General features: G+C 37.3%; 3 protein-coding genes and 1 pseudogene across 5 annotated transcripts; 2 read left to right on the forward strand and 2 right to left on the reverse strand.

Moving 5' to 3' along the window:
- Positions 1–633: 633 nt before the first annotated feature.
- Positions 634–6,279, forward strand: LOC135638398 (anamorsin homolog; annotated as a pseudogene).
- Positions 6,280–6,473: 194 nt separating this feature from the next.
- On the reverse strand, positions 6,474–9,678 carry LOC103985955 (probable metal-nicotianamine transporter YSL12). Its single transcript, XM_018825758.2, has 6 exons — positions 9,316–9,678; positions 8,321–8,484; positions 8,152–8,249; positions 7,949–8,083; positions 7,675–7,864; positions 6,474–7,602 (listed from the first exon to the last, which is right to left on the reverse strand). Exons 1-6 carry the CDS (start codon positions 9,611–9,613, stop codon positions 6,526–6,528), a joined length of 1,962 nt encoding a protein of 653 aa, XP_018681303.2. The 5' UTR covers positions 9,614–9,678; the 3' UTR covers positions 6,474–6,525.
- A 21,878-nt stretch (positions 9,679–31,556) lies between these two features.
- LOC103985763 (proteasome subunit alpha type-2-A) lies at positions 31,557–40,245 on the forward strand. Its single transcript, XM_009403580.3, has 11 exons — positions 31,557–31,716; positions 31,820–31,896; positions 32,954–33,018; positions 33,718–33,764; positions 34,990–35,065; positions 36,375–36,442; positions 36,905–36,974; positions 37,285–37,370; positions 39,267–39,329; positions 39,406–39,471; positions 39,835–40,245. The coding sequence occupies exons 1-11, from the start codon at positions 31,676–31,678 to the stop codon at positions 39,881–39,883; spliced, it is 708 nt and encodes a 235-aa protein (XP_009401855.1). The 5' UTR covers positions 31,557–31,675; the 3' UTR covers positions 39,884–40,245.
- A 1,078-nt stretch (positions 40,246–41,323) lies between these two features.
- LOC135638893 (nibrin homolog) lies at positions 41,324–49,817 on the reverse strand. Of its 3 annotated transcripts, none has more exons than XM_065152435.1 (13): positions 49,592–49,817; positions 49,354–49,407; positions 48,653–48,914; positions 48,411–48,499; positions 47,028–47,158; positions 44,670–44,716; positions 44,417–44,525; positions 44,252–44,338; positions 43,348–43,519; positions 42,033–42,455; positions 41,840–41,897; positions 41,665–41,767; positions 41,324–41,561 (listed from the first exon to the last, which is right to left on the reverse strand). In XM_065152435.1, exons 1-13 carry the CDS (start codon positions 49,626–49,628, stop codon positions 41,505–41,507), a joined length of 1,629 nt encoding a protein of 542 aa, XP_065008507.1. In that variant the 5' UTR covers positions 49,629–49,817; the 3' UTR covers positions 41,324–41,504. The 3 variants fall into 3 exon arrangements, with proteins under 3 accessions (XP_065008507.1, XP_065008506.1, XP_065008508.1); XM_065152434.1 differs by having other exon boundaries at positions 41,840–41,901; positions 42,037–42,455; positions 49,592–49,816; XM_065152436.1 differs by lacking the exons at positions 49,354–49,407; positions 49,592–49,817 and adding an exon at positions 48,994–49,330 and having other exon boundaries at positions 41,840–41,901; positions 42,037–42,455.
- Between the last annotated feature and the right edge of the window lie 12,106 nt (positions 49,818–61,923).

Raw genomic sequence — 61,923 nt, forward strand, 5'->3', positions numbered from 1 at the left:
ACATGTCTAATCCATTCTTATTAATATATACTTTTTCTAAGTGTAATTCTTTCATCTCAAGTATAACACGAATTAAATGATATCTTATGTCAATATGCTTGGATCTATAATGATATGTTGAATTCGTAGAGAGGTGAATGACACTCTGACTGTCATAATAAATAGTATATCCCTCCTTTTTCAAGCTTAAGTCTTGTAGAAAATTTTTCATCCATAAGGTTTCCTTGTAAGTTTCAATAATTGTTATATATTTTGCTTATATGGTTGATAGAGCAACAAACTTAGACTACTAAGAGATTGCTCCCTTTGTAAATATCATCAAGAACCCCAAAGTGGATTTCATAGAATCAATATCATTTGTCATGTTTATATTTATGTACCCCTCTAGCACATGTTTACTGATGCAGAGGGCATCTGTTTAAGCCGTGGCCTCGGGGCCGACGCGGCTTGGTTCGGGGGTCCGGATGTCGGGGATCTCGGGCGACGTCCCTCGAGGTCTCCCGACGGCTGAGCACGGTGGTTCGGGTCGAGAGGAAGCTCCACCGTAGTGCCGAGAAGAGGAGACACCGTCTCGCACCTGCACACAGGTCGGGCCGGGAGCTCGGCCCGACCCCTCCGACGATCGAGTTAGCGATGTGGAGAGGTTTTGGAGGAAGAGATGCCTCCAAGTGTGTTGTGCTTGTCTTTGTGTTCCCCCCAGTTCATTTAGAACTCTGAGGTATTTATAGATGAGTTTGATGTTACCTGATGTGGCTGCTTGCAGGGGCAGGACAGTACCTCTCGTGGCGTCTGACATTGCCATTGGGGTTGCGTGGAGAACCGAGCTACCGTAGGGTATGGGCACGCCTCGGTCGACGTGCTCCTTTGCCTCGGTCGAGTGCACGGAGTCAAATGCTGAGGTTGTTGGCTGAGAGCTGGTGACGTTGGCGCACATCAGGTCGGCATTAATGCTTGCTTCCTCGGGCAGTGCGTCCACCTGGCGTGGCTGACGTCGCGGCGCGTCACGTCGCCATTTTTGCCTTTATCATTTACCATTGCCAAAATATAAACATAGAAGCACCTCTTAGATATCTTAATATCTATTTTACTACTATCCAATGTTCCTTACTAGGATTAGAGAAAAATCGACTAACAACTCTAACTACATGAGCCAGTTGGATGAGTTAGGTACTCTAGACATTTCTTTTTTTTCTTTCTCACTTATAAGTCATTATTTGAAACTAAGCTTGAAATAACCTACAAGCGGAGAACAAATTACCTTGGTTTTATGCATGTTGAATTTTTCAAGAATCTTTTTAATGTAAGTCTTCTGAAATATCCAAATATTCTCATTCTTCCTATCAAGAAGAATCTTCATATCAATTATTTGTTTCGTTGATCTAAGTCTTTCGTGGCAAAAGACTTACTTAGCTCTATTTTAAGCTTCAATTTTATTAGCATCATGGTCAACAATCAGCATATCATCAATATATAGTTGGAGAATAATGAAATCATTATATGAAAATTTCTTTGTAAACATACAATGATCAGATGTGGTTCTATTATACCCTTAGCTCATCATAAGGAATCAAACTTCTTGTACCATTGTCTATGTGCTAGTTTGAGTCCGTATAAATTTTTTTAAAGCTTACACATTAGATTTTCCTTTTAGTTGACTTTGAAACCTTTTGATTACTCCATGTAAATTTTTACTTCTATGTCACCATGAAGAAATATAGTTTTCACATTAAGCTACTCAACTTCTAAGTTCAAGCGGGTAGCCAAACCAAGAATAACTTGGATAAAGGATATTTTTCCTACATGAGAAAATGTTTCTTCAAAGTTAATATATTTCTTCTAACTAAATCCTTTCACAACTAGTCGTACATTGTATCTTTGTTCTGAGCTATTATTTTTAATTTTTAATTTATAAAAATATTCATTCTTGAGAATTTTCTTCCCTTTAGGCAACTTTACTAAGTCATAGATGTGGTTCTCAAGCAAGAATCTCATCTCTTCTTGCATGACTTTAACCTACTCATTCTTATGCTAATATAAAATAATTTTTGGTAAGTTTCTAGCTCTTCCCTATCAATAAGTATAGCATACTCATTTGAAGGATATCTTATAGATGATTATCACTCTCTTGTGGATTTTCTCAATGGAATCTAACTAGTGGCGGAGGTACTAGCTCAAATTATTCAGTTGATTCAACATCAACTGTAGAAGCATCATCACTTATATTCTCACCATAATCTTCTTATTTATCTCCCTCATAATCATTATGAACTATAGATGGAGGAACTAAACTCAAACACCAAGGGATATAAATAAAGGTTTTTGGCTCCTCAACATTATCACCATCATTAAACATTTAATCTTCAAAAAATATAACATATTTACTTCTAATAATCTTCTTATTCACTGGATCTCATAATATGTATCCAAACTCTTCATGCCTATACTCCAAGAAAATATATGCTTTTGCCTTATTATCAAGTTTGGACTTCTTATCTTTGGGAATATAAACAAATAATTTACACCTAAAGACTCTTAAATAATCATAAGATTCATCTTTCCTTTTTTATACTCTGGAACATCACCTTTCAGATGAATTAATGGAAAAAGATTTATCAAGTCAACTATAGTTCTCATAGCCTCCCCCTAAAATGACTTAGGTAATTTAACATGGAAAAATATACATCTAATTCTTTTTTCAATAATTCTGTTCATCCTTTTTGCCATACCATTTTGCTAAGAAGTTTTAGGAACTGTTTTCTTAAGCTTAATATTATAGAACCTATAATAATTATCAAAAAGACCCCTATACTCGTTACCATTATTTGCTCAAAAACACTTTAGCTTTCTATTTTTTTATTAACACTAATATGAAACTCTTTGAAAATATTGAGTACCTTATCTTTAGATTTCAAAATAAATTATTAAACTTTTCTAGAATTGTCATCAATAAAAGTAACAAAATAAATAAAATCTTTAAGAGTTCTAGTTTACATAGTACGAACATAAATATAAACCAAATCAACAATATTTGATCTTCTAGATGATGGATGAGTATGAAATGTAACTCTATGTGTTTTTCCAACTAAGCATTGATCATAAGATTTAAGAGATGTACCTTGCAACTCCGATAAGATCTACTTTCTAATAAGAGTTTGAAGTATCTTCTTGTTGACATGATCAAGCCTCTTATGCCAAAGATCTAAACTTTCACATTTTTAAATTATATCAATATCCCCTTTGCATAGCTTAGCTTCCATGACATAGAAAGAGATTACTTTCTTTTCTCTCGTTATAACTAGAGAATCTTTAGTGAACTTCTATTTGTTTTCACCAAAAAAGTGTATAAACCCTTTATCATCAAGTTTATCTACAGATATCAAATTAAGACGAATATCTAGAACTTGTCTAACATATTTGAGTATCAATTGGTTCCTAGTACTGGTCTCTAAGTAAACATCTTCAATACTAATAATCTTAGATATACCACTATTTTCTATTTTGATATTGCTAAAATCACTAGTAGTGTAAGATCTAAAAAAATCACAATGAGAAGTAATATGGAATAAAGCGCTAGAGCCAATTACCTAGTTACTATCCAGAGCTGCTAGATTAATACATCCATCATCACAAACAATAACGATATTACCTTTAGCAATAATTGTATTCGTCTCTTTCTCATTTTTCTTTCTTTCATTCTATTCTCGCTTCCAAAACCTACACTTTTTCTTCATATGACCTAGCCTATTATAGTGGAAGCACTTAATATCTCTTCTAAACTTAGATTTTCCTTTATAACCATATCGACTTCTATAATGACTTCTTCCATGTCTTTCTTATTTTTCAATAATAAGTACACTAGAAAAAAAATTCTTCTTGTTCTTTCCTTCTAGCATCTTCATTTAGCAAACTGTCTTTGATCATATCTATTATTAGAGTCCCCTCTAGCATAGAGTTAAAAATTATCACCACATATATTTTTCAACTTTCTAGTAAATAGTTAAGAAGTAACAATCCTTGTATATCATCATCTATATTCATTTTTATAGCAACCAACTTGTTTGCAAAATTTTAAAATAAGCTTATGTGCTTAATAATATTACTATCATCTTTATATTTTAAATTAACAAGCCTTCTTAAGAGAGAAATTCTATTTCCTGCTATCTTTTTTACAAAGAGATTTTCTAACTTTTACAAAAAAAATATTAGCTTTGGTTTCATTAGAAATATTCTTATATAAATTTACATACATCCATCTTCTAAAATAAGTAATAACTTTTCTATATTGAATCTCCCATTCCTTATCTTTCATTATAGAAGATTTTTCTTTAACTTTGATGGGCTTATACAAATAACAAATCTTTCATGGCTCAAGTGGAATAATTTGGACTCTTTCATTTCAATCACATAAGAAAAACTAGTATCAAATAACATAATGCTTTGATACCACTTTGTTGAGAAAAACTATTGAAATTAATTTTTTTCTCTTTTTTTATTAAAATAGGTTCCTCACCAAAATATTATTTTTTTATCAAAAGTAAATATTAACAAAAGCAACATAAATAGTAAAATAATGAATCAATCAAAAAGTGAGATACTGAATTTTTTATATAAAAAAACCCACTATGAAAAAAACTACGAGATCATACTCAACTTCAAACCTTCACTATCACCAATAATGATAATAAGTTTACAATAAATCTTCTTCACAATAACAAAAGAATCACAATAATATCAAGAATACAAATCTTGGCTCAATAATAATATATTATCATCACCATAGATGAATTTCATCAAAAGAAAAATATAGATATCATCAAGTGAATATATCATAAAAGTATCTCAGAGAGGATAAATCGTAAATCGACACCATTAGGATTGTAGAGCTTATTTATTAATTCTCCACATAAAATTTGGATCAAAACCAATAAAATTTAGTCATTTAATCATCTAACAAAAATTTCAAAACCTTAGTGTGTTTTTTCTTCCTTAGGTCTCTTTTTTTTTTTCTTCTTTTTTTGAATAGATTAGATTTGGGCTCAAATTATTCGATCCAAGCCCAAATCGTCTGGTCCAAGTCCACCTGGGCTGGACCAACAGCTTCTTCATGATAGTAACTATCATGAGTTCTCGAAGAAAATAGTGATATTTAATTATGAATTTTCTTTTAGCTGTGTTCTTAATATTGTCTGCTGCATGTTCAACTTATCATATCCACAGTTTATAGGTAGGTTTTTTAGTCTACATTTTCTGCCATATTGTAACTTGTCCCAATTTCTTCAAGTTGACAATTTCAAATTCAACAAGGCATTCCTCTCTTGTTTTTTATGGATGCCATATAGTTTATGTGAAGCCACTATAAAATAGATTACCTTAACATATTTGAAATTGATCAAAATATGGTATTGGGAAATTTCAGCATAGTTGCAACATGAGTAGATCAATCTTGTTGAGCTTGCATATATTTTCTGGGTTTCAGAAAATATCTAATGGCCTTCAGATTATATTTATGCCGTCTTTGTTGCTGTTAACTTTTGACAATTTGTTACAGCTCAAGGCCAAAAAGGCTTCTTGGACAATGGGCTCATCATTCCTCGTAAAAAAAAGGCAACTAAAACAGTTCCAGAGATTCAAATTGATGATGAAACTGATCTAATCGACGAAGATACGCTTTTCACCGAGGAAGACTTGAAGAAACCACAGTTGCCACAAGGTCGCATATACCTGACAATAATGGCACCGCCTTTTGCTACATAACAGTAGAAAAAGATTGATTATGATTCATTAATATAATACAGATGGAGATTGTGAAGTTGGAAAGACAAGAAAAGCCTGCAAGAACTGCACAAGTGGTCAGGCTGAGGAAGAAGCTGAAGTGCTGAGACTTGGTCTCACTGCAGAGCAGATAAATAACCCTCAATCAGCATGTGGCAATGTAAGTAACAAAGTTCACATTCTTAAAACATCTTGAATGTGCATAAAAACTCTTTTGGTTTTCGTTTTGATAGTTAATCCTTTTTCGCAGTGTGGTATCGGTGATGCATTCCGCTGTAGCACATGCTCATATAGAGGTCTCCCGCCATTCAAACTCGGCGAAAAGGTAGACACCAAAGTTTTTTGAACTTGTTTAATACCAAATTCTTCCGCCCTCGCCGGACCACGCATTCAGAGATGGTGATATAAATTCCTTTTTCTGCCTTTTCGGTGAACTTCATGCTCATTGTTTACCTTTTTAATTTTCAGGTGTCTCTATCAGCAAACTTCCTTGCTGCTGATATTTAAGTGGCAAGAATTATGGTATATTGTTCGATAGTTTTTGAAGAACTCAAAACAAGTTTTAGGAAAATATGTTGTGACTAGTGGAGAGAGGCATGATGTCTCAATTACACAAACTTCCTAGTTGTTGGTCATACTGTCACCAAGTTGCTTGTTGATATGAAGACAAGATGTATTGCATTCAAAGAATGTTAGCAGAGTTCAGATGAAGCTCCTGTGTATTTTAACTACATCTCCAATTGACTGTCTCATTCATTCTCCATGAACAAACTGCATGCACATTGGTGGCCGCACTTGAGCCAGCGCAAGCACAGCTTGAGGAAGACTCCACATCCCATCCCCGCATATCAAGCCAGACGCCACTGCCAGACCAGATGCGTCGGCCGCCTCCTGATCGATCTTTGCCCACACATACAGTATCACGCTTCCTACGGACATGTCTACCGCGACGGACGATCCGATGTAGAACGGTATGGCCATTGCCATTGGAATCGGTATAAGCCTTGCCACCTTCTTGGGAGACAAGTCTTTCGCCAGGTTGATGGCGATGGCGAGCGCGAAGAAGGAGTAGCAGAGAGCGAGGCAGTGTTTCGGCAGCGAGGAGAAGCCATCGACTCCTAGTATCGCCATGTTCCGGTACATGAGAGCAAAAGGTGCAGGGTATTGACTGCCAGGGACGCCGATGTCGGTGAAGGCATTGTAGAAGAGCCAGAAGACGCAGGGAGCAATCACGCAGCCCATGGCGATGCCAATGACTTGGCTCACGAATATCGACCTCGGAGAAGACATTGTTAAGTAGCCGGTCCGGAAGTCCTGCATGAGATCCGATGCAGTGCAAACGGTGCACATCACGACGCCGCAGGACGCGAGGCCTGCGAGCACACCGCTATGAGAGGCGCCTGCCCAAGCTCCGAAAATGAAGATGGCGAGCTTCCCATAGGTGGAGGCCATGTTCCAGTCTGTAAGGCCGCAACCGTAGGCGTTGCAGAAGGCCAAGACAGGGGCGACCACGTAGGCCACCAAGATGTAGTGCCACTTGAGAGGGGGGAAGACGTGGGGAAGCGTGACAATGGAGAGCACGGCCAGGGCGGCGTAGCCCCCATACACAATCCACCCAGGGATTTCTTCCTTGAGGAAGACCTCAGCTCGCCTTTGGTCGTCGGGTGAAACGGGAGGGCTCTCTGCAGGGCGGTCGTCGTCGTCGACGATGGGAAGCACGCTCTCGGGGCTCCTCCACACGGCGGCAAAGAAGGAGGATGTCGTTCGACGCAGGACCTTGATCAAGTTGTAGAGGCCATCTCCAAGGATCATGGCGACGGCTATGAAGACCTGCAGGAAGAGGAGAGGGTAGAAGAGGGACGATGACATCCAATCGACACCCCAAAGCATTCCTTCTCTTACCTTGTAACCTTGCAAGCTCTGAAGGCTGGTTGAAGGGATATCTGCAGGATACCAGTCTCCTCTTTGATTCCTTACGAGAGGCCACATGATTCCCCATGAAAGAATGGCTCCCAGGAGAAACGATGCATTCACGATGTGCGGGCAAATCATTCCAACTCCAACATACGTAGCAGAAAAGTCGAAGAAGAACCTGAGAGAACAAAACAGTCATGCATGTTTCTCGAAAGCTACGTCCAATCACCTCAAAACACTCCAAGAATGCTGTGCATGTTACGTGTTCTCATAAGCTTTGAGACCGAACGTAGGGAAAGCTTTGAACCCGCAAGCATCACCAGCCGTGTAAAACCACTGGAAGAAACCCCAGAGGAAGCTGCAGATGAGGGACTTGCCCAGTGTCCATACTTGTTTCCTGAAAGGCATTAAAGGCTCAGTGGAGATGCAGAAGAGAGTTGTCTGATTAGGTGTTGAGATCTTTACTTGGCCTGCTTTTCACCCTGAGGAGTATGGAAGCCATTGATAAGGTATGCAGCTGCAGTGCCACTTGGATAGATCAGCTTGTAGTCGATGATCAGTATCTACAACCAAGCATTCAAACTTGAAGAACTTGTAGAGAATTTAGGGTTTGATTTGATAGATGCTGACTCACCTTTCTGAGGGGAACAAGAGAGAACAGTCCAAGAAAACCAATGATGAACATATATCCTATCATCCATCCTAAGCTTGGGTCCTTTATGTTATCTGAATCATTTGCTTCTGCGGCTTGGCTGGCGATCTTTGAACTCATGCCAAAAAGGTAGTTTCCAAAGCCACCTGCTCACAAGAAGTATGTGGTCTTATCATGGACTGTAGGTCAAACCCATCCACCTGTAGATTGTCAACTGTGGTAGCCAAGCAAGAACATAATCTGCTTCATGCAAGAGAAATCCTATGCAAGGAAACACAATCCTTTAATCCTACAAGGAGAAAACAAAAGATAGTCCTTTTGCTGCAATTCCAGATGGATATGAAGAACATATGATTGGACTACATTAGCAGCTCAAAACATGATCTTATATATGCTCTTGGTAGTGTATATGAATCAAGTAAACAAAAACAAATGCCCAGAGTTAATCAAGTATTTATAAGACAATGAATTCAAATATCAAAAGATTTATAGGCAAAGAAAAAAAATATAAAAAAAATTAGGATTGAGTTTTTTCTGTAAATACCCTATATGCTTTAAGATTTTGATTGGAGAGGATGTGCTCCTATTATTTCTCTTCAACAAAGTTTAGAAATATCAAGAGAATTTTATTTCCTTCTTCCATATCATAAGTATATAAAAATTAAGGTTAACTCAAGGAAGAGTCTTATTCCTTGTTGCTTATACACAAATAACAAATGTTTTGGTTTTTTTTTCCTTAATATATATCAAAATTATTGTCTTCTTTCCTCGTAATAAATAATAATAATAAATAAATTTTCATATTCAACTTAGTTTATTAACCTCGCAAATTCCTTTAGGTAGAAGAAGGCGACCTCAAAAAGTGATGCAATCCAAGACGTCAACCCCACGCAATAAAACAAACACCAATAATATATTCTCCAAACAGCATCTCTTGCTCAAAGAACGAAAGAAAAAGGAGAATCCGGCGAGCTCACCGCTGAAGACGAGGCCGTAGGCGGCGATGACGCAGGTCTGGATGACGGCGTTCTCCTGGCGGGTGAAGGGGGTGCGGAGGAGGCCAACGTGCTCCAGCGCCTTGGTCCAGAGCTTGACCAGGAAGAAGCCGAGGAGGCCGGCGGCGGCGTTGAGGGAAGGGATGATGCCGGTGGTCAGGTTCAGCTTCATCACGATCACGCTGAACATCACCGATAGCGCGAAGCTCACCACCATCGCCCGCACCGTCAGCTGCTCCCGCCATGGCGGCGGCGGCTGCTGCCCCTCCTCCTTCTCCATCGTCAGCTCCTCCCTCCGCCGGTACCCCTCTGGAGAAGAAGGAGAAGAGTCTTGTTTTGTGTTTTGTGGAGGCACGTGAGACCCATTTATAGATTGAACGGGGAAACCCAAGCGAAGAATCAAAGCTAGTTTAATGGCAACAACTCCTTGGACTTGGACTTGGGAGGGCTGGCAGTAAGAAAGGGCGCACAGAAGTCAGCAGGATTAGTCGAAACTTTTGCCAGCTCGGAGTCACTACCTCGGCCGAGCCACCAACCAGGAATCTGCGACTATCCTGGGTCGACATCGGGTCTGCTGACGTCAGGAAGACAGCGGCAGTGTGCATCAGAAAGGTGTCGGGTGGCTGGATTGTTCTTGGGGATCGGCTTAATGTTATCTGGAGAAGGATTAGCCATATCAATTCTATTACTCAAAAGGGGGAAAAAATTTCCTCTTCTAGAGTAGGAGACACGAATGCATAGAATTAATTTAACTTGTTTGTGATCTGGTTTGAATCTTAGTTAATTTCTTTCATTTTTTGGGTGTTGAGATGCAGAGAATATGAAAGGGACAGTATCTAAATATTTTGAAGAAGTCAAAAATGGAGGCCGGAAATCACCTAAAATTGATTTCATAGTCTTTCTGATTGATAGTTATGGTAAGTCCTTTACGACTTTAATATATATACATCATTAATCTGAAATACTTAAGAGCATAAATTAATGATAGTGGACTCATTTAACTCTATATATAATCATACATTATTGTACTTTTGATGTGCAATTTTCACACGAAACAACAAGAATTGAAAGCGATATATGATGACATCCAAAGTCTGGCTACCAAATGTGATAATGTTATATATTAATTAACTTGGACATTAAGGAGTCATCAGTCATGGATCAGAAGCTACAGTTCACACTAGAAAGTGGAAAGCAAAGTGGTTGGAAGTAATATTAAATCATGCGAGTCTCATGTTTTGTTTTTTTTGGATAACATATCTCTAAGAAATATACGAGTCTTACAACTGCTGATCTTTGCAGCAGATCCCATTGAAATTGAAGGCTGAGATGCCTGAAATGATCAAGCTCATGACAACGACAAAAGAAATGAGAGTGAAGAAGACAAATCGGAGCTCTGATTTCAGAGTGCTTAGACATCACTTGCTCTGAAGAAACTAAGATAAGATCATCATGTTGGCAACTGAGAATTCTAAAATCCATCCGAATGATCTGAACTCATTGGGGGATCTGAACACGATGAAGAACTCAAATGTAGTATTTGATGTGCACTTGTATAACACTACAGCTTGGAGAGTTTTGGTCTCAGAGAAAGACCAAGAGGTAGACAAGGAGCAAGTCAACCATTTTGTTTGATTAACGAGCCTAATTTAGTCAAAGCCATAAATCAAGTTTGCTGGTTTGACCCATTTACCCAGCACAAAATTTCTAAAGGGTTGACTTGACCAAAACAGATATAGTTGGAAGAGAAGGGTGACTGTGGTGTTGCAATCTATCAGTATCAGTACATGCATGTCCTCTATCCTTTTCTGATATTTTCTTTGAATAGTTCCTCTTTTGGGGGTAAAATCCTCCAGTTTTTTTTGTTCTAATAAAAGGTTAGATTAGGTCTTATGGCTGAGTCCACACTCATCCTTACTTTTTCACAGTATACTTCAAAAGTCTCAGGTGCTGAATTCTCCGGTGAGGAAGAGCTCCATTGTCCCGACGCATATAAATATAATATCCCAATATAATTCACCGCAGGCAATCACAATCACGAGTTCAACTGTGAAAAGGATGTCAAATGAGTGGCAACTTCTGTTAGTTTGGCAAGTCCCATAGTCCCACATCGGGAAAATCAGACTTGTTGTCTCGTCTTGGAACTATAAATAAGGGCCTGAGCTTTGATGTTAGACACACCACGAGAAGTACCACAGACACCACAAGAAGTACAGCAGGCATCACAAGAAAACCTGCTTATGGTTTGAAGTCTTCTTGTTTAGGAAGCTGAAGGTGTTTTATGGCCTAGGAACATTTCCTAAGGCATTTGTAAGTGTCCCTCTTTTATAGTAGAAATTTGCTCCTCTTTCTTCCGTGGATGTAGGTCAAAGTCAATTGACCGAACCACGTATATCTGGTGTTCTGGTGTTTTATTTGTTCTTGTCGCTTTATTCTTTCCGCTTTATTATCTTGTTGTGTTGCCAAAATTATCCTTTGGTAAATATCCTGGGGCTAGCTCTAACAAACTGGTATCAGAGCCTGGTTCTGGGATCTTTTGGCAACAATGACAATATCAAAGATCGTTGTCGAGAAATTCGATAGAAATGTCAACTTCGGCATGTGGCAACTCAAGATGGAGGCCATTCTGGTTCAAGACGGAGTTGATTTGGCACTTCAGGGTGCTGAGAACATTCCAGATGGTACGTCAAAAGAAGATCTTGCGGGTATGGATAAGAAGGCCCGATCCAGCATCATTCTAAATCTCTCTGATGAGGTTTTACGGGAGGTAGCTACGGAGACTACGGCTAAGAGCATGTGGGACAAACTTAAAGCCTTATACATGAAGAGGACAGTGGAGAATCGTCTCTACTTGAAGCAGAGACTGTATATGCTTCGGATGGTTGAAGGTACATCTATACTCTCGCATCTTGATAAGTTTGATTCTTTGGTTATGGATTTGGAGAATATAGATGCAAAAATTGATGATGAGGATAAGGCTTTGTTGCTCTTGTGTTCTCTTCCCCAATCTTTTAAGCATTTCCGTGATACTTTGATTTATGGAAAAGAAACAGTTTCGTATCAGGAAATTAAATCTGCACTAAAATCTAAGGAGCAAATAGACAGAGATATCACTGGGGAAAGTAGAGGAAATCAGGCTGAGGGTCTGGTTGTCAGGGATAAAATGGATAAAAGAGAATGTGACAGTAGTAGATCTAAATCTAGATCTAAATCCAGACATAGAAATTTGGAATGCAGATATTGTCATAAAATGGGGCACATTAAATCTGATTGCTTTAAATTGAAAAATAAATTAAAGCAAAAGGAAAAATTTGTTGAGAAAACTATTGAATCCGCTGAAGCTAGTGTAGCATCTGATGAGAATTTTGGAAATATTTTCTTTGCTACTGATGACAGGACAAAGTCTAAAAATGAATGGATTTTAGATTCAGGTTGTTCTTATCACATGTGTCCCAATAGGGATTTGTTTTCCACATATGAATCTTGTAATGGTGGAATTGTTTTGATGGGCAATAATGCCGCATGTGATGTTGTTGGTAGAGGAACAATCCGAATTAAAATGCATGATGGTATTGTGAGGACGCTCACTAATGTTAGACATGTTCCTGATTTGAAAAAGAATCTCATCTCTTTAGGCACCCTAGAGGCCCTTGGGTGTAAATACACAGCTGAAGGTGGAGTTATGAAAGTTTCTAGAAGCGCTCTTATTGTTATGAAAGCTTGTAGGTCTGGTAGCTTGTATATTCTGCAGGGAACTACTGTCACAGGTTCAGTTGCAGTTTCGTCATCATCATTGTATGATTCTGACATCACCAAATTATGGCATATGCGTTTGGGTCATATGAGCGAAAAAGGTTTGAGCATATTGAGCAAAAGAGGTCTACTTTGCGGACAGAGTACTGGGCCACTGGACTTTTGTGAACACTGCATTTTTGGAAAGCAGAAAAGAGTCAGCTTCAATTCTCCGGCAGTTCACAAAACGAAAGGTACTCTTGACTATATTCATTCAGACCTTTGGGGTCCAGCTCAAGTTCAGTCTAAGGGTGGTGCCAGGTATATGTTGACTTTCATTGATGATTATTCTAGGAAAGTTTGGGTTTATTTTCTGAAGCATAAAAATGATGTTTTTCTAACCTTTAAACAATGGAAGGTTTTGATTGAGAAGCAAACATGTAAACAGATTAAGCGGCTTCGAACAGATAATGGCATGGAATTTTGTGAAGGTGACTTTGAAGAATTCTGCAAAAATGAAGGAATCGTTCGGCATCGCACTGTTAGGATGACACCTCAGCAAAATGGTGTGGCAGAACGTATGAATAGAACACTCTTGGAGAGAGCGAGGTGTATGATCTCAAATGCAGGGTTGACAAAAGACTTTTGGGCAGAGGCGATTAATATGGCCTGTTACGTTGTCAACCGCGCTCCTTCTACAGCACTTAACTTTAAAACTCCAGAGGAAGTTTGGTCAGGTACTCCTGCTGATTATTCTGATTTTAAAATTTTTGGATGCCCAGCATACATGCATGTAAATGAAGGAAAATTAGAGCCTCGGGCTAAAAAGTGTATTTTCCTTGGGTATGCTTCTGGGGTGAAAGGATACAGATTATGGTGTCCTGATCCCAAATCCCCAAAATTTATAATCAGTAGAGATGTTACTTTTGATGAATTATCTATGCTATCTTCTAAAGAGGAATCTACTAGTTGTACAAATGATAGTGCGCAGAAGCAGGTGGAGCTTGAGATTGGTAGTTCAGATTCTTTTAAGTCGAACTCTTCTACTCAAAGAATGCCAGTAGGTGGTCCCGAGCCTACTGATGCAGATGATCCAGAGGAAGAACAATATTCCATAGCCAAGGATAGACCACGGAGAGAAATTCGACCACCACAAAGATATGCAAATTTGGTTGCATATGCTTTGTCTGTTGCAGAAGAAACAAGTGAAGTTGGTGAGCCTACTTCCTATTCAGATGCAGTTTCTTGTGATAATTCCGCTAAGTGGTTGATTGCTGAGGGGAAAGTCCTTGTTCAGAGAATTCATACGAAGGACGATTCAGTTGATATGCTTACGAAGCCTCTTCCGGTTTACAAGTTCAAGCAGTGCTTGGACTTGGTTGGTGTTCATTGTTGGTGATTGCCCGTTGGGGCTTTTGTGAAGAAGGTGGAGCAAGTTTTGTTGGGACATGCCAAGGTGGAGATTTGTTAGTTTGGCAAGTCCCATAGTCCCACATCGGGAAAATCAGACTTGTTGTCTCGTCTTGGAACTATAAATAAGGGCCTGAGCTTTGATGTTAGACACACCACGAGAAGTACCACAGACACCACAAGAAGTACAGCAGGCATCACAAGAAAACCTGCTTATGGTTTGAAGTCTTCTTGTTTAGGAAGCTGAAGGTGTTTTATGGCCTAGGAATATTTCCTAAGGCATTTGTAAGTGTCCCTCTTTTATAGTAGAAATTTGCTCCTCTTTCTTCCGTGGATGTAGGTCAAAGTCAATTGACCGAACCACGTATATCTGGTGTTCTGGTGTGTTCTGGTGTTTTATTTGTTCTTGTCGCTTTATTCTTTCCGCTTTATTATCTTGTTGTGTTGCCAAAATTATCCTTTGGTAAATATCCTGGGGCTAGCTCTAACAACTTCCATTTGTCAAACTCTCTAAGCAGCAAAGAAGTAGCAATTGTAGCTCTCTCTCTCTCTCTCTCATTCAGTTTAGAGATGTGAAATAAATGAGGACTAATTACATATTATACTATATACTTGGATCCTATTAATATCGTGATTCATATATTTAAAAAAATTATATTGAGATTCAATAATTCTGAAGGTAAAATAAATAATCGAATTTGTCCTAACGTTATCAACTACATTGGAAAAAAAAATATAACACATTACACAATGTTGAATCATTACAAAAATGATAGACAAAAAATTAATTTAATATATTTTTTAGCAATAAATTTCGTTATGATCCAACACGTACTTTTATATGTTATATTTTTCGTCAATAAAACTTACGATATTAGCGTAAATAAAATTATTTATTTTATTTTTAAAATTTTAATATAAATTTTTTAAATATAAAAATGATGATACTAATAGGATCATGATGACATGGGTGCAGAAAGCCAAACTCTCCGACTTGTAGTCATCCTTCTCTCCGATCCAGCTTAGAGAGGTCAGACAAACATGATAAATGAATGTCACTTATGGTTTAATCAGAAGGACCCACTGTTAAAGATGATGTTGATACGGAAGTTGCAGAAAGCCAGATCTCTCTCTCTCTCTCTCTCTCTCTCTCTCTCTCTCTCTCTTTCTCTCTCTCTCTCTCTCTTATTCAGCTTAGAGCGGTCAGACAAACATGATGTCTGAAGGTCGCTGTTGGATTAATAAGAATGACGACTGTCAAAGATGATGACAAGGAAGTTGCAGAAAGCCATCCATAGCAGCAAGAATGTGACCCAGCAACCATTTAACGCTGCATTCTTTCATCAAGCAGAAATTGCTTATTATGCAAATAAGCAAAGTGTCTGAGAAGACTTTATTGGAGGTGGTGGATTTGGTGTATTCTTTAGTCAATGATCTATTGTTGCGGGGAACTGAAACTTATCAGTTTGTTTTCAGACAAGGACAAGCGGAGATGAGAAAGGGGAAGAAGAGATGATACATGCCCATGACAAGACCTTTGAAGTAGTAGACGCGGTAGTACAGCTGGGAATTGAATTGTTCTTGCATGAAACATCATGTTGAGACTGACTGCTGCATCCTGGAAGCTGAGATTCTTGTGCTGGTTGGTGCAGTCAAGATGGACCTCGCCATTCACAGCAATGTGTCTTGTGCTTCAACCCATTCGATGATAACTTTGTTTGATCTCGCATTTACATCATGCACTTTAGTATATTAATACTATATCGGTTAGGGCTCAGATCAGATATTATATCAATATTTCAGGTGTCTATATATATAGAGTATCAAAAATATAAAAAGAAAAAAAAAACTGACTGAGCTTATATCATCCTGTACCAAAATACATGGTCGTATAATGTTCGATTCACTTGATTCGTATATCGACAACCTTTCAAGCTCGATAAATAGTATCCGTATCCAATTATACGGATGATATACAAAATCTTTGATGAGAGTGAATATATTACTATGGTTAAAATAGTTATGAACATATTCACCTTAACTTACTAAATTAATTTAATCGATCTAATGAAGATATATGACACTATAGTTTAATCTGGACTCACCGATATCAAAACCAGAAGGATCCTAATGATTTGATCACCTAATGTGATTCGATGAACACTCCTTTAGAAAATACCAAAAGAATTAAAATTAGAGTAAAACATGAAGTAATTTAGAGTAAATAAGTAGAAAATACCGAAAGAATTAAAATTTCAGAGCAGGTAATTAGACAAATAAAATATGAAGTACTTTAGAACAGCTTTCTCTTCTCTCTTGTATTTTAGTTATTCCAAAGATATTGTATCTCATAATAAATAAGTGGAAATTTTCACAAATGAGGTATCCTATAACATCTAAGTCATTAATAAATTAATATCAGAGTAAAAAATAAGTAGATAATACCTGAATAATTAAAATTTTAAAGTAGATAGATCATTAGATAAATATTTAGCAAAGAATACTTAAAGAAAAAAAAATGCAAAATAGATAGTTAGATAAATACAAATTGAGTCGAGAAAACCTAAACAATTAAAATTTTAAAGTAGATAATTAGATAAATAAAAATTAAATATAGAATACGTAAAGAATTATTTTACAAGAATTAAATATAGAAATAAAAAAATTAATTTTCAAAGCAAATATTATATACATAAAAATAATTTGGGAATACCTAAACAGTTCAAATTTCAAAATAGGTAGTTAGAGATAAAAATTAAGTAGAGAATGCCTAAAGAACTAAAATTTCAAAATAGATAGTTAAAGAATCAAAAAATCTAAAGAATCAAAATTTCAAAGTAATAGTCTGATAAATAAAAATTGAATGGATAATACCTAAAGAATCAAAATTTCAGAGAAGGTTAGATAAATCAAAGTTAAGTAGAGAGTAACTAGAGAAATTAAATTTTAATGTAGATAGTTAGATAAATAAAAATGAGGTAATTGAGAATAGCAGATAGTTGGGGATAAAAAAATAAACTAAGTAGAGAATGCCTAAAGAATTAAAATTTCAAAATTGATAATTAGATAAATAATAATTAAGTAGAAAATACCTAAAGAATCAAAATATCAAAGTAGATAGTTGGATAAATAAAAATTGAATAGAGAATACAGACAAAATCAGAATTTCAAAGTAGATAGATAAATAAAAATTTAGCAGACCAAACCTAAAGAATTAAGTTTTCAGAGTACATAATTAGATAAGTAAAAATTTTGTTAAAGAATGCCTAATGAGTTAATTTTCAACCTAGATAGATAATAAAAGTTAAGTAGCGAATACTCAAATATTTCAAGGTATATAGTTACATAAATATGGAATAAATAAAAAATTTTATTTTCAAAGTAAAGTTTATATACATAAAAATATGTTGGGAATACCTAAACAGTTAAAATTTCAAAGTAGGTATTTAGAGAAAAAAATTAAGTAGAGAATGCCTAAAGAATTAAAATTTCAAAGTAGATAGTTAAATAAATATAAATTATGTATAAATACCTAAAGAATCAAAATTTCAAATTAGTAGTCAGATAAATAAAAAATGAACAGATAATACCGAAAGAATCAAAATTTCAAAGTATATGATTAGATAAATTAAAATTAAGTAGAAAGTAACTAGAGAAATTAAATTTTAATGTAGATAGTTAGATAAATGAAAATGAGGTAATTGAGAATAGTAGATAGTTAGGGATAAAAAAAACCAAGTAGAGAATGCCTAAATAAATAAAATTTCAAAATAGATAGTTGGATAAATAAAAATTGAATAGTGAATACAGACAGAATCAGAATTTCAAAGTAGATAGATAAATAAAAATTTAGCAGGCCAAACCTAAAGAATTAAGTTTTCAGAGTAGATAATTATATAAATAAAAATGTTAATAAATAATGCCTAATGAGTTAATTTTCAACCTAGATAGATACATAAAAGTTAAGCAGTGAATACCCAAAGATTTTAATTTTCAAGGTAGATAGTTACATAAATAAAAATTAAGTAGAGAACTCCTAAAGAATTAGGTTTTCAAGATAGATAGTTAGAGATAAAAATTAAGTGAATTCCTAAAGAATTAAAATTTCAAATTAGATGATTATATTAACATAAATTAAGTATATAATACCTGAAGAACCAAAATTTTAAAATAGATGCTTAGATAAATAAAAATTGAATAGAGAACCTAAAGAATCAGAAACTCAAAGTATATAGTTAGATAAATAAAAATTGAGTAGAGAAAACCTAAAGAATTAAAATTTCGAAGTAGATTGTTAGATAAATAAAAATTAAGTACAGTAAACCTAAATAATTAAGTTTTCAAAGGATATAGTTAGAGAAAAGAAAATAAAGTATGTCACATCCTAGATTTATTAAAAATAAACCATCACATCAAAATCCATAATTTACTGAATATCTTTTCTTTAATTTAATATTTTTGCCTTTATAATATTAAATATTTTTAATTAAAAAATCATCTTCTTGGTAGGGTTAGAAGTAGTAAAAACTCTTTTCCATCTAAGCCTTAGATTTATTACAAATTAATAGATTACTCTAAAAATAAATATAAAATAAAGGTATATTAGCGATCATACATGTTAGTAGAAACCTTAAAAAAATCATAAAAATCATATTAAATACTCATGAAACATATTCAAATATTAATAATCTAACATAAAATGATAATATATCAATTTATTATAAAACTCATATATCAAATAAATAATAATACTTCTTATGCTATAAACAAAATCATACATTAGTCAAATGTATCATATCTCAATTATAAACACAATAGTCATAACAAAGACATACATACAATACGAGGGAGGAACATACTCTATGGGATGAGTTTTTTATTTTCTCAATAGCAAATAAAGATAACTAATATCGTACTTTTATAATAGATGAAGTAATGTCTCTCAGTCACTCAATTAGGGATACACTCTTCCCAATAATAAAAATGATAAAATATTAAGAGAAATCATATTTGTTGTATGACTTACTAAACTATATCATTAGTGGCTTTGCATTATGATGTGTTTATAGCTTCTATCACAAGCTACACTTCCAATATAGATTACTCAGTAAAACTATATATACTATATGGTAATAATCATGCTAATATCATTAATTTAAACTTAAAAAATAGAGAACCACTAATTATTTTTAAATCATAACTTTAAGTAAAGTTTTTTAAGTATATTAAATTATAAAGACATGAGGTATCAATCTCCCCACAATCCTCAATCAATTTGAACTCTAATTAAAATAGTCCATTTGACTTATACTAAACTTAATTTAACCAAGAACTAATTGAATTAATATATAATTCTTATTAAACTAATCTGAAATCACTCTAGATTGGTCTACTTTAAATTTAATTAGATTAAATAGGCTTAAACTAATTAAATCGATCCAAAATCACTCTAAACTAGCTTGAATTCAAACCAATAAAGGGAGAGAGAATTAAGCTAAGCAATATAATACTAGTCTAACTTGATTGGCCCACCTAAGTCATTGATTGATTATGCATGTTACATGTGTTTTCTAAGAAGTAAACTAAGCTAAGATTTAGAGGGTTAGGCAGAGGAGTAACGATATAGGCTAAGTTGTGCTTGACTCATGAGCTAGGTTATGCCTTTCTCACGAGCTTGGTCAAGTCCAACTATTGAGCTAGATCATATTTAGCTCATAGTTAGATTGTGTTTAGCCTCATTGGCTAAATCAAGCGTAGTTATATAAGCTGAGTCATGCTTGACCACATGAGCTAAGCCGTATCTTATCACATGAGCTAGGTTGATATAGTCTAATAGATCAACTTGACTTAGGTCAAACTCAAGTTTAACCCTTCATATGAAATTAGATTTATCCTTTTACAAGTACTTTAAAAATATTTATAGAATAACAATTAAACTTGAATGAATTATTAGAACCATAATTTTATTAAAAATTTTAAAAATATAATATTAATTCATTAAATAGAATTTTAAATAATTAAATTTAAAATCTAATTTTTGATGAATTAATAATCCAATAAATTCATCCTCCTAAATTTAAAATTAATCAAATAGTAGAAATTCATAAATTCCTTAAAATAAGGATATGCTTAATTAAATGAATTGGAATTATTATTTTAATAGATATTTTTAAAATTCACCAACTTAGGATTTAAGTTTTAAGTAACATTATAACTCATGTGTCATAAAATTCTAATATTAAAGATTTCAAAGCATAAACCAAAACTTTGAATGAAAAGAAAAAAGATGCAATCTTTCTTTGGACGCACTTCTCAGTAGGATGCTCTCTTCAATCCTCCTACTATTAACCTCGATGAGGAGGAAAAGAAAGCTCCCTTTATACAAAAAAAAGATGAGCCCACCCTAAAGAAGTAATTACTTCCTAAAAGTCATATCACTCGTTAGGAAGTAAATCAATTAATTATTTTAAATTATTTATTTATTTAATTTATTGATTAAACTCTTAACATGTTCACACTATTAAGAAAATTAATTTTAATCATTTTTTTAATTATATTACATAAATATAAAAATTTATGTCAAATAATGTAACACATTAATTAACGTGATTTGATTTATGGTAATGGGACAAAATCACAAGTCAGTACAAAGTAGTGATACCTTAACTAAATTTCTAAATTAGATAATATAAAAAATAAGAATTACATAGTGTAGATTCTAATTGTTTGAGCTAGAGGCAATTTCGAATCCAACCAAGGTCCGTCCAAGTCACTATCGAGTAGAGAACTAAATATATAAAACTAAGTCAGGGGTGCTCCAAACAAATGCTACTCCCACAACCAAGTTAGTTTTAAGTTTGGACTATTCAAACTAGTCAGATAACTTTAGTGAAGAAAATTTTCAATGTCTCTAGAATGGACTTGGAGGTCCCTTTTATAGATGGCTTTGAGGACCATAACTCTAGGGATCATTAGTAGTTGTGAGGGTGAATGCGCATTGTATTCAGGCAGAATCGAGATAGTGGTATTATGTGCATCCTTTGATTGGTTTAATCCAGGTTAGAGACACATGGCATCGACCAAGTGGGTTCCATGTGGTATCGGCCACATGGGTTGAATGTGGCATCAACCAGAGGGTCGACATGTCAGGCGATCGACATGATATTGTCTGTGATGTTAGTATGTTGCTTGGATTAGCTACAACCTATTGTCTGTGTGTGATTGATGTGGGCTCTAGCAATTGACATGTTAGCAATGTGAAGCCACATAGTAATAAAGTATTGACCATGTCATTTGCTATCTATTACTAGGCACCTCACTTCTTGGCTCATTTGAGTGCAATGTCTTTGAGCTGAGAAGCGAATCCAATTGACACTGTTATTGGCCTAAGGTGTTGTCGATGTGCACATTTGACCTTTTGGTTATATATTATTGATACCACCTTGGCCTTGTTGTGTATGATCGATACGTGAGTTTGGCTTTTATCTCATGACATCAATGTACACGTTTAAGTATTTCGACTACACATTATTGATATGCACATTTAACCTTTCGACTATATATCATCATTATGCACATTTGGTTTTCGGTTGTGCATTATTGATATGTAAATTTGGCACTTCAGTTATGCATTATTGATATGTAAATTCAATCTTTTGGTTGCATATTATCGCATTCGGCCTTTCAACTATGCGTCATCAATATATGCACATTTAGCCTTTCAATTGTGCATTGTCATTATGAATATTTGGCCTTTCATTTGTCTATCATTGATATGTATATTTGGCCTTTTGGTTATGTATTATCATTATGGAAACTTGCCTCTTCAACTGTGTCATTGATATGTGCATTCGATCATTCGACCTTTCGATTATGCATTATCGATACGCACATTTGGCCTTTTGACTATGTATCATTGATATGCATATTTGACATTTCAGCGTATAATCGTTTTTGTACGTGTGTACCATTTTCACCTATTCTCAATGTGTGTCGCTTTAGTTGTCCATCAAATCTGATGAGATTCGATCCCCAATATCTCTACAATGATGGCCTGGCATGGTGTTGATGCAATGAATTCCTTTGTATCCACATGAAGATTTTCTAAATCATGAGGGATTTAGAAGATCGTCATGATTGCACCGTTTCATTCTCAAGCAATGGCTATGCAGCCGCATAGCCTATCAACCAAACCATCTAATGATGAGGCGGTTAGTGCAAGGGTCATTCATACCTTATAAATAGCCATTCTTTCTCTTATGGCTCCTCTTATGCTTTCAAAGTTGCTCGAAGCATTCAAACTTTTAGAGCATTTAAATCTTTAGATTTACCAATCCTTTCAACCAAGCATTCGAATTGGTTCTTCTTCTACTACAAGGGACTCTAGTGGGTTTCTGATTTTGTCTGCTCCATCAGTGTCACTAGAAGAAACTTTTCGCTCCTGTGAAGGGGCTAAAGAGGATGTGATGAGGGAGGTTGCTCCTTCGGGTTTGAGTCTCTTGTATAGTGGGATCTTGTAGTCTGAGCTAAAATCTTTTAACTTTAGCTCTTAGATCATCTCCATCAACTTGGAACATATCAAGGAGGTATTCAATATTTCAGAGGTATTTGAGTTGATCGCTCCTCAGCCAAGTGATCAATTATGTGCCACATTTGGCTCCTTGGAGGTAGGACTTAGATTCCCCCCTCTATCCCTTTTTTGTTGAGGTTCTGATACCTGAGGTTTCTCCCCACACTCATACTTTAATATGAGTTCTAGGGATTTGTCTTTCTCTTTTTTGTTTATTTTATTTGTAAAGTCACAAGGGGTCCTTCTAGCAAAGGATGGAAAAAAAAAAAAATTTCTTCGTGGAACGAGTGGATGATCAATCTGACCTAGTTTACTCAGAAGTTTTAGAGTACCACCTTGAGGCTGAGCAATAAGAATTAGAGCAACAATATCAATATCAATTGACTATCACTTAATCTAAATCCACTACCATCTTACAAATAAGTAAGAGGTGTTTGGTGGAAGTTAGGCTCGACTATATATATCTGGTCGGTACACGAAAGTGATAATTTGATACCCTTCTTGTCATTTTTCTTTATTATTCTTATTCTGATGTACTCATATTTGTAAACATGGTTCTTCGACCAAACGTTTTCGAAGCTATCGATATGGTGGAAGGCATCATACTCATGTGGAGGCCATAAACAGAATATGCATTGCCTAACATCAACATGCCCAATCGACACAACTATTCATGAGCAATGAAGGGAGCAACCACTATCGAAGGTGCAAAAGCCGACCCATGTACCATTGAGTTATTAGGAAACCTAGGGAAGCATCACATGCGCAATGGAAGAACAAAAAATAAAAATTTTATATTTTTCACAGAAAATAGTTTCTCATCATCATGCGAAGATTAGTGCGTAAAAACTCACAAAATAAAAAACTGCACATATGTAAAAGATATGTTATCTACGGAGATCATATATCTCCGAAAATCTATAGATTTATAAAAGAGAATGAAGGAGATCAATTGTCCTCCTCTCTAGTGGTGATCTATATGACAAATACAACAAAGACGCTCCTCAAATCATTGTACAATCCTCCTCTCCATGCGTAACACGTGATAAAGAAGAGACAAGCCCTTCTTGCTATCTACACACCTCAAACTAAGGTTGTTAGCTAAGGAAGAGAGGGAGAGAGGAGTATAAGAGGTCATAGCTATAAAGGATCTAGCTTATGCCCTCTTTAGTTCCCTCATATTTATAGAGGTTTCTATCAACTTAACCCTAATAGATCGTGCCCTATTGGGTATTAAATTTTTATCCAACTACCCAACCTTTTTAGATTAGTAGATTTCTACCAAATAATCTCTTATTGGATCTTATCTATAAGATTCAATAATTCATGGGCTTATTAGATATCTAATAAGATAGTGGCTTCAATGGATATCTCATATCTAAATCTCTACTCATCACAACACCTACCACATGTGTGTCACTCTTTAGGCTCAATATCGGGCTAGCTATGAGTGATATTTGTTAAAACTCATTTTGACTCAATAAATTATTATCTTCAAAATAAATTCACTCGACTCATCAACTACGGACGTATTAGGTCATTACATCATAGTCCCCAAATGATACAAGGGAATCCAATCTATTGGACTTATATATTCTCAATTACTATATATCTATAGTCTTTTATCCATCTAATATTCTAAAGACTATATCAGGCATGGTACTATTAAGCCCACATAATTCCTACTCGAGTCTCACTTTAATCATATTCTCTCAGAGAACTCTTTCTCTCTCAATACGAATGACCCTAACTAGAGATTTGCCTGAGCAAGAACATATATGATATTATTCATATGACTCAGAGTGGATGATCCTCTATTGATACTCAATTGCCCTTATAAGGTTAGCTGCCACTCCTGATGATCGGTTGTGCTAGATCTGAAATCTCTAAACCTATAAGTCTGGTATTAAAGAGCGGAGTAGTTATACTGAACAATCTTGGTGTCTCAAGTCTAAGGACTAAACACATAACCGAGACCACAGAATCACTATTTGACAATGAGATATCATTAACCATCCAACATTCCATGTGCGGATCAATCAGTGAACTCACTCTTCAATTATCACATGCTCTGTATCCCTAATGTCCTCACATGAACAGCTATAAGACCAGCCACTTCCATCATATGGATGAGTATATAGTACACTAATCTATCCAGTTATCTTTATGTCCTTCTCGAGTAACCTTCAATCGAGATTATTTTGGATTTTTGTTTAAAGGTGAATTGGTCTCATTATCGTGAACTTATCATGATCCAATTCTCATTATATAGATCAATGGATATTATAATATATGCAACATGCAATATAAAGTAAGAAAAATACTAATAAACAAAAAGAGTGCATATCATGTTACATGTGTCATTACTCACGTGATTGGCTTGCAATACACCTATGACTAGCAATCTCCCACTTAATCTAAAGTCAATCATCTGCTTCTGATCCTCATTTGACCCTTGTGATGCTCAAAGATAATATGAGATAGTGGCTTCATCAATGGATCTGCGATATTATCTTCGGATAAAACTCTTTCCACTATTATATCTCCACGGGTCACGATCTCTCTAAGTAGATGTAACCTCCTTATAATGTGCTTGGACTTCTGATAAGCCCTTGGTTCATTTGCTTAAGCAATCACTCCATTATTATCATAATATATGGAAATTAGTTCCTCATTGTTTGGCACGACTCCTAAATCTATAATAAACTTCTTTATCCAAACTCTCTTCTTTACTGCTTCTTCCACAGCAATATACTTTACCTTTATAGTTGAGTCAGCAATAGTATCTTACTTTGAACTCTTCTAGTATATTATTCCTCTATTCAAGGTAAACACATACCTTGAGTTAGACTTACTATAATCGACATTGGACTGAAAACTCAATTTGTGTAGCCCTTAACCTTGAGGCTACTTTTTTCATATATCAATAAAAGATCCTTATTCCTTCTCAAGTATTTAAGGATATACTTTACTGCGTTCTAATAATTCAAACCTACGATTTTCTCCACTATGAGAATGATTCTCAAGTTGCGAAGTCAATTAATGTAGTTTATACTAATGAGGTAATTCACATTAAGTATGTCATGTAAGGGATTTAAAAATAAATATATAATAGAATAAATAATATATAATTTTTGTATAAAGGTAAACAATAAAGATACAGACTTCTATCTTAATTTACTCCTGTTATTTTCTCACGAAACACATAACACCCTTCAATATGTAAATCAGAGACCCTCGGTAGATCTCTAATAGGGATCGAGATCCAATCGACATCTCAGTGTAACCTCGAAGGACTCGACTAATCATACGAAGCCCAAAAAGATGAGTAACTCTTGTCGATCACAACTCCTTATGATTTCCATCCTGTTTGGCTCCGAACCATCATGGTATTGAGGGACTCGACTAACCATGATATTCGATTAAGTTATCACCATTAATACAAGATGAGTCTGATTTGATGATATATCCTCGAGGGACTTGACCAAGCATACCATATCCTTAGGTCATCGATGACATCTATATGTCGTAGGTAAGATCTCGAATTATAATATAAGCCTCTAGGGACTTGACTAACTCAACCTATATTGGGAATCAATTACTTCCTATAACGATTGAATGTCACGTGGGTCAATCTAATTATCTCAAACTTACCGATTTAGTATTATCGTGAGAGGGGGTTTTGATTTCATCTCCTAATATGACGTGTCACACATATACATATTTAATATATATTTACATCGCATGTATGCACACACACACATCATATGAGCAATCACACTAGATGATTATGGACCATAGCCTAGTATGATCTAGCCCGAGCTAGTAAGCCCAATCACTCACATCACAATCTATTTATACTCTTGTTGTGCTTTCTCGTACGAGTATAATATAATCACAAGTACGTAGGCCTGATAATAAATAAGAAAAATAGAGGCTTGCAAACCCCAATAATAATAATAATAATAATAATAATAATAATAATAATAATAATAATAATAATAATAATAATAATAATAATAATAATATCACATACACGTATAACATAGTCTATGATCTTCTTCCACATCATACATCACATGTATACATCATCATGTAAGACTACTAAATGTAATAATTAATTAAATTATATAATTAATTATATGTAGCATTTTTGGGAACCCTACCATAGGGTGTCCCCACATGGTAGGAAGTCCCCTATGTAGGTAGCTAGGAAACCCTAGCTGCTAGGGACTCCCTTGTGGTTAGGAATCCTTAGCCATAGGGATGCCTTGTGTGGGGCTAGGAAACCCTAGTTACTAAGGACCCTTTTACAACTAGGAATCCCTAACTATAGGGCAACCATGGGTGGCTAAAAAACCCTGGCCGCTAGCTTGCCCCATGTGGCTAGGAATCCCCGATTATAGGGTCTCATTGGTAGCTAGGAAACCCTAGCCGCTAGGGGTTCCCATTGTAGCTAAGAATCCCTGGCTGCAAGGGTACTGCCCTACCTAGAGCAACATGGCTGCTTTCGGTCTACTACAAGTGGCCAAGCAACTTTTGGGTAACCTATAGGGCAGCAATAATTGCTGCCCTTTCTCTCTCTTTTGCGTCAATAATTTTGACTTCAAAAGGCCTCTCTAAAAGAAAATAAGTGCAGTCCATATTTGAAAACTATGACATAAAATCACAACAATCATAAACAAATAATTCTAAGTAATTCAACAATACACATAATTTAAAAATCAATTGTTGCACGAATCAACATAGCTATGATACTACTGTTGGGAAACTTAAGGTAACATCACCTGTGCAATAAAAAAATAGAAAATAAAAATCCCAGATTCCCTATAGAAAATAGTTTCTTATCATCATGCGAAGATTGGTGTGTAAAAACTCATAAAATCGAAAACTGCACGTATGTGAAAAATGTGTTATCTAGGGAGATCATATATCCTTGAAAACCTACAGATCTACCAGAGAGGATGAAAGAGGTCAACTATCCTCCTTCTTAGCAGATCCACATGGTAGATACGACGAATATGCTCCTAAAATTACTATACAATCCTCCTTTCCATGCGCATCATGTGATTAAGAAGGGGCTGATTCTTCTTACTACCCACATGCCCTAAACCGGGGTTGTTAGCTGAGAAGGAGAGAGAGAGAGAGAGGGAGGAGTATACGAGGTAGCATCCAAAAAGGGTCTAGCTTATGCCCCATTTGGTTCTCTCTTATTTATTGAGGTCCCTATTAACTTAACCATAATGGATCCTACTCTATTGGGTATTGGAACTACCCAAGCCTCTTGGATTAATGGATTTCCATCCAATAATCTCTTATTGGCTCTTATTGGATTTTATTCAGATGATCTAATAATTCATGTGCTTATTGAATATCCAATAAGATAGGGGCTTCAGCGGATATTTCATATTCAATCCTCTACTTGTTGTAACATCTATCATATGTATATAATCCTCTAAGCCTAATATCGAGCTAGCCATGAGTCATACTTGTCAGAACTCTTTTTGGTTTAATAAATTATTATATCTATAATAATTCACTCAACTCATCGACTACAAACATACCAAGCCACTACACCGTAGTCCCTAGACGATACAAGAGAATCTAATCCATTAGATATATTTATTCTCAATTACTATGTATCTATAGTTCCTCATCCATCTAATATCCTAAAGATCATATACTAGGTATGGTCTTCGAAAGAATCCGATCAAAACGAGACTCGAGGATAAACCATATAAGTCTGACAACATCATATCTGATATATAATCTTTGGGATATTATATGGATGAAGGATTATAGGTACATAATAACTGAGAACATCCTCAAGGTTTTGAGGCCTTGCCTTTCAGGTTTGGCCCTTTGTGAGAACTCTTCTTCTTTTGTTCGCCCCCAAGCTCCTTCCTTCGAGAATGTTTTGGAGGGCAATTGCTTGAAGATTATTTCCTTCTGCTTAGGTCTTCGGAGGAAACAAAGTCGGTGAGCCTTTCTGCAACAGCAATTGCCCTGACCAATCAGTAATATTCCTTCGATTTAGCTCCTGTTGAGCCCATGACTTCAAACCATCAAGGAAGCTGAACAACTTGTCCTTCTCGGACATGTCTTGTATGTCCAGCATTAGTGCAGAAAATTACTTCACATAGTCTCATATGGTGGTACTCTAGCGGAGTTGTCTCAACTTCCTTCTTGCGACGAACTCTGTGTTCTCCGGTAGGAACTGAGTTCTCAACTCCCGCTTCAAGTCCTCCCATGTGTTGACTTAACACCGACCTTGTTGGATCTCCTCCCAACGGGTTCGCCACCAAAGTTTCGCATCTCCGTTCAGATACATTATTGCTATAGAAACTTTGGTATCTTCAGAATCGGGCCTCGTAGCTCGGAAGTATTGTTCCATGTCGAATAGAAAGTTCTCGAGCTCTTTGACGTCTCTGGCCCCTCCATATCCATGAGGCTCAAGTGCCCTCAAATTTTGTGGCGGTGCAACGCGGGTGTTGCTTCCTCCCGCATTTAGTGTTCTTATGAGCATGGCCACCTTTGTAGTGAGTTCCGCCACAACATCCTATTAGTGTTGCACGGAGTCTTTGGTGTCATCAGACAGTCAGTCGACTAGGGCCTCGACCTTATCGATCCTGGACTCCGCTTCCTCTTGTGAGCTCTCTACCCCAACAAGCCTTTGTTGGCCATGGTAGAGTTCCTTCATGCTCGCTTCAAGAACATCTAGGTGGGTTTTCGCCATTGTGAGTCTCTCCTTATGACTCTTTTTCCCAGTTAGTGCTCCAGATTGCACTTCCTTCGCTCGCGGAGAGTAGCCAACTTCTCACTCATCATGTTTGCTACCGCGCTCCTCTTGAGCGGCTCCAACAGCACGAGAGCGAGTGTGCACATGCAGCCCACCTACGGCTACTTGGGGCAAGGGTCCGGCTTGCCTTGTCTTGCTTGATTCGCCACAATGCTTTGCCATGGAGAAGTTGTGAAGTTCCTTCGCTGCTCGCTCGAAGTGCTTGCCCGCTCTGATACCATAATGTCACGACCTTAGCTGGAATTGCCTAAGGCGTGAGGCACCCTTGCGGCCAAGACGCGAACTTAGCTTGCGTTACCTAAGTCGCGCTTCACTCTTGTGATATTGCTCCGCAAAGATCATACCACTTGTAACCTCTCGCAGGTCCCGAAGGACCTGTAAAAGAGAAAGTTGATTAGTTCGAAAGAACGAGCAATGGACAAGTCCTGAAGTCTCGCGGAAAGGGGAAGCTTTACAAGCAATTTAGCGAGCATCTTGCATGTACAAGAGAAAAGAGGGAGAGGGGGAAAACAAAGGCTTTAGAAGGTTGAACGAACAGCTACAAGCCCACAAACAGCTGCTCACCGAGTCTCGGGCGCGACAACAAGTTCCCGTCAAGGCAACGTGCGAACTTGCGAAAGAGTGTTCAACGCCCGGTACTATACCGAAACCCCATCCAGCCCTATGCCACCCGGGGGGTTCCAAGGGGCTGAGATGGCTGATGTTTTGGTGAGCGGAGGCAGATTCCAGAAATCAAACTACGGCACGCGAAAACAGAGTTGTTTTTGGGCTGTTTTGGGGCTATTTTGCTCGGTTCGGTGAGCGATCGCTTTGTAACGCTGCAGCTTGTTCGAACTTACATTTTTACCAACAAGACCCAAAACTAAGAGAAAACATGCTGTCAAGTAGCTGTACATGTAGGTGTGAGCGACGAACGGTTCGTTGAACGAAGTTGTTGTGAGTGCGCGACGACCATTCGTGATAATGTGGTGGTGAAGTATTGGTCATGTCATTTGTCTGGTATCAAATACCTAAAAAAAAATTATATAGATATTTAGATAAATAAAACATGAGGTACTTAGAATACCTAAAGAATCAAAATCTCAAAGTACATATATAAATAAAAATTAAATAGAGAGTAACTACACAAATAAAATTTCAGTGTAGATAGATAGATAAATAAAATAAAGTATTTTGTAAAACCTAAACAATCAAAATCTCTAAGTAAAGAGATGAATACAGATTAAGTAGAGAATAACTAGACAAATAAAATTTCAATATTGATTGTTAGATAAAATAAAATGAGGTATTTTAGAATACCTCTTTCTTCTATTTCTCCCTCATTTTAACCCTCCACCTGCTGCAATGTAGGTGGTGATACCACCAACAGGTTGGAGGAATCTGGGTGTCCATTTTCCACCAATTAATCTTTATAAAAAAAACAAAGAAAATAAAGGACAAAATGTCAAAGACTAAAAACAAAAAAAAAATCGAAATATAAATATATTTTTATAATAAGAAAAATATTGAAATTATAGATCTTTATATTTCATGACTATTTATTAGATATTTTACAAATGCAAAACTGCCTTCTTAAGGTTTTTTTATTTTATTTTTATTCAATTACTTAGAGGAATTTTTAGAACTTAATTGGTAATATGTTATTAATATTTGATCGAGATTCCCATACTACCCTTTTGTTGTATCTATAAATGTACCACGATACCCAAAACACCCTCCTGTTTTTCCTTGCTTGGAGAAGGGTTCAGTCTCCCCTCTTCTTGAAGCCGCTCCGCTCCCTCTTCTCTTCGCCCGATCGCTCCGTTCGCCTTCTGCATTCCTCGCTCGCGAATATGGGTGACAGCCAGTACTCCTTCTCCCTCACCACCTTCAGGTACTCTTGCCAGTCCATCCATCTCATATCCTCAATACGTTGCAAACCCTTGCGCCTCCATGGACCTTCCTTTTACCCTCTTGTTTGATCTGTCGCCTTGCAGCCCTTCGGGGAAGCTCGTTCAGATCGAGCACGCCCTAACGGCGGTCGGATCGGGACAAACCTCTCTCGGGATCAAAGGTTATGTGCGATCTAATATGTCCTCTTTGTTTTTATTTCTACTTTATGCACGTTTCTTGTTTCAAACGAAAAGGTCGTTAATTCAGGGTTCCCTCAAAAGTTCCACCTATCAGATCAGGCTGATGTGAAGCTGTTTCATAGAATAATTCGTCGTGCGTGTTTTGAGCGTACTTAAGAATGTGATGGTCGAAATAAGAAATCCAGGGAACACAAAAAGATTTGTGCTTAATGACAAGATTAACTGTGAACACAGAAAGTATCTGATTGAGTAAATCCTTTTGAGATTGTTTACACTTGATTAGAACGTATCAACATTTTAGTTGCACAAAGGGTTTGAAAAGTGACCATCTAGTATGTGTTATCTAGAGCTTTTGGCTGATAACGAGCCTCTGCAGCAGTTATAGATGCTTGATGTTCTTAATTATGGTTAGGTAGAATGACCCAGTTTGATATGAGTACACACTAGAGTTTACGTGGAAGCAATTCTACATGTTCAGATTAGTAGCCCTTACAAGAAATTGTTAACCATAGTTCTAATGCCAGCAGCGTGCAATTTAAAGGGTTAAATACGGTTGAGGAGGATGATTGAGATTAATATGGCTACTTACTGAAATTTGATTGGAAACCATCCTGTATGCTTCTTGGTATACACTTGTATAGAAAAATTCTTGATATTTGTTTTTTTATAACTACAGCATCCAATGGTGTTGTTATTGCAACTGAGAAGAAGCTTTTGGCTGATAAGGAGCCTCTGCAACAGTTATAGATGCTTGATGTTCTTAATTATTGTTAGGTAGAATGACCCAGTTTGATATGAGTACACACTAGAGTTTACGTGGAAGCAATTCTACATGTTCAGATTAGTAGTCCTTATAAGAAAGTGGTAACCATAGTTCTAATGCCAGCAGCATGCAATTTAAAGGGTTAAATATGGTTGAGGAGGATGATTGAGATTAATATGACTACTTACTGAAATTTGATTGGAAACCATCCTGTATGCTTCTTGGTTTACACTTGTATAGAAAAATTCTTGATATTCATTTTTTTATGCCTACAGCATCCAATGGTGTTGTTATTGCAACCGAAAAGAAGCTTCCTTCCATTTTGGTGGATGAGACATCAGTAAGCATCTATCTTTATATCATTAGTTTTTTCCTTAGATTTTGTGTTTTGGGGGGTATCAATTCACTTTGAAGACTATATATGCTGTGTTTTCTGTTGGTCTGTTTTCTCAATATTTTGGTACGATCTTGTGGATGGTAGTTTTCTCTTTGTGAAAATTAAATATGTTTAATTACATAGAAACATTTCAAAGAGTACCACTATGGTTGTAAAGCGTGTTTTATTCTAATAACTTCTTAACCAAGTAGATCAATTTTGAGTTTTCAGGAAGGAGTCTAATAGGTTAGTGTTTAATGATATGTTATATCATACTTCTTTTATTAGGGGTGGTCAACTGATTCATTCAGATGACACTGGGCACATATTTTTTCTAGTGATGTGTCACTTCATTCGGAAATTAGGCAGTCTTAGTTAAGTAAAATTGAGGTTCAGTTGTATGTTATAGAAAGAAATGTCTGTCATTTGATAATTGATGGAAGACTGAATTGAGAAACCAATAGCTACTGAGTTTTTTTAGCATGGTCCATATCATCCTAATCCTCTCTCTTCCCCCGTTCTCTCTTTTCCCTCTTATCACTTTCTCATCCGTTTTTGAGTATCTTACTTCTGCTGGAATAGTGCATAGAGAATAATTTTCTTCTCATTCTACTGAACAACTCAAATTTGAAGGTTGCTTATTTAACTTTTTTTTTTTTGTAGGTGCAAAAGATCCAGCTTATGACAACAAATATTGGAGTTGTTTATAGGTGAACATTCTGCTCTGCCATTTTTTTCTTGAAACATTTGCGGATAAATCACATTTTGTAGTTTCTTGTAGATAAAGTTTGATGTTTATATTTCCTCTGCATAAAAAGTTCTTAGCATATAAATACATGTTTATGTGTGTATTTTGATGCTACATCTAGATTTTAACTGGCAGTTTCAAATTTCAATTGGCATTCCTATTTAGTCAAGGTTATTCTGTAATGTATTTCTAGAATAGATTCATGTATTTTTCTGCTAGTTTGATTATGGTTTTGTATACATGGCATGCATGAAGTACCTTTTGCAAAGTAATTGAAATTTCAAATTTATTGAAAATTCACAAATTATTCACATGCTTCTTGGCCCACTGGTTTCCAACTAACTCTCTGACAGGAGATTTGTTTCTTGAAAAATTTCTTTTGGACCTTGCTATTCTATGACTGTATTTTATATTTTTCATCCAAGTTCGTGACTATTGCTCACATAAACAAGTAAGCACAACGTATCAAGCTTGATGCATCTAGATACATGTTTATTTCTGTGTGTGTGAAGTTCTGTTAATTCTCTATGAGCATCTGATAGATATGCCTCTCTCAATACTTCAATTTATTTGTGAATTGTGAACTTGTGAATGATGCTATTGATGTGCTATAATGATGTCCACAAGTTAATGTTTGCTAATATATTAAGAAATAGTTTTGCTCATGTCAAAGGACGATAACAAGCTAAGCATGCAAGTATTATGTGCATCTGAAGTCATTCGATATGATCATATGTATCCCTAGCTCAATCCACCATTTTTAGTATATTTTGGGCTAAAAAAGCAAACACAAGTCATCATCAGTATCATTATCAAGTTATAAAACTAGAGATGCTGTTAACTGATAGTACAGATTTGACCTTGCTATATTCAGCTGAACATGTAATACACTAATATAAGACAAGTTAGCACTTGAAAAATGTTGGTGCCAGCTGTACCATTTAAAAAAATGAGTTGCATCAAATGCTCAAAGCAGTAAAAAGAATGTTATTACTCTGTTATGTGACATTAGGATTTAGCATGTAAAGGAGTTGGTTTTACTTTATTCTACACTTTAGTGCTTATATTTATCTCGTTTCATCGGGTTTTGATAAAAAGAATTGGTCCAACATTTGTCCATACATTACATTGTCTTCATTCAGTTGTTTTACAACAATGCCTTTAATGTCTTTCCTTTTCTGTTGCAGTGGGATGGGCCCAGATTCTCGTGTTCTAGTAAGAAAAAGTAGAAAACAAGCACAACAATATTTTCGGCTATATAAGGTATCGTTTAAGCCTTAATCCTTTTTGGTCCAGAGTTCTTTTACTGTTTTCAATTGTTACAAAATTCCGCTGGTTATATTATTTCATCTTTCACGGATAGAATGAGAACATTTTTGTTCTTAAGGTTGTTTTCTGAAATACAGTAAAAACCAAGGTCTGTCATACCGAAGCGTACCGCTCGTACTTGGCAGTATATATCGGTCCGACAGGTTACCGGTACGTGGACCGCCTGGTACCGCTACAGTGCTACAGTATTATACTGTAGCACTGCTATAGTATAAAAGTATACAATTATTCGGTACACCATGGTGTATCACCCGGTACGCCCTGATGTACCGCCCAGTACACTGGTACCGTACCGTACCGAGCCCGGGTCGAAATGTTGGTACGGTACAGTACAGCGAACATTGATAAAAACAATTTGAGATATTTGTTGTTTGGTGTTTAGTAACGCACTTGCACTCTTAAATTTTGTTAAGGCCATTTGTTTGTGCACATATCCAACTTAGACACTAGTAGACACGAGTATTTTTTTTCACTAAATCTAAGTAAGATAGTTTAACGCGGTATGAATTTAAGCTACATTTGAGTTTTTAATATTTAGATTTTACAAATCATGGTAGCTTTTATTTTGATTTGTTTCTTGTTTCTGAATGTATTTGGTACCCAGATGATACTTAGATATCAACCCAAACCCAAATTCCCTATCTAGGGCTGTGCAAGTGAACCTATAATACTAAAATGCCAAATTGAAACAAACTCCTATTAAGTAAAATTTAGTATTTACAAAATCAGATTAAAGATCTAAATTGCAACTAACATTAATGTGCCAAGTAAAATTGAGTATGCATGATACATTTCCTTTAATAAGAATCTGTATTTTGTGATTGTCAACTGTAGTTATTTTATCAATGAAATCATACTGCATTTTATATTATAGAAAAAGATGGCCAATGTATGAGACTCCTGCTAATTCGGTGTCTGAGGAGTGTCAATCTATGCAGCTGTACTGTTGCAAACAGAGTCTGTTTCTGTAATGTCATACATTTTGGAAAATTATGTCATCATAATATCCAAGAATTATTATAGCCCCGAAGATGGCTTTCCATTATCATGCAACATATAAGATTTTCTTTGGTATTATTATCATAATTATACCTGACACATGAAGTGACTAGTAATGTGTTCTTACAGGATTAGTTTTTAATTCAAAACTATGGCCTTGTATCTTCATGTGTACTTTAAAGTTTATATTTGTTTTGGAGGTTCCTTCTCCACAGATTCTGATTACACATTTAAATGATTGCAGGAGGCTATTCCTGTAACACAACTTGTCAGAGAAACTGCAGCAGTTATGCAGGAATTTACACAATCTGGGTATCCTTCCAGACCCACTTTCTTTTAGCTGTTTTTTCTCTTTGTCATGATATGTACAATGCAAGTTGACTTATGATGCTAAGTCCATGTACATGTGAGAAACATATTAGACAATTGTAGGAATATGCAAATAAACAACTACTTTTGTACAGCCTAAGACTGCCTATTACTAAGTACCTACTAGGTACCTTTTTTAGTTCACTGACTAATATGAGAAGGTGTTTTACTATCCTCACAGATCTTATAAGAGATGATGAAACTGTGGGTCATCTTGTTCGTCTAACCTTTTTTACTTCTTAGCTACCTATCATAAATGGCATTAAGCATAATATATGCCAAACTTTGTGCATGAAATAATCAATCAGTTGAAAATTTATATGATTAAAGTAGTGAGTTGTTTTTTATTTATGTAAGGTATTAATTCCCTTTTGTCTTGCTTTTTTGGTTTCTTGTTGAATTTAGTGGTGTAAGGCCATTTGGAGTTTCCCTTCTGATTGCTGGATATGATGACAATGGTCCACAGTTATATCAGGTACGCATTCATATTTGATGCCTTTAGTTGTGGCTATATTCTTGGACAAGTCATTTTGATAGAGGTTGAATAGATGCTCTAAACTTACTATCACTCCTTTATGATCATACACTTTTTTTTTTTAGTTATGAACAAAACACATTGAACTATAAAGATTGGTAAATTTGAACAATTTTGTTCTATGTCTTGTATATTTTGGTTTAAGATTGTGTTTTTTGTGACTTGGCCCCTGCTTGTGTTTAAATTGATATAACATGTGAGGTTTTTGAGGTATAAGAGGACTTTGATTTTTCTAACTTTGTTCTGGCAGGTTGACCCATCAGGTTCATATTTTTCTTGGAAGGCTTCAGCAATGGGGAAAAATGTTTCTAATGCTAAGACATTTCTTGAGAAGAGGTGCTCAGTTTTCTTAATTGCATCTTCTTGAATTTTAACGATTCTGGTCAATTAGGTAGCACAATCAGCTAAGTAGTAGTCCTTTCCGAGTTTTGAAGGGATTACCTGTCTTGCTTGACATGTGTTGTACTCAGCCATCACATGTAGACACTCCGCATGTGGTCATATCCTGCTCCGAGAAGACAATCGGATCATCACAAATTATTGGCTCTAACCGGGCATGTATTGCACCATGTCAAAAAGCCCTCATGCACGAGCTTGTTACACCATGTTACTTGCCACCATAAGTCATTATCTAGGATGCATAGTCATCAACCCTTGTGTCATGACCACCTGTCATGGTTCTCATTTTTTAAGAGGTTTAGTACTCCTATGTTGTCCTTAGGCAGCTCGAAGCTTTTCAAGTGTATTCTTGTGCACCAAGAATGCTTAGATGTATTAGGTTTTCATTTGATATAGGTGGATTTTCTTTAAATACAAAAAGTAAATTTTCCAAGAAAGAAAAATCTACCTCAATGTTGAGTTTTAAGTTCATGTGACCTGGCTAGGAATAATTATTATTTCCCAGGACTTGGAAAGGTTATGCACGATCATGTGTTTTACAAGTTTCTTGCTTCGATGATACTGATGGAGTTATCACAAACTGGTTGCCTTTAACTGAGCATGTATTGCACCATGGCCATATCCCTCATCCACCAGCTTTGTGCATCATGTGGTACATGTCAGCATAAATCATCATCCAGGTGACAGTTATGGCTCTAGTGTCATGACTGTCCACCTAGTCTGTTTTGTCCTTAGCTCCAAATTTTCGAAGGTTTCTTGCATGCATCGGGATACCACATGTGATAAGTACTGCATTTCTCTGTTGAATGTTCTTTTACTGCTTATATGTTCTCTTATTGTACTGAAATCCACTGATCAATATACTGAACTCGACTTCTGAATAATTTATTTTCATGTTCTTGCTATGTTATCTTTTTTCCTCAGTTTTTACCCAGCAAAAAATGTACATTGCATTTTTCACAATTTAGCACTGTCAAGATCTTTTCTACCCATTTATAGTCCAATCTTAGGTTGAATAATCTTGAAAAACTTTTAGAAGTACTTTATGCTAGCCTGTCTACTTGATATTTAATAATTGGTCAAGCTTCCTAATGAACGCAAATTCAGGTAGAAATGTATTTCCTATAAGACCAAAAATGTGAACTTGTCAGAAATAAAAATTTTACCCAAGGATTGAAATATCATGTCGTACCGGAGTTTCGAGATTTACTCGGTACGGTACGATATGGTATTGTATACCGAGCGATATATCGTTCGGTTTATATATATATATACCGCCCGGTAACGAGTAATCTGTGTACCGGTCTGCTGATGGACCGGTACGAGCGGTATTATTCAAAATTGAATACCTTGATTTTACCCACATTTTTGGGGTTTAAGCTAATGTGACAATTGAAAACGTGTAATATTTTCCATGACTTGGGAAGGTTATGTATGATATATGTATGGCAAATTTTCATATGGGAGGCAATGCTCAACTTCAGAACACAAAAATATCAGATGGACAATAATTGAATCCCTCGAGCATGGTGTACCAGTTGGAAGCTTGTGCCAAAACCTCACCTAGTTATGTGTTGCACCTCTAACAAGGTTTACATGGTTCATGTTGATACCTTTTTGGCATGAATAGAGTTCTGTTTGTGTTGGCATTTTCCGACTGACAGGGAAATCGTTGAGATTGTTAGAACGAGTATTATAGGTTTTCTGTTGTAAGATGCATGATGATTGTGTACAATTCATTCTTCAACTGTCTTTTTCTAGAGAGTAGGATCTACTCTTTTAGCATGTTTTTCTTTATTTGCTTACTGGATGATCTTGTTTTGATCCTTTCAGGTACACTGAGGATATGGAGCTTGATGATGCTGTTCACACTGCCATATTGACTCTAAAAGAAGGGTATTTTACTGTTGCATTGCCACTTTGAGTCGTGTATATATCATGATGTAATGTAAATTGTTTCATAAACCTTTAGGTTTCAAGGGCAGATTTCTGGCAAGAACATCGAGATTGGAATAATAGGTGCTGACCGAAAATTCAGGTGCTTGTTAAGCTCTAGCATAGTTACTTTTGATCCATCATGGTTAAATTGACTGCCCAGCTACAAAATCAAATGATTGCTTTTTATTTTTTTTAAAAAATAAATAGTTTTTAAGTATCATTTTCATGCTTGCAACTGCCACATTGAAGAACTCAAATGATTTTGGTTTGCATAGTTCATTTGACAAAGAGCTACTCAACATTATCATCAAACAGTAGTATTTGCTTCAGCAGTTCATGGTTATATGGTTTCGGTGTATGACATTATCATCAACCATTGCATCTTCACCTCTGTTAAAAGATGTTGTAGCCTTGTTCGTATGTAGTTACATGATCACATTTATCATGCACTTGTTATTTGCAGAGTACTAACACCTGCTGAAATCGATGATTATTTGGCGGAGGTGGAGTAGCAGTTCAGTTAGTGAGTCATGCTGTTGCTTTCGGCCTAATGCACGTTGAGGTTCTTGTCCTGGGCATTCCTGTATTTAGATACCAATTATAACTTTCTTAGATGTAGCTACTTGCAAAAAAGGCCTCATTTATTTCTATCCAGGGGAACAGATCTTGTGATATCAGCATTGATACATTAGTTGCTTTTGAATCCTCAAGGGTTTAAAGATAGCTTCAAGCTCATTTCACTTGGTTAGATACTGTCCTTGCTTTGAAACAATTCCTTTTCTTTTATCCTCAACTGTTGTCTGTCACTGTTCAACTTCTTCTCACATGTAGTTTTCGAATAACTTATTAGTGTGATTTGTGCATTAATATTCCATGATTGTCGCTTGCTTCCCTGCTTGAGAAATCGATCTTTTGTGCTGTCAATTTAATTTAGGCTTTTTTTTTTTCGTTAAAGACTTTTTTATCAGGAAGTCACTGGTTATCATCGTTTTTTATAGAAAAAAATGAAATTATTTTATTCTACTGTTGTAGCAAGAACGAGAGAATTAGAGTTGGCACAAAAATCATCTGGAAGATCAGATCCTTAGGGTTTGTCAAACGAGTCTTTATTCGGCAAAATTAGTTAAAGAATGTGTCTCTGTGGATATAGCATTGTTAATTAAATGGAGAAAAAAAATAGCCAACGAGATATTTGATGTTAGGAGGAGCAGTATGAATGGAGCATGAAAATATTTCATGATTGGTGATTAATGAGATGACTTGTAGGGAATTTGAGTGGACGGTTAGATTATGCAGGACCCTTGTAAGACATGATTTACTACAAGTATAACATCATTTAGAGCATGTGCTGCGTGGTCACCCTATTCCTATTGAAGGATAAAGTGTTAAAAATTCATATTATCTTGGCGTCAAATCAGTCGAGTTAGTATTTTTACATGCGGTGATCAGATTACTGCGGTATTACCACTTCGACGACGAAGGAACCAAAAATAAGTTTTTGCCGTTAAAATCATGAATTTTCGACGTTCTTACAATTACCAGTAGTGAGCCGACCGGAACGGTATAAAGCAGTGTACGACCACGAATGCCTCTTTTTCTGGGGCGAGATCCTTGAATTAATTTCGATGCTCTTATAATCACCCAATGGGGGTGGGTGTCAATGGGAACATGACTCGTTTAACTTGATAAGCTTAGAACAACAACATGGTCAAAAATATGTGTCAAAATTAATAGTAATAGACTCATCTACCACCTCAATTCTGCACCCACCAACAATGTGAGGTGAGTTTGGGTAATTAAATAGCCATAGACACTTCAGAATTAATATCACATCGATTGTGGAAGAAAAATTGCTCTTTGCTTCATATGCAGCAAGAATTTTTTTTCCTAGAAAACTCAGAAATGGTGGCTGTTATCCAAAAAAGACTACATTTTTTATCACAAAAACAAAATGAGAAAGACATTATAAACGGTCAATTATAAACCGGATCCAGGACATTATAAACAACATCCTTGTGGAAAAGGGAAAAAAAGGATTTCATTAGTTTGAACCCCAGGTATTAGACTTTAAGCTAATAGCATTCAGCCCAAAGAGCTTCTATCGCTAGGTGATGTATCAGAAATATTACCACATCATTTGTGATTAAAGAGAGAATAAAGAGAAGCACCAGCAGCCGCACGTTTCCTCACCTGTTGGAAAATAACTATCAAGATAATAAAATACTACAGACAAACAATAAGCAACCTTACAAGCTTGACAACACCATAGCTGCAAGTAATTGCACTAATTTACCTTGTCATTGTTAAACAAGTCCTCCGCAATTGCTTCAATTTGCTTTCGCTTCTTCTCTTCCTTGATGTACTCCGATGTTCCTTTGCTCCCAAAGTCGGACTCACTGAAAAACACATCATGTTGACTCAAGAAGAACTAGAATCACCTGAATGCTGAGAAGATAGCTTGTACGTACTTGTATGGATCTTTTGAAAATGGAATAAGGTCCTTGAAGCTGTTGCCCGAAACGGTCTCTTTCTACATGGTCATTCAATGGATGCAACATTAGCTAAAATCAATGAGTAAAATAACAAAAATGCTTCTGCTCAAATTACCAACGAGAAGAAAATATCTTGTTGGTTCATGTATTATCAAACGTATAAAGAAACCTGCCTTTCTAAAACATTTGAAGTTGAACACTTCATCGGTGGTGGATCTTTGAGAATATGTTGTGCTGATATTCCGTACAATCAGATCTTGACTATATATGATGTCTGAATTTTCATGTCTGTCGACAACAGATTCATCACCTTTCTCTGTCCTTGTAATAAGTCCAACATCCTCATTCCTGGCGTCTGAAACTTTACCATAGGAAGCAATAGCAGAAGAACCAATATTGTTCTCCCTGTTTTCACACCTTCCGGCACCTTTTCCATCTTCCAACCTTCGTTTGACCACATCTTCATATTCACTGTTGATGGCAAGTTGAGGTTTCGATGTGGCATCAGCATGATCCGATGTTGCAGTATCCATCTCAACATCAGAAGCTGCTACTATAGTTTCATCAGTGGAATGTGATGATGAAACAACATCTGCATTAAATGCTTCAAAGTGAGCTTAAAAACCAACTCAGATTCAGGAGAGCTTAAATAAGAGCATTTGATTATAATCGTACAGGTGAAATTCCAATACCAAACAAATCAACCATTAGGAGAAAATTCACTAGTAGAAATGCTCCTTGCCTGATTTAGTTAGACTTCGACCACTCACCCCCATTCACTTGGTTTCAATAATCCAATCATTTCATACAGTCAGCCAGTGAAGGGGGCTTCATTTCACTACAATCATGTCGTTGAAAACAAAATCTGCAAGATTGCAACTCAGCAGAAGCAGGTTTTCCAACTTTTGAGTCCAGATAGCAAATTCCAAAGTATCTAGGCAGACCTCTTAATTTCTTCCCTTCTGCCTCCCTTCTTGCCTCCATGACTCCCTATTGACTCGGTTACTATAATCTGATCTATTAGTCACTAGGCATTCCTATTCACATGACTACCCACCCTCCTATTCACCCTTGATGCTTCCTACAGTCCACAACTAGATGTTATGACCAATCAGGAGATATTTCACCAGAAAAACTCCTAGTTTGTGGAAGCTTTCAATTTCCATTGTACCGCAACTCCACATCATGTTACCGTAATCAATATGCTACAAAGCAAAACCAAGAAAATTTCTGCATGGTGTTCATATTACTTGAATTTCATTAGTTGAAAAGAAGCAGCAAGCAGTCAGATTTTTATTTTTATCCTGCCCCAACCATCCCAACAAAAGGATTTCCAATTTGGGTCAAGCCCGATGCTGCAAGATGGTCAGCATGGAACATGTGATGAGGATGGCATGGCATGGCCTGTGTATCAACATTCATATAACTTTTTAAAAACATACCAACCTTTTAATGATTAAATGTCATTGCACATGAATACTTACAAGGAGGTTGCTCAAAGATGGTCAGATCCAGGTTTCCAGATAGAACGGCAACAACTAATTTTACATCAATAACCCTGACCAAGGAAGACAGCTCGCGCAAGTGATTGAATTCGCCTGTTGACTCAGCAGGTACAACCAAGAAAAGCTGATTATTCTCCCCATCTGTGGAAGTCTAAGAACTTCCCAATAAGTCGGATATCAACCGTTAAATCAATGTACTTTAAGAAAATCCCTTAATGAGCATTATAACATCCAAGACAAATTCAATGCCAGGATTGAGAACCAGGAAATAATTCTGTCCACCAACTATGCTAATGGAGTTCAGAGAGAAATCAATATAATGATTCATGCATTACAAAAAGAAAAATACCATTACATTATATACTCCTTATTTCTCAGTAGTATGCTTTACCAGTTCTAAAACTGTTTTAATTGCAAACAAGAGACAAAAAAAAGGATATTCCAAACTACGAAACCATAATGAATTTCAACTAACCAAAGGTTCTTTACACTCCTGAGATCTAACTGGGACAGGTTTTCCAAAGAAAGAAGGAAAAAAGATAAAGCAGGTATCAGGCATCTGAACCTTTACACCAACTAAACAGACAAAAGAATTCATTTTTTAGAAAAGAAATACTACATGAATTTTGCTCTCCTACCAGAATAACCCAAATTGATGAGCCAGCAATATCAATTCACATTTAATAACTCCATTGTGATACATGCATGATAGGGGAAGATATGGCAATAAATAAGACAAATACCAAACACGAGGAAGTTTGAAGTAGCTTGAGGTATCCATATATACAAATTAATGAGCGGCATAGATTCCACTTATCAGCTAAATAGACTATCATCAAATAAATTATAAGATAGAATTAAAAGCATACGCAAGATAAAGTACCTGGCTGTTTGAAGAAAATTCACCAGCACTGAGACATTTTGCTCCAACTAGTTCTAGTAGTGATTGGAACATACCCTTAAATTTGTACTGCAACCAAAAAGGTATGGGTTAGCACCAGATCTCTTGAGAAGAAATTACAGAAGGAAAATGAAACAAGAAATCCACCAGATTTAATGATCCCAGAACAAAAGTATAGCCTTCAAAAATTTTCTCCCGAAACATGGGTTCAACAACCTTTACCAATGTCCCATCTAGAACCAAATCTGGGACATAACTGGAAAACAAAATACAAGTACATGCATGATCAGTAAGTGATTCAAGATTCGGCATTTCCTTTCTACATTGAACATTTAATAAGCAGTTGCAAGAACCCAAAAACCACCAGTAAGATATTAACAACAGGAGTGTGCGAACTTACAATGTACAGCTTGGAATTTCTGTGCATATGCTCTTCTCAGCAAGCATCTAAAATTCAAGATACCAATATAACAGTGAAATGAAATTACAAATGGGTGAAACAAACAAAGCTAGTCACCATCAATGTTAAAAAAGGAAAGAAAAAAAAAACAGAAGCATGGTAGATTAATTAAATAGAAAAAAGATCATGGCATCAGTTAACTTAGCTAATAGCTGATGTGCTGGCGTAATGCGATGTGATCAACAGACATTCAGATGAGACAACTGGCCAGCACAAACTGAGTCAGGCCAGCACTAGCTTTGTCAAGCCAGCAAATGCCTTCATGCCCCCAACATGGCATAGAATTAAGGTCATAATAGGCTGGCATCTCATGAACAGGATTTGCACCATAGGTCATCCAAGACAATATGCTATCAGAAACTAATTGTGTGTTTATTCCTCAAATTTCAGATGAAGACTATCCATAAAGACTAAACATAAAGGGAACACAAGGACCAGATTTCTGTCTGAGCCAGACCATTCCTGCAGTTCCAATTAGTATGATCCCCATACATAATTTTAAAGCAGAAACAGTAACTAAAAGTTTTATCATTTCATTTTTAAATAGATAAACATATAATTTTTAAAAAAAAATCTACATGTACATTTAAACATGTGTGAGACATGTATCATAAGTACCATTGCTTTCAATTAGGTCAGCTTTCTGGATGGAACTTGGTCCGAGTTAGCCAAAAGAAGATCTGCTTGAACGAATATGAAAAGTATATCTTGAATTAACAACCTGGCCTCGCCCAATTTCCCAAATAAAAAATTGATTTCGCTAGTTAAAACCCCTCCTAAACTCAACCCACCATCAACATATATTCCAGTAAGCAGCAATAGGCTAGTTAAGGTGGAGTTGCATGTGCTAGAACAAACATGTTGAACCTGAAGAATACACAACCCACTTAATAGATAAGTCAGTCTGATTTGGGTAAAGGATGACATAGTGAACACAACTTCAAAGCTATTTGACTACCTACACAACCTGTAATACTTCAAAAACATATTAATAAACCCATCAATATGATTTGAACACAACAAAGTTAACATGGTAGGCTGAAAATCACATGTTCAACATGTTTAACTTGATTAATACTGTTTGATTTGGGTGAATATCCTAAAGTTCAAAACTGATGATTCATAATAATAATAATAAGAGAAGCAGAAGTGCTTGCACATTGTTAACCACCTAGTATCCTTAAACAGTTGGATAATATAACACTGAAAGTGGGTCTTGGCAAAACTACAAGGATTCTTCTATTGTCACATGGATTCCATACATCGAAATTAACCCAGTTCGTAAAACAATCCCTCTCAACACAGAGTTAAGGCAGTGCCCAGATGGGTGTCCTCAAACACCAAGTGTAGGAACCTTGTGCACTTGGCTGCACATTTTGTAGTTTAATCTACAACACTCACGTACACAAGCTGTTACAGATTCCCCATCACACAACTGTAGCAAGAAGATGCAAAGAATTGTACAAGGTAGAACGCTAAACCAAAATATGCTTCCAGAGAAGGAAAATTTAGAAGCATGCCAAACTAAGTATGATTTACCAGTGATTTTTGTGCCAGCTATGCTGCATCCTCCTAACACGCAATAATGGGCACATTCCTATGCATTTAACTAAGAATGTGTAATGGACATGGGACAATACAGGACTGTGTCACATGTCATAGCGAGGGCATGGCAACCCAATTTACTCATTTACATGCAAAAAATAAGTTATTTTAATTGCATCACATGTAATGAATTAGACATCTCTAACTAACAAAAGTATAAGCATTGTTCAACATGTATATTAAGCAAGAAAACCCACTCAAGAATAACAACCATAACTGCACTATTATGCAACATATTTGTTACTACTACAATCCCAAGTTTATAGACTAGTGGGCTCCATCGACGACAAAGCATATGTAAGGATATGAAATTTGCCACTAAACTGATATGTTAGACATCAAATCAATCCCTACTTTCCATCAAGATATGCTTTTTACAACAACTTTGTCAAACACCCGATCAAAAAGACACTTCCCCGATATGGTTAAATGTTCCTTCCAATACCACCCGACCCCTTTGATGTGGCCCATATAAAGAACATATGATATATTTATCTATTTTTTTATTAAACATGCAGGTGTTCGACTGGGCATTTAATAAAGTGGGTCTGAGAACCACTGCTCAAATCTAGTTACCCCACTTTAAAGAATTTGCCAACTCCAAAAAAATAACAAAAATCAGATACTATGAAAACCAGTGCTATGCCAGACATATTCTTATAGCACCGTAATCACAATAATAGCATGAAATACCTTAAACCAATCACCAAGGATAATGGGTTTCCTAGCCAAGACTGCTTGAATGAGCTCAATTGTTACTGGAGAAGATTTTTCAACAAGAACATGTGTACACTCTGGGCTCCAGCTACTGGTCAGATATGCACCTTTTAAAGGAGGAATTGAACAATTAATGTGATCAACAAACAAAGTAGTTCAATAAGAACCCTCAAGTGCCCCACATGCACAAAAACAATCTAGAGAAGAATCTTAACAAAAGAGGTTACATTAACCTACAGATAGCAATTCATAAAAGTGGATAGAAATTCTGCTTTAAAAAAAAACAAAGGATTTCCACATCAGAACAAGAATCCCATATTGCATAATGTATCATTCTAGACTCTGATAGACAGGAACTTTTGGTAGGCTTGGAGTGGCACAAGCCTCATGCTAAGTAGTAAAAGATAATCAACTCAACAAGGTTGTGTCTTGACAGCTCAGCATGGCATAAGATTCATGACCAGCAAAACTCTATATGAATCATTAAAGCAGTCTTTACAACAAAAGTTCCAACTTCAAAAGACATTGTAACTAAGGCAGTCACTTCACATTTTCATAGATATTTTGTTATTTGGAGAATCCAACACGCCCAAGTACATCAATCTGCAATCCAAACAAAAGCATAAATATGTGCCTGCACCCAACTATGTGTGCACACAAGAGGGTGATAAAGAAAGGAAAAGGTAGAAAGAATATGTACTCCAATGTCATAACAGAGTAATCTATTTTGAGTTATGTTTTTGCAACTAAGTAATCAACTATGAAAGGTTGGGAGAAATTAGGAAAATTTTCTATACAAACACTGTAGACAAGAAACAACTGATGAGATTTGTCCTTCATAAGTGCTGAATAATATTAATACTAAGACATTCACATTACCAACTAAATACAAATAGCTCATGATGAACTGCATAGAGGTATAACTGATAGCGAACAAGTAATTAACAAAACAAACTAATGGAAGTGGTACATTTACTAGCTTGGCCAGGTACATTTGAATTTTTTGAGCAATGTAAACAACAACAAAATATGAAATGAAGGTAACTATGGGGAATGCAAATTATATTATTGACAATTCTAAAATTTGTTTACTAATAGAGAGTATGCAACGAATTTTGTAGTAATGAACGAGAAGACAAATCTCATCAAGAATAAATCACCCTTCACAAGGTAGCAAGCATGCTTACTGCAAACTGTTTCCAAAAATTTTAATTGAACTTAAAGAATCATGCTAAGAGTACAGTGTTGTACACTTCTTGTTTAAAAGAACCTAACAAGCCTTAACACTAAGACAAGATAATAGTGTACTCTTGCAGCTAAATTCAGTAAGAAAACATGCTTTAAGAATTGTATACAAACCAATAGCTAAAATTGTAGCCTGAATCATTGGATTCAGTGGGCTCGTATTCACAGAACGGGAAAAAATGACAAAAGGAACATAAGATAACCTGCCAAAACACCAGCCACATCAGAAAACGTTAGTATTAGTAGCCACACTATATTTAAATGGACACACAACACAGACGTTATTGGTGTCAAACAGATCAAGACAGAATCAATCCAGTAGGATGGTGTTAATCACAATTAGAAGGATCATTCACCTGAAAGTTGCACTGCCAGTTCCAAAAGTAACAAAGTTCCCATCCATCAGCATCGCTTCCTGGTTTTTCTTCAAACGAGTTGCATCAGCCCCCAGTTCTTTGTTAACAACTGTGCCAAATTTCGATCGATCTATTATACGAACACCCGAGAAACCACTGGAGATCATGCTTCCGGAGGGATCTTGAGAAATCATTTTATCAAGAACAATCTCGGCATGAACTCGAGAAATCGACGTGTCCGTTTGAACAACCACATCACAATCTACAAAGAAGAATTGCCAATATAAAAATGCAATAAAATATGCAGTACAAGATGATTTTGCAGCCAATGCGTGACTTACACAAATGCAATGGTGCATCAATGGCACTGCAAAAATTCACTTCTTGAGAAGATCAGCATCAAGCAAGCAAATAAATTGTAAATTACACAAACAAGAAAGATTGTACTACTGCTGATATCAGCATCTATGTTCGTACGACACTGGTGCTACCACAGTTAGGGTTGGGAAACGGTTGTATATACAAGAGTGATCTGTTTTGAGCCTTCTTGAAAGCAAAATTAGCAGTAGAACTGTTGAATCCTACATAACTTCTGGACCTCACTGAACGAGTAAATACATAACAGGAGGTGATGCCCCTCAAACCTTAAACCCTAAACCCTAAATGATCGTCACAAGAAAAGGGAAATAAGAAGTTCTGACCTTTTCGACCAATTTTGTATGTTCCTATTGAGAAGATGTAGTACTTCTGGGCACCTGCCAGACCAAGAACCGAAGACAAAGACGTGAGCTAATAAACACAAAAAATGCTGAGTTTCGAACAAAAATGGGAAAAAAAAAACTGAGCGAAGCACAAGAAGGAAAAAGAAACACGAAATCAATAGGTCGTAGATATGAGAAAATCGAAACAGCGGGCAATTGTTGAGTGAAGAAGAGGTACCTCGAACGGGATCGACGGGATACAGACACCAAACCATCGGTCAAGCGTCTATGGCACAATGTCTGGTACCATTTGAAGCGGGGGAGAGAGGCTGATAAAAACCCTAGAAATCAATGCTCGCGAATCGCCCCTTTCTCTCGTTTCCTCCGCTGCGCCCGCCACCAGCGATTCATCGAAAGAAATGATAAAAGAACAAGAAAAACACAAAAAGTGGATTTTTTTTTTTGTGTGTGTAGGCCCGAATACATAGAAACCATTTTATAATAACCTTGAACATGTGAAGTCGATAAATAATTGATTTTTTGCATCTAAAAACCTGAAATATTTACTTATCATCGTTCGTCCTTTTTGTTAAAATTATATACTTACATATACTTATACATGTATTTATTCAAAATTAATAATATACATATATATGAATTTTAAAAATAATATTAATGTTTAAGAAATTTTCATGGAACAAGTTTTTTTTTAATAATAATTTTGCCCTTAGTACTCGTCGGCCCGCCTCCGCCTCCGCCCTGAACCACATCTGCGTCTCCCCTCCCTTTTATCTCGTCGGACTTATTGTTGCCTCCGCCTCTACGCCTGGCCCTCATTGGACCCATCACCTCACCCTCGTTGTCCTCGTCCATTCACATTCACTAGCAGCCAACATCATCATTTATGAACCTCACATGAGAAAGAGGGAGCGTAGGAGTCGCCACAGCCATCCCTATAGATTCTACCGATCCTTAGTAAACTCATCCTTGCACACCTCACCTGTTGTGGTCTTAAAGCCATTGACCGAGAGTCAGGCTTGACCCAAAGGCACGAAGTCATCCAAACAACCCTCATGACAGTCTGATGGGGCGATTGACATAGCGCCGAGGTGGTCTCGAGACTAGGCCGAGGTGGTTTCTAGTCTCCTCAAGGGTTTTGCACAAAGGTCGATGTCAAAGAAAATTTCTCAACTTAACCCCTCCAATGTTTAAATTAGTATTTAGGAGTTATGGGCGTAGTCTTTTCGATGAGAGAGGTCCGACCCCTGTGTAAGCACCAAGGTCAGCTTTTATACTTGGGCAGTCAAGGGGATCGGCCATAATCGTTGCAATGCCCTTCTTTGGCATTTTGCCCATATGGCCGACAGGCCCGAATGGCTCCCTACGAGTTGCTGTCCATGAAGGTTGACCGAAGGGGAGAATATCTGAGCGGTAACCCGAGGACCACTGCTTGTGGTGACCAACTAGATCGGCCCAAACGACCTCTCATGGATTGTTGTTCGCAAGAGCTGATAGACCATTGCTCCTCCCATATTGCTACTGAGAGGCGGGGATGACCTAGACTTCGTTCTCTACGTCAGTTCCTCGATGGTGACCAACTAACAAATTATGATTAGCGCCAAAATATTTTTTTATCATTTGTCCGCCGCTCCCCCTCCCCCCCCCCCCAAAAAAAACCTGCTTCGGGGCTCTTGCAAAAGGGTTCGAGGCATGTCATTCAACTTGCATGTCAGTTGGGCTCTCCTTTCACTGGTTGAGTTTTTCCCGATTTGGATATCTTGAGTATAGCAGGTTTGCGCTTCCATCATAGGGAACATCTTAGCATGGGTCAAACTACCGGACCCACACACCTTAGGCTTATTTGACCCAATGGCTTCGTCATGGCAAATGTGTTGGTGTAGATCGGATTACCCGGCACACACACCTCGGGCCTATGGCCCGATTCCTCTATCGTAGCGGGTTTCTTAGCATGGGTTGGATTTCCCGACTCATATGCCTCGAGCTTGTTTAGCCCGAAGCCTCCATCATAGCGAATATATTAGCATATGCCAGTTTTCTTGACTTATACACCTCATGCACATTCGACCCAATGTCTCTACTATAGTAGGTATTTTATATAGGTTAGATTTCTTGACTCGCATAACTCAGGCTCATTCGATTTGAAGCCTTCATTGTAGCGAATATCTTGTCATGGGTTGGTTTTCCCAACTTACACATCTCGGGCTCATTCGGCCCAAATAATCCATTGTAGTGAGCCTTAGTCCCTTCTCTGTCGTAGTGGATCTTAGGCTTCTGTCGTGGTGGGACTTCTGTCTCTTCTATGCCATAGCAGATCTTGGACTTCCATCGTGGTGGGCCTTCGTCATTTCTCTACCATAGAGGATCTCAGGCTTCTGCCATTGTGGGCCTTCGTCCCTTCTTCATTGTAGCGGATCTCAAGCTTACATCATAGGGGGCCTTCGTCCCTTCTTCGCCATAGCAGATCTCTAGCTTTCGCCATTGTGGGCCTTCATCTCTTCTCCACCATAGTAGATCTTGAGCTTCTGTCATCAGTGGGCCTTCGTGCCTTCTTCGCCATAGTGGATCTCAGGCTTTCCCCGTAGTAGGCCTTCGTCCTTTATGGCGGGTTTGAGTTGCTCTGCCACGATAGGCTCTTATTTCATCGTGGCAAGTCGAGTCATTTTACCATGGCAGATTGAGTCGCTTCGCCATGGTAGGCTTCCTTCCCCACTTTGTTAGTGGGCTTTGAGGTTCACACCGTTGTTGCGGTCTTTGAAGTGCTCTGCAGTTATAGCGAGCTTTGGGTTTTCCCACCATCAAGGTCTTCTTTTGAGGCATTTCCCACCATGGTGGGCTACGAGTTTTCCCGCCATTAGGATGTTTCAAAGTCCATTCCAAAGAGGACACCTGTCTTGATCGTGGGAGGAGAGAGATCGGCTCCTCCCCTTTAAATCCTTTTATTCGCTAAGGGGTAAGTTGTTAGTCATATGTTCCCTACAAGCCAATCACGTGAGTGATAACATGTGTGACATACTACATAATCTTTTTTACTTATTATTATTATTAGTATTTTCTCACTTTATATTGTATGTTGCATATATCGTGATGTTCACGGATCTGTGCAAGGGGAATCATATTATAATTAGATCATAATAATGAGACCGATTCACCTTTAAACATATACCATAAATAATTTCGATAGTAGGTTACTCGAAAATGACATCAAGATAACTAAACAGACTAGTGTGCTATATATCCGTTCGTATGATAGAGGCGATTGGTCTTATAGCTGCTCTTATGAGGACACTAGAGATACAGTGCAATTGCTAATTGGAGAATTAGTTTACTAATTGATTCGCTTACAGAATACTGGATGGTTAATGATACCTCTATCAGACAATGATTCTGTGATCCCAGTTGTGTGTGTGGTCCTTAGACTTAAGACACCAAGGATATCCTGTATTCGTACTTCACTCTTTTATATTGGATTTATAGGTTTGGAGGTTTCAAATCTAGCACATTTGATCATTGGAAGTGATAGCCAACCTTACGAGAGTAATTAAGTATCGATAGAGGATCATCCGCTCTTGGCGTCATAAGAGAAATATTATATGTATTTTGCTCAAACAAATTCTTAGCTATGGTCATTCGGATTGAGAGAGAAAGAGTTATATAGGAGAATCCGATTAGAGCGAGACTTGAGTAGATTTCGTATGAGTCTGATAACACCAAGCCCAATATATGGTCTTTGGGATATTAGATGGATGAGAGACTATAAATATATGATAATTGAGGATAGACAAGTCTAATGGATTAAATTTTCCTATATCGTCAAGGGACTACAACGTAGTAACCTAGTATATACGTAGTCGATAAGTCAAGAGAATTATAATGGAGATGATAATTCATTAAGCCAGAAGAAGTTTTAATATATTGTTGAATCTCGTATTTTGATGATGAAACTACTTGATATATGTTTATGATTTAATCTGCGTTTTGAGTAACGCAGGATGCTTCGATCAGGATGAGACAATTAAAGCAGGAAAATCATGTTGTGCCGAAGGAACATGTCAGAAGATTGGACGTCGGGCCGGTGGATCGGTCGACGTATCGACAGAAGGCTTCGGGCCGTGAACTCGGGCATCGGGCCAAGAAGAGCGGGTATTGTGCCAAGGATATCGGAGTTGCGGAGTCAACTGGCCGATTGGGCAATAGGCTGCACGAGAGGACGATGCGCCGAAGAATCGGACGAAGCGTCGAGGGACCAATGACATGTCGGACAACTTGGTTAATTGCTTAGGATTAATTGTCTCGATTGAAGTTTTGTTTTAAGTGTGCAGGATTAACTATGATGAGAGTAAGACAAGCAGCAGGAGTTGCGCCGGAGTCAAGATCATGATCACGTTGGGAGTTCGAGAGTTCGACGGAAGTTCGGACGGTCGTCGGAGGTTCAGAGAGAACAGATCCGAGAAGTCCAGAAGCTTGCCAAGCGAAGCTCGTCGGAACTCGCCAAGTGGATCGTCGCAAAGTCCAGGAGTATGCCGGATGTCCGCAGAAGGATCACCGAAGGTTATCGGTTGATCGACGGAAGTTGGCCGGAAACTCGCCGGAAGAAGCGATTGACGCATCGGAGCAAAGCTGCAGAAGTTGTCTTAGAGATAATCGTAGTTAGCACGATGATTAAGAATGAAAATGGGAGGTGATCCCATTAGCTTAATCTTGGGGCAATTGGGCCCCTGAAAAGATTCAAAGTGGGTCGAATGGAGTGAACCATTCGGACCCTGATTGCACCAGGAGGTGCAACCGCCCCAGCCAGGAGGTGCAACCGCCTGGGCTGTGGGGTTGAGAGGTGCAACCGCCCCAGCCAGGAGGTGCAACCGCCAGGGTTGCAAGGCTGGGAGGTGCAACCGCCCCAGCCAGGAGGTGCAACCGCCAGGGTTGCAAGGCTGGGAGGTGCAACCGCTCCAGCCAAGAGGTTGCACCGCTAGAGCTCAAGTTCCGAGCTCTGCCAGGCGATGCAACCACCGAGCTCAGTCTTCGAGCTCTGGCAGTGTGGTGCATCAGCCTGAGCTCAGTCTCGAGCTTTGCCAGGTGATGCATTCACCAAGCTCAGTCTTCGAGCTCTGGCAGATTGGTGCATCAGCTTGAGCTCAGTTTGGAGCTCTGCCAAGTGATGCAACCACCGAGCTCAGATTTCGAGCTCTGCCAGGTGATGCAACCACCAAGCTCAGTCTTCGAGCTCTGCCAAGTGATGCAACCATCGAGCTCAGTCTTCGAGCTCTGGCAGAGAGAAGCAATCGGCAGAGCTCAGTCTTCGAGCTCTGCCAGGCGGTGCCACCTCTCCAGGCGAGAGGTGCAACCGCCTGATCCCAGAATTCTGGGATTTGATCGATTTGATCGTTTTGAGCTCGAATTTTGAATTGGGTTGGGGCCTATAAATACCCCACCCATTCAGCACTGAATTGAGTAAGAACTGACCCGAAATCTTGATCTTTTCAGTGGTTCTTAGAGCTCAAAACTGCTAGTTTTCCTCCTCCTTCTGTTCTTCAAGTTTGAGTTGAAAAGAGAGGAGAGAAAACATCTGTAAAGGTTGTCTCCTAAGCCTGTCAAAAGGAGAGAAATTGTAAGAGGGAAGTTTGGCCTTTGCCCATTGAAGGAAGGCACCTAGTTGACGTCGGCAACCTCATCGGTGGAGGAAGCCAAAAGTGGAGTAGGTCAAGGCTGACCGAACCACTCTAAATCTCTGGTTTGCGTTTATTTTCGAGCACTTTATCATTACTGCAAACCTCCCTCATCACTACTGCTCTCTGCGCTTTCACGAACAAGTTCTAAGTGCTGTTCTTCCAAATCTGCATTCAGACGTAAACTCGTATTTTCATACATTACAGTTTACGTTTACGTTTGATTCTGCAGAACTGTTTTCCGTGCTTTTACGAACGAGCTTCTTTGCAGTTTACGCTTACATTTTAATCCTATTAATAACTGTAATCTGTCCTCTACGATTTTACGAACGAGTTTCAACGTTTAGACGTAAAACTGCGTTTAGACGTAAAACTGCGTTTAGACGTAAATCTGCGTTTAGACGTAAATCTACGTTTAGACGTAAAACTGCGTTTAGACGTAAAACTACGTTTAGACGTAAATCTGCATTTAGACGTAAATCTGAGTTTAGACGCAAAACTGCGCTTAGTCGCAAAACTGCGCTTAGACGCAAAACTGCGCTTAAACGCAATCTGCGCTTAGACGCAAACTGCACTTAGATACAAACTGAGAATTTGCTTTTGCATCATAATAGTTTTTGAACGAACGCAGCTTTTTGTTTTTAAATTATTATAAGTTTTCCGCTGCACTAATTCACCCCCCCCCTCTTAGTGCTCTCGATCCTAACAATTGGTATCAGAGCGGGGTTTTTCTCATTTCGGATTTACACCCGAGAGAAATGACTTTTCAAGAGGGCTGTTCGGTCTTTCGTCCACCGTTCTTTAACGGATTGGACTACACTTATTGGAAAACTCGAATGAGAGTTTTCTTAATTTCTCTAAATCTGGATTTATGGAATATCATTGAAAACGGTTTTCAACTTCCCTCCAAACCAATGAACGAATGGTCGGTTTTGGAGAAGAAGAATTTTTCTTTAAACGCAAAGGCTATGAATGCCTTATTTTGCGCATTGGACAAAAATGAGTTCAATCGGATTTCTACGTGTGAAACGGCTTTCGATATTTGGCGCACTCTTGAAATCACGCACGAGGGAACTAGTAGAGTCAAAGACTCGAAAGTTAATATTCTACTGCTTGATTTCGAGCTTTTTCATATGAAACCAAGCGAAACCGTTGTTGACATGTACACCCGTTTTACGGATGTCGTCAATGGTTTAAAATCACTTGGTAAAAGCTTTTCGGATTTTGAACTCGTTAACAAAGTTTTGCGCTCACTTTCTAAAACTTGGGATTCAAAAGTAACTGCTATTCAAGAATCAAAAAACTTGAACCATTTTCCACTTGAAGAACTAATTGGTTCATTGATCACATATGAAATGACGTGCAATGCACGTGAAGAACTTGAGAACCACCTTCCAAAGAACAGGAAGGATTTGGAACTCTGGACAAATGAATGCCACTTGAGCGATGACTCAAGTGATGAGGACAATGATGAACAAACCAACCTTCCAAAGAACAGGAAGGATTTGGGACATAGAACATTTGAAGACCACTCGAGCATAAGCTCAAGTGATGGTGAACTTAAAATGAAACGAAAATTAAAAAGCAAAAAGAATGGAACTACTTGCTTTAAACGCAAGAAGAAGAACAAAAATTGGGATGAATCGAGCTCCTCCGAAGAAGAGAAAGTCAACAAAAGCAAGGCGGCAAACTACGCCTTAACAGCCTACAATGATGAGGTAATCGAAATCCCCCTAATTTACTTCGAAATTACATGATGCTTTTGATGATGCACTTTTTTTTTTTTTTTTTTTTGTTGAAAATTATATTTTTAATAATTTAACAATGAAAATGCAAAAATATGATCATGCTTGTAATCTCGAAAATGATAATGAAAATTGCATGTCTCATGTTAATGCAAGATAGAAATCTAATGATTTTACACCTAGTGAGATTAATCTTATGTGCTTGAGAAGCAAGAATATATATTTTGATCATTTTCATATTGCTTTTCAATGACGATACATGGCTTTTGTCTGGAAGGCTTGATATTTTTCATTGTCTTTGTTTATTAAATATAATGTATGGTTTTGACATAAGAATAAAGATTTGAGCATGCTATTATAAAGTCAATCATAAATTAAAATTAAAGAAGTTTTAGGCATTTATAAGAATCATTCAAAATTATCTTCAATGAAACCTTGCTTAATGTTGCAATGAAAATATTAAAGTTATACTTGATGATTTCAGATTTGACAAATGCTACACTTTAAATATGAATCATTCTTCAATCAGATTAAATGCTTCAATCATTTTCTAACTCTAGAGTTCTCGATTTTGGTGAAATACAAGTGATAAATTCATTTATGATATCTTGTAAATCACTTGAATTATGAATGAGTTTTTCTTTTTTATGATGTGTTAAAAGAATCACTTAAAAAGAAAATGTTTTTCCCATTTTATCGAGATTAATGATTTCATGATATTATGTGAATCTCGAAACTGATTTTGATGAAATAGTAATAACGTTATTCATGTTATGAATCTTAAAAATGATAATATGCTTCATGTGATAATATGGATACATGAAACACTTATGATATTCTGTGTATTCATAAAATATTTATCTCATCATCCAATAACTCTTCTTGATATTCCTTATGAGATGAAATGAAATAATGCATGAAATACAAATGAGGAGTTAATGATCATGCATAATATGATGTAATGAATTCTAGATACCATCGTTTGAATATCTATGATCATGCTGCCAATATGATATATCATGATGAAGATTGATTTTTCAGTATCATGCATAAATTTTTGAAATGTAATGTTAATGAATTTGTGCATTGAAACTATAATGATGCACAAATAAGAATGATTACTTACCTTTGTCATAATTTAGAAATTGATGTAAAGGGTTTTTCCCTTGTTGACAATGACAAAGGGGGAGATAGCTAGTTTGCACAAGTCAAGAAGATGCAAAAACTTGTTTGCTAACTTGCTTATTTCAAGAAGCAAAAGTTGTCTTCTTGAACATCACCATCTTGAATATCTCAAGAAGCAAGACTTGCAACTTGCACATTACAATAGGAAGCAATAATCATGAGCTTACACAAGAAATTTATCTTGCATTTGCTTTCGAAATTTTTGCTAGCTCATATATTGTGAAACTTGTATATCGTAAAAATTGCTAGCTTGTTGGTCTAAAGAGAAGCAAAAAGTTGCTATCTCAAAAGAAGCAAATGTGCTATCTTGCCTATCTCAAGAGGCAAAAATGCTAACTTGCGCATCTAGCAAAGTGAGCAAAATTTTCAAGAAGCAAGAGTTGCTTTCTTGAACATCTCTAGTTTGCTAGCTTGCATGATATAGAACTTGCTATCTTGAACATTACCAAAAGTGCTATCTTATATGTTATAAAACTTGCATATCTAAAACTTGATAGCATGAATGTTCTAAGAATGATGTAACACTTGCTAAATCTTCTAGCTCCAAGATTGCATGATGATAAAACTTGATACTATGTTCTTCATGCAATGAGTTGAACCAATATCACACACACTTGATTGTAGTACTTCTCCTTTTTGTTGATGACAAAGGGGGAGAAGTATGTTGATGACATGACATGTGATGCATAAGTTTATGCATAAGTTCATGTTGACGTGTTGCAAGTATTCATGATGAATATTGCAATGACTTGAATTCAGCTTGAATTCAAGGTTCTATCAATATGGCATATTGATAGGGGGAGTTTGTTTAAACTCCGGGAGTTAAGTTTAACTCCGTCATCAAGTGGTTGTCATCATCAAAAAGGGGGAGATTGTTGAATCTCGTATTTTGATGATGAAACTACTTGATATATGTTTATGATTTAATCTGCGTTTTGAGTAACGCAGGATGCTTCGATCAGGATGAGACAATTAAAGCAGGAAAATCATGTTGTGCCGAAGGAACATGTCAGAAGATTGGACGTCGGGCCGGTGGATCGGTCGACGTATCGACAGAAGGCTTCGGGCCGTGAACTCGGGCATCGGGCCAAGAAGAGCGGGTATTGTGCCAAGGATATCGGAGTTGCGGAGTCAACTGGCCGATTGGGCAATAGGCTGCACGAGAGGACGATGCGCCGAAGAATCGGACGAAGCGTCGAGGGACCAATGACATGTCGGACAACTTGGTTAATTGCTTAGGATTAATTGTCTCGATTGAAGTTTTGTTTTAAGTGTGCAGGATTAACTACGATGAGAGTAAGACAAGCAGCAGGAGTTGCGCCGGAGTCAAGATCATGATCACGTTGGGAGTTCGAGAGTTCGACGGAAGTTCGGACGGTCGTCGGAGGTTCAGAGAGAACAGATCCGAGAAGTCCAGAAGCTTGCCAAGCGAAGCTCGTCGGAACTCGCCAAGTGGATCGTCGCAAAGTCCAGGAGTATGCCGGATGTCCGCAGAAGGATCACCGAAGGTTATCGGTTGATCGACGGAAGTTGGCCGGAAACTCGCCGGAAGAAGCGATTGACGCATCGGAGCAAAGCTGCAGAAGTTGTCTTAGAGATAATCGTAGTTAGCACGATGATTAAGCATGAAAATGGGAGGTGATCCCATTAGCTTAATCTTGGGGCAATTGGGCCCCTGAAAAGATTCAAAGTGGGTCGAATGGAGTGAACCATTCGGACCCTGATTGCACCAGGAGGTGCAACCGCCCCAGCCAGGAGGTGCAACCGCCTGGGCTGTGGGGTTGAGAGGTGCAACCGCCCCAGCCAGGAGGTGCAACTGCCAGGGTTGCAAGGCTGGGAGGTGCAACCGCCCCAGCCAGGAGGTGCAACCGCCAGGGTTGCAAGGCTGGGAGGTGCAACCGCTCCAGCCAAGAGGTTGCACCGCCAGAGCTCAAGTTCCGAGCTCTGCCAGGCGATGCAACCACCGAGCTCAGTCTTCGAGCTCTGGCAGTGTGGTGCATCAGCCTGAGCTCAGTCTCGAGCTTTGCCAGGTGATGCATTCACCAAGCTCAGTCTTCGAGCTCTGGCAAATTGGTGCATCAGCTTGAGCTCAGTTTGGAGCTCTGCCAAGTGATGCAACCACCGAGCTCAGATTTCGAGCTCTGCCAGGTGATGCAACCACCAAGCTCAGTCTTCGAGCTCTGCCAGGTGATGCAACCATCGAGCTCAGTCTTCGAGCTCTGGCAGAGAGAAGCAATCGGCAGAGCTCAGTCTTCGAGCTCTGCCAGGCGGTGCCACCTCTCCAGGCGAGAGGTGCAACCGCCTGATCCCAGAATTCTGGGATTTGATCGATTTGATCGTTTTGAGCTCGAATTTTGAATTGGGTTGGGGCCTATAAATACCCCACCCATTCAGCACTGAATTGAGTAAGAACTGACCCGAAATCTTGATCTTTTCAGTGGTTCTTAGAGCTCAAAACTGCTAGTTTTCCTCCTCCTTCTGTTCTTCAAGTTTGAGTTGAAAAGAGAGGAGAGAAAACATCTGTAAAGGTTGTCTCCTAAGCCTGTCAAAAGGAGAGAAATTGTAAGAGGGAAGTTTGGCCTTCGCCCATTGAAGGAAGGCACCTAGTTGACGTCGGCAACCTCATCGGTGGAGGAAGCCAAAAGTGGAGTAGGTCAAGGCTGACCGAACCACTCTAAATCTCTGGTTTGCGTTTATTTTCGAGCACTTTATCATTACTGCAAACCTCCCTCATCACTACTGCTCTCTGCGCTTTCACGAACAAGTTCTAAGTGCTGTTCTTCCAAATCTGCATTCAGACGTAAACTCGTATTTTCATACATTACAGTTTACGTTTACGTTTGATTCTGCAGAACTGTTTTCCGTGCTTTTACGAACGAGCTTCTTTGCAGTTTACGCTTACATTTTAATCCTATTAATAACTGCAATCTGTCCTCTACGATTTTACGAACGAGTTTCAACGTTTAGACGTAAAACTGCGTTTAGACGTAAAACTGCGTTTAGACGTAAAACTGCGTTTAGACGTAAATCTGCGTTTAGACGTAAATCTACGTTTAGACGTAAAACTGCGTTTAGACGTAAAACTGCGTTTAGACGTAAATCTGCATTTAGACGTAAATCTGAGTTTAGACGCAAAACTGCGCTTAGTCGCAAAACTGCGCTTAGACGCAAAACTGCGCTTAAACGCAATCTGCGCTTAGACGCAAACTGCACTTAGATACAAACTGAGAATTTGCTTTTGCATCATAATAGTTTTTGAACGAACGCAGCTTTTTGTTTTTAAATTATTATAAGTTTTCCGCTGCACTAATTCACCCCCCCCCTCTTAGTGCTCTCGATCCTAACATATATATGACTCATGACTAGCTTAATATTAGGCATAGAGGGTCATACACATATGGTAGGTGTTACAACGAGTAAAGGTTCGGATATGAGAGATTTGCTAAAGCCCCTATTTTATTGGATATCAAATAAGTCTCTAAATTATTGAATCTTATGGATAAGATGAAATAAGAGCTAATAAAAGATTATTGGATAGAGATCCACTAATTTAATAGGCTTCGATAGTTGGATGGAGATACAATACCCAATATGGTAGGATCCATTAGGGTTCAGTTGACATGGACCTCTATAAATAAAAGGAAACCAAAGGGGCATAGGCTAAATCCTTTTTGGCTGCTATCACCTATTCTCCTCCCTCCCTCTCCCCCTTAGCCGATAGCCCCACTTTGGGGCATGTGGGCAACAAGAAGGGTTGGCCCATTCTTGATCACATAGTACTACTAAAGAGAAAGATCGTGCAATAATTTGAAGAGCGTCTTCACTGCATCTACAATGCGGATCACCGTTAGAGAGGGGTACATCTGACCTCCTTCATCCTCTCCTATAAATTTGAAATCTTTTAAAGATATATGATCTCCTTAGGTAACACATCTTTTATATACGTGTAGTTTTCGGTT

The sequence above is a fragment of the Musa acuminata genome, chromosome BXJ3-5 (genome assembly GCF_036884655.1).
Source record: "Musa acuminata AAA Group cultivar baxijiao chromosome BXJ3-5, Cavendish_Baxijiao_AAA, whole genome shotgun sequence".
Taxonomy (NCBI): domain Eukaryota; kingdom Viridiplantae; phylum Streptophyta; class Magnoliopsida; order Zingiberales; family Musaceae; genus Musa; species Musa acuminata.

Excerpts from the sequence above, each read along its gene's own strand:
- LOC103985955 (XM_018825758.2), bottom strand. The coding sequence starts at position 9,613 with ATGGAGAAGGAGGAGGGGCAGCAGCCGCCGCCGCCATGGCGGGAGCAG. Across the intron at positions 8,250-8,320 it reads CTCTTGTTCCCCTCAGAAAG|ATACTGATCATCGACTACAA; the intron begins GTGAGTCAGCAT and ends GCTTGGTTGTAG. Across the intron at positions 7,603-7,674 it reads AGAGCTTGCAAGGTTACAAG|GTCTTCATAGCCGTCGCCAT; the intron begins GTAAGAGAAGGA and ends CTCTTCCTGCAG.
- LOC103985763 (XM_009403580.3), top strand. The coding sequence starts at position 31,676 with ATGGGTGACAGCCAGTACTCCTTCTCCCTCACCACCTTCAG. Across the intron at positions 36,975-37,284 it reads ATGGTCCACAGTTATATCAG|GTTGACCCATCAGGTTCATA; the intron begins GTACGCATTCAT and ends TTGTTCTGGCAG. Across the intron at positions 39,472-39,834 it reads GGTGCTGACCGAAAATTCAG|AGTACTAACACCTGCTGAAA; the intron begins GTGCTTGTTAAG and ends TGTTATTTGCAG.
- LOC135638893 (XM_065152435.1), bottom strand. The coding sequence starts at position 49,628 with ATGGTTTGGTGTCTGTATCCCGTCGATCCCGTTCGAG. Across the intron at positions 47,159-48,410 it reads GGCTACAATTTTAGCTATTG|GTGCATATCTGACCAGTAGC; the intron begins GTTTGTATACAA and ends CTCCTTTAAAAG. Across the intron at positions 41,768-41,839 it reads TTTTCAAAAGATCCATACAA|TGAGTCCGACTTTGGGAGCA; the intron begins GTACGTACAAGC and ends TGTGTTTTTCAG.